This window comes from Nicotiana tomentosiformis, chromosome 2 (genome assembly GCF_000390325.3).
Source record: "Nicotiana tomentosiformis chromosome 2, ASM39032v3, whole genome shotgun sequence".
Lineage (NCBI taxonomy): Eukaryota > Viridiplantae > Streptophyta > Magnoliopsida > Solanales > Solanaceae > Nicotiana > Nicotiana tomentosiformis.
The window spans coordinates 51743602-51815690 of record NC_090813.1 but is presented as its reverse complement, the minus strand read 5'-3'; the positions used below and the strand labels follow the sequence as shown (position 1 = coordinate 51815690).

The 72089-nt window shown below is 36.2% G+C and overlaps 3 protein-coding genes across 7 annotated transcripts; 2 read left to right on the top strand and 1 right to left on the bottom strand.

Annotated features, from left to right (window-relative positions):
• The first annotated feature begins 20541 nt into the window (after positions 1 to 20541).
• LOC138904796 (uncharacterized) lies at positions 20542 to 21420 on the top strand. The gene has a single exon (XM_070193301.1). The coding sequence runs from the start codon at positions 20542 to 20544 to the stop codon at positions 21418 to 21420; it is 879 nt and encodes a 292-aa protein (XP_070049402.1).
• A 9164-nt stretch (positions 21421 to 30584) lies between these two features.
• Positions 30585 to 36476, top strand: LOC104101824 (protein PIN-LIKES 7). 5 transcript variants are annotated; one of them, XM_009609347.4, is made up of 11 exons: positions 30585 to 30738; positions 33131 to 33448; positions 33879 to 33958; positions 34149 to 34273; positions 34352 to 34473; positions 34566 to 34769; positions 34859 to 34972; positions 35097 to 35197; positions 35367 to 35419; positions 35715 to 35900; positions 36015 to 36476. In XM_009609347.4, exons 2-11 carry the CDS (start codon positions 33314 to 33316, stop codon positions 36137 to 36139), a joined length of 1245 nt encoding a protein of 414 aa, XP_009607642.1. In that variant the 5' UTR covers positions 30585 to 30738; positions 33131 to 33313; the 3' UTR covers positions 36140 to 36476. The 5 variants fall into 5 exon arrangements, with proteins under 5 accessions (XP_009607642.1, XP_018628166.1, XP_018628168.1 ...); XM_018772650.3 differs by having other exon boundaries at positions 34856 to 34972; XM_018772652.3 differs by lacking the exon at positions 30585 to 30738 and adding an exon at positions 30792 to 31241 and having other exon boundaries at positions 34856 to 34972.
• Positions 36477 to 37091: 615 nt separating this feature from the next.
• On the bottom strand, positions 37092 to 60100 carry LOC104101823 (exosome complex exonuclease RRP44 homolog A). The gene is made up of 24 exons (XM_009609346.4): positions 59878 to 60100; positions 59619 to 59759; positions 59364 to 59521; positions 58488 to 58543; positions 56215 to 56337; positions 55870 to 56000; positions 55528 to 55768; positions 52696 to 52840; positions 51136 to 51376; positions 50714 to 50870; positions 50508 to 50576; positions 49952 to 50077; positions 49746 to 49798; positions 48858 to 48964; positions 45581 to 45635; positions 45372 to 45471; positions 41264 to 41375; positions 40651 to 40771; positions 38889 to 38948; positions 38695 to 38800; positions 38511 to 38606; positions 37752 to 37833; positions 37585 to 37650; positions 37092 to 37476 (listed from the first exon to the last, which is right to left on the bottom strand). Exons 1-24 carry the CDS (start codon positions 59929 to 59931, stop codon positions 37281 to 37283), a joined length of 2796 nt encoding a protein of 931 aa, XP_009607641.1. The 5' UTR covers positions 59932 to 60100; the 3' UTR covers positions 37092 to 37280.
• Between the last annotated feature and the right edge of the window lie 11989 nt (positions 60101 to 72089).

The following is a 72089-nucleotide window of genomic DNA, read 5'->3' as shown; positions in this document are numbered from 1 at the left end:
AATCAATAAATCACAGTTTGTCCAAAATTAATTCAAGCCAAGTTGTAGTCAAAAAGCGACCGTACTAGAACCACGAGACTCAGGGAATGCCTTACACCTTCTCATCGATCAACAGAATTCTTTACCCCAACTTTATTTTCGCAGACCAATAATAATAGAGTCAAACCTTCCTTTAACTAGGGATTCAAATAAAAGGTGACTTGGAACACCGAAAAATCAATTCCAAGTGGCGACTTTGTAAATAAAATAATCCCTACTCAAGTTTGTCACTTTAATTGGAAAAACTCTTTAATCCACAATAATCCATAACATATACTCCCTCCGTTTCAGTTTATGTGAACCTATTTTTTTTTTTGGTCTGTTCCAAATAGAATGACTCATTTCTAAATTTGAAAATAATTTTGCTTCAACTTACAAATCTACCCTTAATGAGAAGCTTTTATAACCACACAAATACTCTGGGGCCCTTTTTGAATTGTTTAGGATCACAAATTTCAAAAGTCTTTATTTTTTCTTAAACTCCGTGCCCAATCAAACATGTTCATATAAATTGAAACGGAGAGAGTATATATTTCGGGGTAAAAAGGAGTGATAATTTTCAAACTTTTGAAGAAAAAAAGGGTATTTTATTTGCATAAATTATCAAACTAACACAAGTTCAGAACTCAAAAAAGAAATAGGAAAATATATTTTCACTTTTTTTCCGGAACAATTTCTACTTTAGATGAACTTGTTAGAATCAAGTCAAAGACGGACAAAATAAGCAATTAGCTGTAAGCTAGGTGACAATATTTGGTTCTACTACATTGGACTTATGAAATCAACACTATCACTTTGCACAAGTTAAAGGTATGACAGTCACATCAATTCCGCCCTTAACTACTCGAAGTACAGCTTTTGCTCAACAAATAAACACTGGAGTAGTATATTCATAGCACTTTCACTTTCATATTACTGCCACCTGGACATTTTACAACCTCGCACTTCAATCCAATGTCGGGATTGGTATCCATAAATTAAAAATAGAATTGCACAGGAATTTGGTTCATTCATATATATATCAATTTTAGACTTCTAGTGGTGGAAATTGCAAAATAGTCTCCAGGATTATTCAAGAATGTTCTTACATTGACTATAATAATAAACACCCCCTCCCCCTCCCCCTCCCCCTCCCCCTCCCCTTTTTGGGAACAGTCGCGGAATAACTCTTGATTAATAAAAAGGCAAAATACATAGTTTACCATCAATCATTCAGCGAAATCCCTGTTACACACCTCTTACATTTTACACACTCAACATTTCAAAAGTGTGTCTAAGACACACTACTTTTGACCACATAGCACTTGCGTGTTTACACACACAAAAAAGCGCGTGAAACCCGTAAAAAATTTATTTTTTGTCTCACCTCCCCTCAGGAACCCCTCCCCCTCCCTCTGGTCTTCTTCCTCATACCCCCATCCCCCCCCCATCTTCTTCCCCAAATAGAATTTTTAAAAGAATATAAAATTTTAGATCTAAAATTGAACGGTTTTTGTTGGTTTATTGTCCAAATATTGTGAAAACTATTTATTTGTGATAGATTTAAAAGCTTTAACAATAGTATTGAAGGTTGTGTGAAAAAATATAAAATCCACCATTGTTGTGGTATGGAAAAAAGCTTGAAAAATCAATTGGGTCTTGTTGATTATTGGGTTGTTGAACTGAATTTGTTGCTCGATTATTTTCAGCTAGCTGTTTAGATGGTGTGGTTGAATTTTGGTGTTGTTGTAAACTTTCTCAAAAACAACTAGGTGGCAGCAACCATGGTGCTTAAGATAGAAAATGGAAAGATGAAGAAGATGGGTTTTAATTGTAATTTCTAATATATTTTTTCCTTTTTAAAGTCAATGACAAGTGTCACGACCCTATTAGGGCGTGACCTTCACGTTATCTAAAAAATTGGTCAAACACAAAAGTGGTGTGTCTTAGACATACTTTTGAAAGGTTGAGTATGTAAAAGGTTTTTCGCGAACAAGAGGTGTGTAACAGGGATTTCGCTGCAAGGTCGATGGGTAATTATGTATTTTGCCTAATAAAAACAAAGATTGATATCTTTCTCATCACCCAATTAGTCAATGCAACCCAATTTTTTCGATTTCGATCTATGAATTATGATTATTATTCACAGATGTTGACAAGATCCATCCATTTAGCAGCACCTTAGGATGGCATCACGCTAAAAGTGAAGGGCGAGGTTCAAACAAGGAAATGCTTACGGTGGATACCTAGACACCCAGAGACGAGGAAGGGCGTAGTAATCGACGAAATATTTCAGAATATTAAATATAAGCATAGATCCTAAATTCCCGAATAGAACAACCTTTCGGAGTTGCTGCACCAGTACCTCTATTTTTCAAATATTAACAAGATTATGGCAGGAAATTTTTCGCGGTAACCTTCACCTTCAAAAGCCATCTATTTGGATACATGTTGGGCTAAACTAGCACAAATACATTCTTAATATGGTGTGATATTGTCCGCTTTGGGCGAAACCCGTATAGTTTTTCTTAAAAGGCCTCACACCATTAAGAGATCACTATACCTTATATGTAAGCTCCCAATCTTTTCAACTATCAATGTGGGACTTTGTTCGCACACCCAAGAATCTCCCCCCTCGAACTAAGTTTCACATGGTTAACTACCACGATTCACGAGTCTCTCCCTCGATTTAAGTTTCATGTGGCCCATTGCCACGATCCACGGGTCAATTTTCGAGATCCACAGTGTGTCACTCACATTGTTAGAGTATTATGGCAACCGAAGCCTGCAACTAGATTCTTGTGTGCGCACCGCCCCGCACCATCACTTTGTCATTTTCATACTCCTCCTGCCAAATTCGGGCTCTGATACCATTTGTTGGGCTAAACTAGCCCAAATACACTCTTAATATGGTGTGATATTATCCGCTTTGGGCCAAGCCCGCACGGTTTTCCCCAAAAGGTTTCACACCATTAAGAGATCCCTACCCCTTATATGTAGCCTCCCAATCTTTTCAGCTATCAATGTGGGGCTTTGTTCGCACACCCAACATTTCAAATCAAGTACGTCTTCCCAAAAGAGGAAAAAACAAAAAAAAATGAAGCTATTAGTCGTAAGCGTTATAAAAAAAAATAAATTATGGTGGATGTCTACTCTTATCCATTATCTCCATAACTCCCAATACTTTAATAATTATGGAGTTATGATTGTAACTCCATAACCTCCTCTATGATCTTCCTCTCAAATGCTTAATGACATGTTCAACGACATATTTTGCAATAGTGATTGTGAGCACCTAATTTTTGATAATATTTGAATTTTTACAACCTTCTACTATGTAAATATTTTTAGAAATTTAATATAGATTTTTTAGCTTTATTACATTTTTTTTAATATAGGGTAAGAATTAAAAATAATTTAAAAGGTCAAATTATTAATATTAGTATTATTTTTATTTTTTATCTTTATTTTAAAATAAAAAAATAAAAAAACTGAAAAAATTAAAAAAATAATAATTTTCGGATGAAAATAAAATAATAGGAAAATTAAAAGTATGGAATAAAAAATTAAAAGTAAAAGTAGATGGAAATTATTTTTTAAAAAAAGTAAAAGAAAGTGAAAATTAAAAAAAATAAAAGTAAAGGTAGCTGAAATTTTTAAAAAAAAAGTAAAAGTAAGTAAAAATTAAAAAAAGAAAAGTAAAATAAGTGAAAATTAAAAAAAGAAAAATAAAATAAGTGGAAAATAAAAAAAAGTAAAGTAAAAAAAGTGAGAAATTAAAAAATAAAAGTAAAGGAAAGTGGGGAATTATTTGTTTTTAAAAAAAGAAGAAAAATGGGAAGTGGGAATTCTTTTTAATTAAAAAATAATAAAATAAAATAAAATAAAAACTGAAACAATTCTGAATTTATTTTCTATAAATAGAAGAGAAATGTGAGGAGAAAGAGAAGAAAAAAAAGAGAGGAGGGAATTGATAGAATTTTGTTTTCTTCTTTTATGCTAAAGGAATTTTTACTCATGTCATTCTTTCTTCATCTCTTCTTTTCGAAAATTCTAGCCATTCATCAACCAAAAGACAACAAAAATACTTCATAACAACCCTTTTTATACGCTAAAAAGTGAAGTCAATAGTCGAGGTCAAGGATTCCGTTGGAGCTCCGTTCACTAGCTTTGATGTTCTTGTTCGCTTATTTTTGTTCGACGTTCGTCTGAGTTACTGTACCTGTTCTTGAAAACTCATTTAATTGGAAATTTTGCATTAAAGGTTTATTCTTTCCTCTGTTCTTTTAATCTTATTTCATGTGATTTTATTTATTTGCCTTTAAACTTTATAAATAATAATGTAAATTAGTCCTTAAATGCTATATACTTAATCATGTTTCTCAAAATATGGTATTCAAATTTGCTTTAAAGTTGGGAAGATTAGGACCCTAATAAGTTTGGGCTTCAATTGTTGGATTGTAGGGTATTGGTATATGACGGTTTATTTATTCAAATATCTAAAATCATGCACTTCTTTTACAAGTAATTCCATAATTCATGACCTTACAATAATTTCAAATATATAGGAAGAATAATGAACACTGATAGAGTGTTTTAGGCACACCTTTAATTAGTTTATCGCGATTATGTATATGTTCGCGAGGCATACTTGTGATTTCCAAAAATAAAACCGAAATATGTGTTAACTATGGCCAAAACAATCTTAATAATAAAATTCTATTAATTGTGTACACGTACGCGTGACAGGATTTTGGCATAATAAACAAAACGGATTCACACACGTGATTCGTTTCAAAGATAATTTTATATTTTAATAATTAAAAGCGGATAGATAAAATATAAAAACCAATAAATCACAGTTTATCCAAAATTAATTCAAGCCAAGTTGTAATCAATAAAGCGACTGTGCTGGAACCACGGGACTTGGGGAATGCCTTACACCTTCTCCCCGGTCAACAGAATTCCTTACCCAGACTTTGTTTTCACAGAACAATAATAAAAGAATCAAATCTTCCTTTGAATAGGGATTCAAATAAAAGGTGACTTGGAACACCCAAAAAATCAATTCCAAGTGGCGGCTCTATAAATAAAATAATCCCTACTCAAATTTATCACTTTAATTGAAAAATCTCTTTAACCCACAACAATCCATACACATATCTTTTGTGGGGTAAAAAGGGGTGTGACAGCTCTGGCGACTCTGCTGGGGAAAAGAACCCAGAACTTCTGGTTCAAGATTCGAAATTCGAGCTTGTAATGTGATCTATACTTGGTGTGATGACCCAAAATGTCATTTTTAAATTTAATAATTAATTTTGTGTTCTAAGACCTCGAAAAGCATTATTTATCATTCCTCGACTTACGTGCACAGTCCGTAAAATTTTTCGGAAAGTTTTTAGGTGAAAAATGGATTAAAATGTGAATTAGAGCTTTAAAACTCAACTGAGTTGACTTTGGTCAATATTTTGAGCAAACGGACTCGGATCAGTATTTTGACAGTTCCGGTAGGTCTGTATCGTGATTTGGGACTTAGGCATATGCCCGGAATCAAATTCTGAGGTCCCTAACCCGAGATATAGAATTTTGATGATAAAATTTAATGTTTAAGTTCAAATAGTGACCGGATTTCGAATTATGTGCAAATGACCCCGGAATAGAATTTTGATGATTCCAACTAAGGGTGGTAAGTGGGCCGGTCCAAGCCCGGGACCGGCCCGGAACCGCGGGCCAAACGGGCCAGGACTGTTTGGCCCAATTTTAGTGGGCCTGGACCGGTCTCGTGGGCCGGTCCTATGATTTGGGCTCGTCAGGCCCTAGACCGTTTAGTCCGCCAGAGCCCGGGACCGGCCCGGTCTCTTAACGGGACAAACGGTCCCAACGGCTATTTTTTAAATAAATTTATATATATATATATATATATATATATATATATATATATATATATATATATGCCGTTGGCTATTTATAAAATAGCCATTTAACCCCCACAACTTTGTTTTAATCCCAAACTTTTTATAATTATATTTTTTCCCTATTTTCAACTATAAATACCTCATCATTCTTTCATTTTTTCTTACAAAATTATCAATCTATCACAATCTCTCTCTAATTTTCTTCTATAATTGCTACTATTGCTTACTTTATTGTTACTAAGTGTATAATATATAAGCTATATTCGATATATATATATATATATATACTATACTATATGTATATATATATTATACGTACATCTTATATAGCTTATATACTATACACTTAGTATATATATATACACTTTTTAGTAGTAACATGAAATGACCAAAGTATGGTACTTTTTAGCTAGTATAAATATGGAATGATAGAAGATCAAGTTTTAACTCAACACAGTTTTAGTTGAAACTGTAATCTGAGTTGAGCTAAAACTTGATCTTCTATCATTCTATATTTATACCAGCTAAGAAGTACCATACTTTGGTCATTTCATGTTACTACTAAAATATATATATATATATATATATATATATATATATATATATATATATATACTATATATACATCTTATATCGATATACTATATATACATTTTATATGCTATATATATTTGATATTAAATATTGAATATTAAAATTTAGATCACAATTCTATAATAAAATTTACAAAGCATTGTCTTAGATATTTTTTTTAACATCCTTTTGTCTCTAATATCTATTTAATTATTTTTTGTTTTTTAAAAATATGTTGGGCCCACTTAGCCCGTTTAGCCCGCGGGCTGGGACCGTTTAGCCCGGGACCAAACGGTCCCGGGCCGGTCCCTACAAAAAGCCCGTTTAGGCCCGGGCCCGTTTGGCCTGTTTAATTTGGGACCGGGACCGTTTGGACCGGCCCACTTGGCCCGTTTAGGCCCGGGACCGGCCCACTTGCCAGCCCTAATTCAAACAGCTCCGTATGGTGATTTTGGACTTAGGAGCATGATCGAAAGTTTATTTGGAAGTCCGTAGTGGAATTAGGCTCGAAATGCCGAAAGTTGAATTTTTGGGAAGTTTGACCGAGGGGTTGACTTTTTGATATCGGGGTCGAAATCCAATTCTGAAAATTTTTATAGCTCCGTTATGTCATTTATGACTTGCGTGCAAAATTTGAGCTCAATTGGACTGGATTTGATAGGTTCCGGTGTTGTTTGTAGAAATTGAAAGTTCAAAATTCATAGATTTTGATTTGAGGTGCGATTAGTCGTTTTGATGTTGTTTGATGTGGTTTGAAGCCTCGACTAAGTTCGTATTGTATTTTGGGACATGTTGGAATAATTGGTTAAGGTCCCGAAGGTCTCGGGTGGAATTCGAAAGATAAACGGAATGGATTTCGGACAAAGAAGGTTGCTGAAAATTTGCAGAAATTTCGCCAGAATGTGTGGAGCCAACTTTGGAAACTTATATCTCATAAGGAATCGGAACATTGTCGAAACATGAAAGTTGTAGCCGTTTGTTTCTAGTTTCCAGAAAGTTAAACCATTCATTATTTGGATATTTTTACAGAAAGTTATGATGGATTGAATGAAGGCTGGTAGAGCGGTTTTGCCAGAAATTCTGATGCATGGAGCCGACTTTGGAAGCTTATATCTCGCAATTCATAAGGAACCAGAAAAGTTGCAAAACATGAAAGTTGTAGTCGGTTGATTCTAGTATCCAGAAAGTTAAATCATTTATCATTTGGACATTTGTAAATAAAGTTATTATCAATTAAAAGAAGGCTAGTAGAGCAATTTCTGATGGACTTTTAGTGACGGAAAATGGACTTTTAGTGACGGATTGGCAAAAACTTAGGACCAAAAATGGTCATTTCATTCATTTCGTTTTGGATTTTTGGAGCACTGTTCTTGGGTGATTTTCACGGGAAAACATTGGGGTAAGTGTTCCTTATCCTATATTGATTATATTTCATGATTCCATACTCATTTATATCATGAATCCATGAATTTATGGTTCCAAAATACTCCAAAACCCAAAACGAAACCTCCCGGGAAGTCGTAATAGTAGAAATAGATATGGGAGAAGCAGCAAAATAGGGGATCGGTCTATTACTCTCAAAACAACCGGGCGGGTCGTTATATACTCTCCCTCTTAAAATAATCGTCCGTCCTCGAACGAGTATAGATACATACCTGAAGTGGTGAAAAGATGAGGATAACGGCTGCGCATATCCTGCTTGGTCTCCCAAGTCGCCTTCCCAACCGGTTGTCCCCTCCACTGAACCTTCATGGAAGCAATGTCCTTTGACCTTAGCTTTCTGAGCTGCCTGTCTAAAATAGCCACTGGCTCCTCAACATAAGATAGATCCTTGTCCAACTGGACTAAGCTGAAATCCAATACATGCGACGGATTGTCGTGATACTTCCGGAGCATCGAAACATGAAATACCAGATGAAATCCTGCTAGACTGGGAGGTAAGGCTAGCTCATAAGAAACTTCCCCAACTCGCAGCAACACCTTAAAGGGACCAATAAACCTTGGGCTTAGCTTGCCCCTCTTCGAACCTCATAATGCCCTTCATAGGCGAAACCCGGAGCAACACCCGCTCTCCAACTATGAATGCAACATCGCAAACCTTTCGATCTGTATAACGCTTCTGTCTGGACTGGGCTATGCAAATTCTATACCGAATCACCTTAGCCTTCTCCAAGGCATCCTGAACCAAGTCCGTACCCAATAATCTAGCCTCTCCCAACTCGAACTAACTCAGAGGGGACCGGCACCGCCTACCATACAGAGCCTCATACGGTGTCATCTGAAAGCTGGACTGATAACTGTTATTGTAAGCAAACTCTACAAGTGGCAAAACTGGTCCCAAGCACCCTCACAATCTATCACACAAGCGCGGAGCATATCCTCCAGTATCTGAATAGTGCGCTTGGATTGTCCGTCCGTCTGAGGGTGAAACTTTGTGCTCAACTCAACCCGAGTACCAAGTCCTACTATACAGCTCTCCAGAAACGTGATGTAAACTGCGTACCCCAGTTAGAGATGATAGATACCGATATGCCATAAAGCCTGACGATCTCGCAGATAAAACTTCAAGCCAACTGCTCGGAAGAATAGGCAGTTATCACAGAAATGAAATGAGCTGATTGGTCAGCCTATCTACAATCACACAAACTGCATCAAACTTCCGTTGAGTCAGTGGAAGTCTACTAACAAAATCCATCGTGATCCTCTCCCGTTTCAACTCCAGAATCTCTAACTTTTGAAGCAATCCACCTGGTCGTTGATGCTCATATTTTACCTACTGGCAATTCATACATCGAGCCACATACGGCAAAATCTTCCAAAAACAAAAATTTAAGATTTGGAGGTCGAGTTTTTATCGGATTTTGGTAAAATTGGTATGGGTGGACTCGTAATTGAATGAGTTATCGGATTTTGTAAGTTTCGCCGGATTCCGAGATGTGGGTCCCACAGGCAAATTTTGAGCTAATTTCGGATTTTAATGAAAATGTAATATTTTCTTATGAAATTGATTACTATAATTTTTGTTGACTGTATCGAATTAATTATGACTAGATACGAGTCGGTCGGAGTCAAAAAATCGAGGAAAAAGCATAATACTTGGTTAAATTGGAGCAAGTCGAGGTAAGTGACTTATCTAACCTTGTGTGGGGGAAATTTTCTCTAGAATTAATATTAATGTGATTATTGAAATGTGTTGAAAGTCGTGTATACGAGGTGATGAATGTGTACACGGGCTAAATGTGAAAGATTATATTTTTAAATTGTGTAGATCATTGTTGCGCATTTATTAAATTATTTTATCTTGTTATATTCTTCATCATTGATCTGTGATATATATTTTAAATTTGTTTGCCTTTTTCCTGCTAATTGTTTTACCTATTTAATTGAAACTTGGTTTCTTTTATACTGTGCATTATTTGAAGGTTGATTTTCTTTAAATTAAATATTATTAATATGAAGTATTTGACATTTTTAAATTTGATATTGAAGCAACGTATTAAAAATTTGAAATATTATTTTCCTGAATTATTTATTCTTGAATATTTTCGTAAGATTTTTTTTTGGATTATTCTGGCATGAGCCGTGAGCTCTTTATTATTGAAAAATATTGTTGTTGATTTTTTGTTTGGAAAGATTAAAATATTGGGTACTTGAGGTGCAAATTATAATATATTGTGCTATTGATACACATGCGGTGGTATAAGGTCTGGGTGTTGAAACGCATGCGGTGAGATAAGGGTGGCTTTATACGCATGGCTAGTCGGGGTGACTACTAGAAGTCATGCGGTGTGATAAGGGTGGCTAAAACGCGGGATGCTATTTCGGGGAAAAAAATATTTTCTTTAAATAAATTGTGAAGGCTCCCGCGGTGAGATAAGAAAATGAGATATTATGAATTTATTTATGATTTGGGACTACGAGGCGGTACCTCGGGAGTGCCCTTGTTGATATTGATTTATGGCCGCAGTTGCCTTTGATTATTGTTGTGATTTTCTTCAAGTTGGAAATAATTCTGTTTTGTTTCCACGAGGTATTTATTTGCCATTATTTGATGTAATTAAATGTGACATACTACTTGATTCATTTCCATTGTCATTTTATCTTATAATATTGTTTAAACATTTTACCATGCCATTATTTATTCTCCAGTAGGGCCTGACCTGACCTCGTCACTACTCTACCGAGGTTAGGCTTGGCACTTACTGGGTACCGCTGTGGTGTACTCATACTACGCTTCTGCACATCTTTTTGTGCAGATCCAGGTACATCTTATCAGACCACGCATCAGTAAACTAGCTGTACGAGGAGACTTCGAGGTATATCTACCAGCGTCCGCAGACTCCGGAGTCCCCTTCTATCTTACTATGTTGTCTTCCTTATTTGTTTTAGACTCTAATGCATAGAGACATAGAGAATAAATTCTTAGAAGCTTGTGACTTATTTCTACCGGGTTTTGGGAGTTGAAATTGTTTGAATTGTAGTTTATTTATTTCAGATATTTATTATTATTCTGCATTGATAGACTTATCTAGTCTTAGAGACTAGGTGCCATCACGACATCCTACGGAGGAAATTTGGGGTCGTGACACTTGGTTTTCTTGATTGTTGATATTACTGTATTTGTGGGCCTAATATGCTAATTGCCGCTCATTTACTGCTTTGATATTATTTGATCTATATAAACTGCCTTCTTACGCCTCCCTTCTGAGTCTTCTGAATTTATGGTGCACACGTGCGCGTGGCCCACTTTTCTGTTAGAGGTCATTCTAAATAGAACGAGGCTCGATTAGTAACTAGGCCGGGTAGACTTTCGTGCTCCCGGCTCGAGCTGTCCACTTGGGTAAGCCAGGTCTAAAACACTCCCTCTAGGATTTGAAACCTAGAATAACATAGCCTCATGCCGGATCCCTAGTAGGAACATTTGTTTGCATCACGTGCATTTAACTTTGGGGACTCAACACAGGGGTTGGGTCCGTCTAGGACAGGTGTAACCGATAATTACAAGACCATCCTGATGCATCTTATGTGCTACATGTACATTATGTTTGATTCGGTTTGTGCATGTTGACCGGCTTCTAAATCATAAAAATAAGAATTGAGAGAAAACCAGAAGGAAGAAAATAGGAGAGAAAATTCATCTGGTTTCCAAAAATTCCGGTATTTGAAAAATCTAGAAACTCTACCGAAATTTTGAAGAAAAAGAAAACTCATTTCAAAATGAGTCAAAAAAATCATGTTTTCCCTGTTGTGTCAAAACCGACCAAACTATCCGGGTCTGATTCTCACCGGATGTGAGATATGTAGGCAAACCGCTCCAAAAAAAGAAAATCCAGAATATTTTCCCTTTCCTTGATTCCCTCTCTAGAATTCTTTCCTTAGAAAATCCAAAAAAAAATTAAATCCAAAAATATTTTCCTTCTTTTCCGAAGTCTTTCATTCGAAAAAAAAAAGAACAAAAACAATTTTCAAATTAAAATCCAAAATATTTTCTTCCTTCTTTAGAATTCCTTCTTTTTTAAAAAAAATTCAAAATTCCATAAAAAGAAAAAAAACTCAATAAACAATATTTAAAAGTCTTTATATAAAAAAATGAAAAGAAAAAGAAAAATGGGTCAGTCTATTACCGATCTCCCTGAACTATGTAATGATCTTATTCTTGCGGCATCATGATACGTAGGCAATCCCCATCAGATTCGATCATAGCCATAAACAAATTGAGTGAAAAAATAAATTGGAAAAAAAAAGAAGAAAAATAATTGTGTGAAAAAGAAAGAAAAGAGTGACAAAAAAAATATAACAAAGAAAAACAAAGAACGAAAAACAACAAAAAGAGAAAGAAAAAAGAAATCAAGGTATGAAAAATATTCAAAAAAAAGAAAGAAAATATATATAAAAAAAAAGAAGGAGAGCCTCCCGAGAAGGAATCAGTTCATCCCTGTTGATGAATCATACTCGAGCTTGTTTCAAAAAGTTAATCAGGCTAGGTCTACAGCATCCAGTAGCCCCGAACCGGTGCACCGGGCTAATGCTAGATGTGAATACCACTCTAGAGCAGTGGGACATGATACAGAAGACTGTTGGATTCTTAAGAGAGCAGTGGAAGACCTCATCGAGGTCAAGGCAATAGTACTTAGGGATAAAGAGGCCCCTAATATGATGAACAATCCTCTGCCTACTCACACCAATGGGCTAGTAGTCGGAATGATCTGTGAAGATGAGGAATTTGATCCAGCACTGAAAGCCACAGTAGCTATTTCCGCGGCGGAAGAGAAACCTAAAAACGGGCGCCAAACCTGAAAAGTTCTCTGTCAGATGGGAGTCTCGGTAGCCGGTCTTGCTATCTTTTCTGCGTCCGGATTATTTCAGGGTGTAATGCGGACGTTTACTTTTATTGTCTTACTTTGTGATGTAAACCCTTCTATCTTTAAAATATTTTTAAAACAAAAAACAAAAAAAATCAAATCAAATGAAATTAATATTTCATTGAATGTCTCTTTTCTTAATCATGTCACCTTTCTTATTCTCTTTTCAGTTATGTTAATGTAGATTTTAATGACATGACATGCTTGCGGACTTCATGCCTAGATCCTAAAATACTGTCAGACCTCGAAATAATGAATCAAGAAGCAGAATGTGTTAAAGATAAGGCTTGTGAGAAAATAAACAAAGAATTGGAATAGTAGGCCTAGGCCAAGTCCGAATGAAATCAGAAGAAGTTGAAATTCCCTCTCTTCGGATCATTGTTGAAGCCGAGATTGAGGATAAAGATTGGGTCAAGAATCGATTGGAACAATTGACACTGATTGATGAAAAGCGATTGGCCGCAGTTTGTCACGAGCAGTTGTACCAACAAAGAATGGCTAGTGCCTATAACAAGAAAGTGCGGCTCAGAAAATTTGAAGTGGGGCAACTCATTCTGAGTTGTATCCTCCCGCATCATCAAGAAGCTAAAGGAAATTGGCTCCAAATTGATGCAGTCAAAAAGGTACTATGTTTGACCCTTCACGCACCTTTAATGCTCTTTGATTGAGATGACGTAGGCTTTCAATCTCGCTACCCAAACACTATTAACCCTTTTTTCCAACCCTTTGAGTCGGTTACATTGAAAGAAAAAAAAAGAAGAAAAAAAAAAGGAAAAGGAAAGAGAAAGAAAACAAAACAGACAGAAAGACAAAAAAAACAGTCCATGTTACATTGAACTGCATTTGACTTGATTCCGAAAGGATACGTTGGCAGCCTCTCTCTATGGTTCAGTCACACCAAAACAAAAATTCACATTTCCCCAAAAGTTGAAACTAGGGCAGATGTTACAATGGTTCGGCGATGGTTTCACCTGAAAGGTTCCAAAGTTGTAACTCAATCCAAATCCTTTTTACCCAAATCCTTTTCAAGTCCTTCCGATCAATCAACGAGAATGTTCAAGAATCGGAGGATATAGTCACTTAGATCTGGTGCAACCAAAATGAGAGAAATAAAATGAGAAAGTCTTATTGGTGAAAACTCTCATGGGCACCGTAAGGCAATGGTGAGTAAAGAAACTAAAATGAGAGAGTCTTGTTAGTGAAAACCCACAAAGGGCCCTATAAGGCGATGGTGAGAAGATAAATGAGAGAGATTAGCTAGTGAAAACCCGCAAAGGGCACTACTGATCGAAAAGAGGATCTTCACAGCCATTGGTATTGACAGTACTGGGCAAGGTTTCTCGGTTTCGAGGCAAAAGTTGTGATGAATTTCTAAAAGTCGGGCGGTTTACACAGATCAGGCATCCAGTCCAAAAGGCATGTCATGTTCATTGACGTCTGCATGTACTCCAGATAAGTCCTTCTTTCCTTCCTACGAAAGGGATACCTCTTGTCTAAATTCATTATCCATTCCATTATTTGTTTCTCTTTGAATCCCTTTCGGTCTAACTCTGTTCCAAAACTAAGGCAAAGAAGGGGTAGCAAGGCTGATTTACATGGCTTTCTTTTGATACAAGCTAATATTCAAGAGGCACCCATCCTTGGCAGGGGCATCAAGTCAACCCCGATTAGCCATGGTAGCTGATGCTTTGAAATCAAAAAATCTCGAAAGGAGAAAATCAAATTGAAAGTGCCTACAAGGCAAAATGAAGTTGAATAGGTTAAGTACCAAGTTGCTAACCATTTTGGCAAAGTTTGAAAAGCCAAATGTTCCCCAATGCTCTGAAATTGAAAGTTTTGGAGGAAATAAGTCGAAAGTGAAATGCCACAAAGGCAAAATAAAGTTAAAAAGGTTAAGTGCCACGCTACCAACCGTCATGTAAAAGTTTGAAAAGTCAAAGGCTCTCAGGGGGCAGAAATGCAAGTGGTATTCACGAAACATCTAGTGGCAGGTTAAAATCATCATCAAAAGAAGATGGACACAAAGCCAAGATGCCAAAGACATTAAGGCCGCAAACCGACCACCACTTTTAAAACTCACAATTTTTCTTTGTTTGGAGCAGGAATAAAGGAGTGCAGAATGGCAATTCCTAAAGGACGAATGCCACCAAAGGTAAGTTTCCTCAAAATCTCCACTTTCCTTTATTTTTAGCATGCATCACTACTGCTCATACCTCTCATTTTCGTAGCTTAACCCAGGTAGAACCTTTTTTCCTAGGGGGATCCATCCCATAATTCCGGGTAGAAGTAGTCTTCGCTCTGGTTTTTTACATAGCTTAACCCAGGTAGAACCTTTTCCCCTAGAGGGATCCAGCTCATAGTTCCGGGTAGAAGTACTCTTAGCCCAGGCTTGTTTTTCGTAGCTTAACCCAGGTAGAACTTTTTCGCCTAGAGGGATCCAGCTCATATTTCCGGGTAGAAGTACTCTTCACCCATGCTTGTTTTTCGTAGCTTAACCCGGGTAGAACCTTTTCTCCTAGGGGGATCCAGCTCATAGTTCCGGGTAGAAGTACTTTTCGCTCAGGTTGTTTTTCGTAGCTTAACCCAGGTAGAACCTTTTCACCTAGGAGGATCCAGCTTATAGTTTTCGGGTAGAAGTACTCTTCAACTAGGCTTGTTTTTCTTAGCTTAACCCAGGTAGAACACTTTCGCCTAGGGGGATCCAGCTCATAGTTTCGGGTAGAAGTACTCTTCGCCCAGGGTTGTTTTACGTAACTTAACCCAGGTAGAACTTTTTCGCCTATGGGGGTCCAACTCATAGTTTTCGGGTAGAAGTACTCTTCGCCCAGGCTTGTTTTTATTAGCTTAATCCAGGTAGAACCCTTTCGCCTAGGGGGATCCAGCTCATAGTTTCAGGTAGAAGTACTCTTCGCCCAGGGTTGTTTTACGTAGCTAGGTAAAACTTTTTCGTCTATGGGGATCCAGCTCATAGTTTTCGGGTATAAGTACTCTTCGCCCAAGCTTGTTTTTCTTGGCTTAACCCAGGTAGAACCTTTTCGCTTAGGGGGATCCAGCTCATAGTTTCGGGTAGAAGTACTCTCCTCCCACACTTGTTTTACGTAGCTTAACCTAAGTAGAACATTTTCGCCCAGGGAATTCATTTTCATTTCAGTAATACATGGCACAAACCCCCGGCTACATTTCTTTTCCGTAATACAGGGTGCCATCCCATGATTACATTCTTTTTCCGTAATACAGGGTACCAACCCCTGGTTATATTTCCTTATCAATAGCAAGGTACACCAATCCCTAGTCGTTTTTCCAATATAGGGTCTCCACTTCCTAGTTTCTTTTATTTTAGACATAGGGTCTCCATTCCCTAGTCACTTTTTATTTTTCAGGATACACTATTCCCGACCTTTTATTGCTTTCAATAAAGAAGTAGTTTAGAATTTTGTTACAATAACTCACGAAATTTTCCTAGTGCAAACTGGGGCAGAAATATTTTGTTCGTTTGTTTGTTTTGGTGTCTGAGTAGGTTTTACCTCGAGGCACGGGGTTCGAAATGACCAAAAGAAGAAGTCTCAATTCAGAATAAAAGAAAAGAAAAAATAAATGAATCCAAAATGGAAAAGCAATTGAAAAGATGTGGAATGCTCAAGACATGACTAAAGCCACGAGCATTAGAGTCTTGTTTTGATTAGAAGAAGCTATAGAATAATGAACTAGCACCTACAGCTAGCGAGCATCAAGGTTTAGATCAGAGTCTGCATGAAGAACCAGTCAAGACTCGAGATCAAGTTCGAGAATACTCATAGATAGGAATCTTGTAACTCATAGCGGATAGGCTTGTTTAGTTTCTTTTTTTATAATAGCAGGATCACGGACCGGAGCCTCGACGGAACCTCACTCGACTCCTCAACTCATCATTCCACAATTTTTCTTAAACTACACGTGACCTGATTCTCCTATAACCTGGGATATATATGTTGTCCAAAAGTAGGACTCGGTTACAACCTATCTTTTATTTATTTTCCTATTGAATAACAATTTGGTCAAAAATTAGTCACATGACTCACCTAGTCTTTGCCTGAAAACTTTTCATGTTTCCAAGAAAAGAGGGGCAGCTGTGAGCACCTAATTTTTGACTATATTTGAATTTTTACCACCTTCAACTATGTAAATATTTTTAGAAATTTAATATATATATATATATATATATATATCTACTATGTAAATATTTTTAGAAATTTAATATATATAATTTTAGCTTTGTTATATTTTTTTTAATATAGGGTAAGAATTAAAAATAATTTAAAAGGTCAAATTATTACTATTAGTATTATTTTTATTTTTTATCTTTATTTTAAAATAAAATAAATAAATACAAACTGAAAAAATTAAATATATTTTTTTATTTTCGGATGGGAATAAAATAATAGGAAAATTAAAAGTATGGAATAAAAAATTAAAAGGAAAAGTAGGTGGAAATTATTTTTTTTAAAATGTAAAAGAAAGTGGAAAATAAAAAAAATAAAAGTAAAAGAATGTGGAAATTAAAAAAATGAAAAGTAAAAGAAGTTGGAATTTAAAAAAGAAAAGTAAAGGTAGCTGAAGATTTTTAAAAAAAAAGTAAAAGAAAGTGGAAATTAAAAAAAGAAAAGTAAAATAAGTGGAAATTAAAAAAAAAAAAAGTGGAAAATAAAAAAAAAGTAATGTAAAAAAAGTGGGAAATAAAAAAATAAAAGTAAAGGAAAGTGGGGAATTTTTTTTAAAAAAAAAGAAGAAAAATGGGAAGTGGGAATTCTTTTTAATTAAAAATAATAAAATAATAAAATAATAAAATAAAATAAAATAAAAACTGAAACAATTCCGAATTTGTTTTCTATAAATAGAAGAGAAATGTGAGGAGAAAGAGAGAGAGAAAGAGAAGAAAAAAAGAGATGAGGGAATTGAGAGAATTTTGTTTTCTTCTTCTATGCTAAGGGAATTTCTACTCGTGTCATTCTTTCTTCGTCTCTTCTTTTCGAAAATTCTAGCTATTCAACAATCAAAACCCAACAAAAATACTTCATAATATCCCTTTTTACACGCCAAAAAGTGAAGTCAATAATCGAGGTCAAGGAGTCCGTTGGAGCTCCGTTCACTAGCTTTGATGTTCTTCTTCGCTTATTCTTGTTCGACGTTCGTCTGAGTTACTGTACATGTTCTTGAAAACTCATTTAATTAAAAATTTTACATTAAAGGTTTATTCTTTCCTCTATTCTTTTTGTAACACTCCTCAAATCTGTAGAAGTTTCAAAACTCGCTAAATATATCATTTAAATTATTTTTATCTTAAATTATACTTCTATTACGGATTTAAACCCGGGTGATTGATTTTTGAGTTACTTCTCTATTTATAAAGAATTGAATATACAGTTAGGAGAATATTAATAATTTTAATATCAGTAATATTTAAAAGTGGGTATCATTAATTATTAGTTACCCCAAAAAAAAAAACTTGCAAACAATATATCTTATATTATAGAAATTTTCGTTTTAGGGCCTCTAGAAGAAGGAAAGTCCCTTCCATAAAGTTGGAAATCTTTCCACGGTCAAAACAGCTATATTGCAAACATAGCAAAAATAGTGTCCTTTGCAAATGAGACAAAAAGGCAAAACAAAACAAAAAGATAAATAATAAAACAAAACAAAAAAAAGGGGCCTTAAAGCCTTCGAATGAGAAGGACGTATTTCTCATTCAGAAGGGCAAAAGGGCAGAAGCCTTATTCGAACAAAACCCAAAAATAAAAAAGGCTTAGAACACAGAAACACAGACGCACAGATACGAACAGAGGCAGCCAGAGATTGCTCGAAAAATTATAGGGTTCTTCACAATTCACTTATTCTTAAACTCAGGTATATAAAATTCCCCATTGTCAATTATCCTACAATAGTAATAGGTAAGAATTGAAAAGTTAATTCTCTTCTTCCTCTGTATCAACAGTAAGTTATATGTTTAGGTGTAAAAATTTAAAATTTATTCAAATACACTGGTTGTTGCAGAATCAATTGTTTGACGGGTATAAATCGGACCTGGGCCTACGTATTGGCTCAAGGAGTTTTGAGGTGAGTTGATATAACCCTTTACTAAAGTGGTTTAACTCACAAAAGAACGCATACAAGGTGTTTGATGAATTGCTTAAAAGAGTTAATATGTACTTAATTGGAGCTATTGAGTACCTATTAACTTAGGATTGTTCTAGCTAAAGTTTAGATGGTTTATTATGATATATGTGTATAAATTTTCAGATTTTTGTGTTATTCTTATATGCCATTTTCATGTTGAAAATTTAAGAAAAAACAAGAATCTTTAAAAATACTTTTAAATGTTTATTTCATTCTTATGCCATGCTTTACAATTAAGGATACCGGTATGAGTATGCATAGGATGTTTCAGAAAAGATTTAGACTTGAAAAGTCACAAAAAGAAGTTTTAGAAAGAAATAATTTTTGGGAGTATCCTCTATTATGAGAAGGGGTCATCGTCCAGGCCGAGGGTCCTAACCAAGGCGTTGACTTTCTGAAACTACTTGTGCAAAAGTAGGGAGCACACGAGCCAAGGGTCTCGTTGCTGAGAATTTACCTAGCCAAGCTAAAGTATAGCACATGAGCGCTGAGAACCATGAAGCGAGTGGCACCTTGTGGATTGGGCCTATTCGATCAGGTTGGGATCGAACCCGTGCCGATCATATGGTGACTGAGACAGAATTAAGTCAGGATAGTTGGAACTCCCAAAGTATAAAGTGATGTATTTTTTAAAAAAAAAAGAAAAAGAAAAGAATTTCTTTTAGAATATTCATAAACTGCTATTATGCAATTATTTTAGAATTGTTCTTATAAGCTTTATGTTTTACATGCATTTAGAATCTTTGCTTGTAATGTATATGTTATTAAAGTTTCGTTCCCTATTGTTGAGACTCACTGAGTACAATGGATGGTACTGACGTTCTCTTTTGGGAACCTACGTTGGTCTGCGGTACAACGTAGGAACCGGTTTTGCAGGCAAGCAGGCTACGGGTTAGGACTTCCCTCACTTCCAGTGCTATTGGTGAGCTCCTCTTTTGTTCGTGAAGTATTCCTTAGAGTCATCTTTATTTAGCTATTTCTTTGTTCACTTAGAGAACTGGCCAGGAAATCTCATGTCCTGAGCAGTGCGTCAGTTTATCAGTAGAGGCTTCATAGACACAGTCGGTGGGTTAAGATTCAGATGTTTTTGATAATAACTTAGCAGTATTTCAGAAGTTACTACGAATAAAGTTTTGGAGTTGATTTATTTTAAATATTTAAATTAATCAAAAGTATTTGGTTAAAGTATTGCCTTGTTGCATATAGAGTTTGAAGTTATAATAGATTTGATAAGCACAGATGGTTCGCTCGGTCATGTTTAGTGATCGGATGCCGGTCACGGTTTGTTCAGAAAATGGGTCGTGACAAACTTGGTATCAGAGCCTCAGGTTTATGGAGTCCTAGGGGTCTATGAAGCCGTGTTAGTAGAGTCTTGTTTATGGGTATGAAGCGCGCCATACTTATAAATAGGAGGCTACAAGCATTTAGGAAAAGTCTCATTTTTTTTTCATACTTTAGATCGTGCAGTAGAGCCTACCTCTAAGAAATTATCTAATGTATTCGTTTCTCCAAAACTCGCAGAAATGGCTCGTACTCGCAACTCTAACACCGACACTCAGGATGCTACTCAAGAAACTATTGCTACTATTGTGGCTCAAGGTAGAACTAAGAAGGCTTCAACTCAGAAAAGAAAGGGTAAATCCACAAAGGGGGTTCAAGTACCCCAGGTTGAACATGAAGAAGGGGTGGAGCATGATGATCCAGTATCTCAGGATCCAGTGCCGCCCCCAACAGCAGCTCCAGCTCAGACAGCTATATCTCCAGAGGTGGGTCAGATGTTTAATGTTGTCAACAGTGCTATGGAGATGTTTAAAGCCTTCATGGCCAACCAGAACGAGAGAAGAGATGAGATTCCACCTCAATCAAATAGACAGAACAATTCTGAGTCCTCAAGAGTGAATGAATTTTTAAAGTTGAGTCCTCCATTGTTCCACGGTTCTATAGCTGATGAAGATCCAATGTTGTGGCTGGAGGGTGTCAAGAAAGCCCTCCGAGCGATTAAGGCATTTGATGATGAAGTTGTGGAGCTGGCTACTTACCAGCTTAGAGATGTGGCTGGCGCTTGGTTTGAGATGTGGGAAAAGGAAAGAGATGAAGATGATGGCCCGCCTACTTGGGAAGAATTTGAAGAGGCCTTCATGGCTAACTTTATCCCGGAAGAGGATAGGGAAGCTAAGGCTACAGAGTTCGAACAACTCAAGCAAGGGAATAAAAGTGTGCAAGAGTACTACATGGAATTCATAAGGTTGGCTAAGCATGCTCCTCACATGGTTAAGACAGAAAAAGCAAAGATTCGCAGGTTTGTTGCCGGTTTGGCTTACCACATTAAGGATACGACATCAGCTGCAGCGGTAGGAATGACAGCTTTATCCTCTGTTGTGGGATTCGCCAAGCACTTATAAAAAGACAGACAACAAAGGAGAGAAGAAAAAGAGCAAAACAAGAAAGCTCGGACAGCGGGCAGGTTTAATGGTACATCCAGCGGAGGTGGAAGGGGTTCCTCTAATAAGGAGTCATTAGCACCAGCTCAGTCCAGTCATCAGTCAGGTGGTGGGTCTTCCTTCAGACGTACTCAGAGTTATGGAAATCAGTCTCGCTAGAATCGGAATTTTAGAACATCCTCACATAGCCAGAGTCATGCTGAGCAACATTCACAACAACAAGGTCTTTGTGGAACATGTAAGCGTCAACATTCAGGTCAGTGCAAGCTCGGGTTTCATGGTTGCTATCATTACGGAGACATTGGTCATATAAAGGCCAACTTCCCAAAGTTACGACGTAATTTCAGTGGTGGATCAACTCGTCCTTCTAGTTCCTCAGCTACTACAGTTGCACCACCACAGGCTCGTGGTTCTTATAATCAGGCAGGGCATGGAGCAAGCAGAGGTGCAGATCGAGTTACTCAAGGAGGGGGACAACCCCATTTGTTTTCTATACTTGATTGTCAGAGTGCAGAGGCATCTGCAGAAGTTATTACAGGTATACTTCTAGTCTGCTCACATAACACTTATGCCATAATGGATCCAGGTTCAACATTTTCATATGTGACTCCATACTTTGCAATTAACCTCGGGCTAGAACCGGAACAACTTAGTGACCCATTCCTAGTATCTACTCCAGTTGGCGAGTCAGTAAAAGTCACAAGATTCTATAGAGGTTGTATAGTTTCAGTCCAAGGTCGCAACATCGAGGCCGATCTCATAGAATTAGAAATGGTGGATTTCGATGTGATCATGGGTATGGATTAGTTGTCTTCTTGTTATGCCATGTTAGATTGTCGTGCCAAGATAATCAGGTTCCAATTTCCAAATGAAGAAGTCTTAGAGTGGAAGGGGTTCAGCATCGCTGATAGGTAAGTTTATTTCTTACCTTAAGGCACAACGAATGATCGGTAAGGGGTGTCTCGCCTATTTGGATCACATCATTAATCCAGAATCAGAACCACCAGCTCTTCACTCTGTGCCAGTTGTTAGAGAATTTCTAGAAGTTTTCCCATATGACCTTCCCGAACTTCCTCCTGAAAGAATCATAGACTTTGGCATCGATCTCATGCCAAGCACTTAACCCATATCTATACCTCCTTATAGGATGGCTCCAGCAGAACTTAATGAGTTGAGAGAATAGTTGAAAGACCTTCTTGACAAGGGCTTCATCAGACCGAGTATTTCACCGTGGGGTGCCCCGGTCCTGTTTGTCAAGAAGAAAGATGGGTCTCTCAGAATGTGCATTGACTATCGGCAGTTGAATAAAGTTACCATTAAGAACAAGTACCCACTTCCAAGAATTGATGATTTATTTGATCAACTTCAGGGTGCAAAGTACTTTTCAAAGATAGACTTGAGGTCGGGGTACCACCAGTTGAGAATCAGAGAAGAGGATATATCTAAAACAACCTTTAGAACTCGCTACGGGCACTATGAATTTCTAGTAATGTCCTTCGGGTTGACAAATGCTCCAGCTGCATTCATGGACCTCATGAACAGAGTTTTCAAGCCATTCCTTGATACCTTTATTATCGTGTTTATAGATGATATTTTGGTATACTCTAAGAGCAAGGATGAACATGCCGAATACCTCAGGATAGCCTTGCAGACCTTGAAGGAGAATAAGCTTTATGCCAAGTTTTCAAAATGTGATTTCTAGTTGCAGTCCGTGGCATTCTTAGGCCATGTGGTATCTAGTGAAGGCATAAAAATAGATCCTCAGAAGACAGAAGCAGTCAAGAACTGGCCTAGGCCGACAACGCCAACCGAAATCAGGAGTTTCTTGGGGTTAGCTGAATACTATAGAAGGTTTGTAGAGGGATTTTCCTCACTTGCAGCTCCATTAACTAAGTTGACTCAGAAAGCAGTTAAGTTCCAGTGGTCAGACGCTTGTGAGCAGAGTTTTCAAGAGTTAAAGAGGAGGTTGACCATTGCACCTGTGTTAACCTTGCCGACAGGTTCGGGTGGATTCACAGTGTATTGTAATGCCTCTAGAGTGGGTCTTGGTTATGTTCTTATGCAAGATGGAAAAGTTATTGCTTATGCTTCCAGGCAGTTAAAGAATCATGAAAAGAACTACCCCACTCACGACTTGGAACTTGCAGCAGTGGTGTTTGCATTAAAGATATGGCGACACTACCTTTATGGCGAGCATTCTGAAGTGTTTACAGATCACAAAAGCCTCCAGTACATTTTCAAGCAAAAAGAATTAAATTTGAGACAAAGAAGGTGGCTCGAGCTATTGAAAGATTATGACATCAATATCCTTTATCACCCGGGCAAAGCTAATGTGGTAGCAGATGCACTTAGTAGGAAGTCAATGGGTGTCTTGGCCCATCTTGCAGGCGATCTTTGGGTCGAGAAATTCAAAAACTAGCAAATGATGGGATTAGATTGGATGAGACCGAAGAAGGAGGTATAACTGCTAATGCCTTAGCGCAATCCTCCCTTGTTGCGCGTGTTAAGGCTAAGCAAGACGAAGATCCGTACTTAGTGAAGTTAAAAGAAGGAGTCAAAAACAAAGAAATCATTGTTTTCACTCTAGGAAGTGACGGAGTTTTAAAGTTGAATGATCGGTTATGTGTGCCTGATGTAGATGGTCTTAGAAAGTCCATAATGGAAGAAGCTCACAGCTCGAGGTACTCTATCCACCTAGGTGCTACCAAAATGTATCTGGACTTAAAAGGGTTGTATTGGTGGAAAGGCATGAAGAAGCAAGTAGCAGATCATGTGGCTAAATGTTTGAATTGCCAGCAAGTCAAAGCCGAGCATCAGAGGCCTGGTGGCCTAGCTCAAGATATAGAAATACCACAGTGAAAATGGGAGATGATTAATATGGATTTCGTAGTAGGTCTACCTCGCACATACCGTAAGCATGATTCAATTTGGGTTATTGTAGACCGACTGACAAAGTCCGCGCATTTCCTACCAGTAAAGACGACAGATTCCGCGGAGCAGTATGCGCAGTTGTACGTCAAAGAAATAGTCTGATTGCATGGTACTCCAGTTTCAATCATATCTGACAGAGGCCCTCAGTTCACGGCGCATTTTTGGAAGGCATTTTAGAAAAGATTAGGTACCAAGGTCAATTTGAGCATTGATTTCCATCCACAGACCGATGGCCAGGCAGAAAGGATCATTCAGACACTCGAAGATATGTTGCAGGCATGTGTTATAGATTTTGGAGGTAATTGGGATGATCACTTACCACTTATAGAATTTGCTTACAATAACAGCTATCAGGCCAGCATTGGTATGGCTCCTTATGAAGCGTTGTATGGGCGAAGATGTAGGTCTCCAGTGGGTTAGTTTGAACCAGCAGAGGTTCTATTGATTGGTCCAGAGTTTGTTTGTGAGGCCTTAGAGAAAGTCCAGCTAATCAGAGAAAGACTGAAAGCGGCTCAGAATCGTCAAAAGTCCTATTCTGACAAGAGGCATCGTGACTTAGAGTTCATGGTTGGTGACAAGGTATTTTTGAAAGTTTCACCAATGAAAGGAGTTATGAGGTTTGGTAAGAAGGGGAAACTTAGTCCTAGATTTATTGGACCTTATGAGATTATAGAAAAGAAGGGAAACGTGGCTTATGAGCTAGCGTTGCCCATTGAGTTGTCCTCTGTCCATCCTGTTTTTCATGTGTCTATGCTTAGAAAGTACATTCATGATGAGTCGCATATAATACCTGCCGATACCATAGAAATTAAAGAAGGCTTGACTTATGAAGAGGTACCTATAGAAATTCTCGATAGGCAAGTAAAAAAGTTGAGAACAAAAGATATAGCATCGGTAAAAATTTTGTGGAGTAATCATGATTCAAAAGAGGCTACGTGGAAGGTCGAGGAAGATATGAGGAAGAAATATCCATATTTATTTGAGGAAAAAGGTATGTGAACCTAAGTTTGGCTTGGCATATATATTTTATTTATTAAATACAAGTTAGCATGTGTTTATGTCCTTGCTAGATTACACTTAGTTGTTGAAGTAATTTAGTTTCTATCAGAGTATATTTAGTTATTTAATAATTTAGTGCCATGCCAGAGTATATTTAATTCATTAAAATTATTTACTTTTTGCTGAAGTGTTGTGCTTTAGATTTTGGTTGGTTATTGTGGTACCTCCTTGCCGGAGTGTGAGTAATTAGTTTATGAGCTGTGTATGGTGCCTACGAATGGCCTGTTATGGTATATTTGGTTGTTGTTGGTGTAGTTGTGGTATTGGTGACAGGGATATTTTTGGATAGTCCAATTTACAGGGGAGACTCTGCCGAAAGTTTTGAAAATTTAGGGAGTTAGCCAAAATTTTGAGTTCCTTGGGAAAGTGAGTAGTGCTAAGAAACCTTAAAAAGTTCAAGGACTTGAGGAATGATTATTAGCTTAAGAATAAGGCCTTAGCAACATTCGAGGACGAATGTTTTTAAGGAGGGAAGATTGTAACACTCCTCAAATCTGTAGAAGTTTCAAAACTCGCTAAATATATAATTTAAATTATTTTTATCTTAAATTATACTTCTATTACGGATTTAAACCCGTGTGATTGATTTTTGAGTTACTTCTCTATTATAAAGAATTGAATATACATTTAGGGGAATATTAATAATTTTAATATCAGTAATATTTAAAAGTGAGTATCATTAATTATTAGTTACCCAAAAAAAAAAAAACTTCAAACAATATATCTTATATTATAGATAATTTTCGCTTTAGGGCCTCTAGAAGAAGGAAAGTCCCTTCCATAAAGTTGGAAATCTTTCCACGGTCAAAACAGCTATATTGAAAACATAGCAAAAATAGTGTCCTTTGCAAATGAGACAAAAAGGCAAAACAAAACAAAAAGATAAATAATAAAACAAAACCAAAAAAAGGGGCCTTAAAGCCTTGGAATGAGAAGGACGTATTTCTCATTCAGAAGGGCAAAAGGGCAGAAGCCTTATTCGAACAAAACCCAAAAATAAAAAAGGCTTAGAACACAGAAACACAGACGCACAGATACGAACAGAGGCAGCCAGAGATTGCTCGAAAAATTATAGGGTTCTTCACAACTCACTTATTCTTAAACTCAGGTATATAAAATTCCCTATTGTCAATTATCCTACAGTAGTAATAGGTAAGAATTGAAAAGTTAATTCCCTTCTTCCTCTGTATCAGCAGTAAGTTACATGTTTAGGTGTGAAAATTTGAAATTTATTCAAATATACTGGTTGTTGTAGAATCAATTATTTGACGGGTATAAATCGGACCTGGGCCTACGTATTGGCTCAAGCAGTTTTGAGGTGAGTTGATATAACCCTTTACTAAAGTGGTTTAACTCACAAAAGAACGCATACAAGGTGTTTGATGAATTGCTTAAAAGAGTTAATATGTACTTAATTGGAGCTATTGAGTACCTATTAACTTAGGATTGTTCTAGCTAAAGTTTAGATGGTTTATTATTATATATGTGCATAAATTTTCAGATTTTTGTGTTATTCTTATATGCCATTTTCATGTTGAAAATTCATGAAAAAACAAGAATCTTTAGAAATACTTTTAAATGTTTATTTCATTCTTATGCCATGCTTTACAATTAAGGATACCGGTATGAGTATGCATAGGATGTTTCAGAAAAGATTTAGACTTGAAAAGTCACAAAAATAAGTTTTAGAAAGAAATGATTTTTGGGAGTATCCTCTATTATGAGAAGGGGTCATTGTCTAGGCCGAGGGTCCTGACCAAGGCGTTGACTTCCTGAAACTACTTGTGCCAAAGTAGGGAGCACACGAGCCGAGGATCTCGTTGCTGAGAATTTGCCTAGCCAAGCTAAGGTATAGCGAATGAGCGCTGAGAACCATGAAGCGAGAGGCACCTTGTGGATTGGGCCTATTCGATCAGGGTAGGATCGAACTCGTGCCGATCACACGGTGACTGAGACAGAATTAAGTCAGGATAGTTGGAACTCCCAAAGTATAAAGTGATGTGTATTATTTTTTTAAAAAGAAAAAAAAAGAATTTCTTTTAGAATATTCATAAACTGCTATTATGCAATTATTTTAGAATTGTTCTTATAAGCTTTATGTTTTACATGCATTTAGAATCTTTGCTTGTAATATATATGTTATTAAAGTTTCGTCCCCTGTCGTTGAGACTCACTGAGTACAATGTATGGTACTGACGTTTTCTTTTGGGAACCTACGTTGGTCTGCGGTACAACGTAGGAACTGATTTTGCAGGCGAGCAGGCTACGGGTTAGGACTTCCCTCACTTCCAGTGCTATTGGTGAGCTCCGCTTTTGTTCGTGGAGTATTCCTTAGAATCATCTTTATTTAGCTATTTCTTTGTTCACTTAGAGAACTGGCCAGGAAATCTCATGTCCTGAGCAGTGCATCAGTTTATCAGTAGAGGCTTTATAGACACAGTCGGTGGGTTAAGATTCAGATGTTTTTGATAATAACTTAGCAGTATTTCAGTAGTTACTACGAATAAAGTTTTGGAGTTGATTTATTTTAAATATTTAAATTAATCAAAAGTATTTGGTTAAAGTATTGCCTTGTTGCATATAGAGTTTGAAGTTATAATAGATTTGATAAGCACAAATGGTTCGCTCGGTCATGTTTAGTGATCGGATGCCGGTCACGGCTTGTTCAGAAAATGGGTCGTGACACTTTTAATCGTATTTCATGTGATTTTATTTATTTGCCTTTAAACGTTATAAATAATAATGTAAATTAGTCCTTAAATGCTATATACTTAATCATGTTTCTGAAAATATGGTATTCAAATTTGCTTTAAAGTTGGGAAGATTAGGACCCTAATAAGTTTGGGCTTCAATTGTTGGATTGTAGGGTATTAGTATATGACGGTTTATTTATTCAAATATCTAAAATCATACACTTCTTCTACAAGTAATTCCATAATTCATGACCTTACAATAATTTCAAGTATATAAGAAGAATAATAAACACTGATAGAGTGTTTTAGGCACGCCTTTAATTAGTTTATCGCGATTATGTATACGTTCGCGTGGCATAATTATGATTTCCAAAAATAAAACCGAAATATGTGTTAACTATGGCCAAAACAATCTTAATAATAAAATTCTATTAATTGTGTACACGTACGCGTGACAGGATTTTGGCATAATAAACAAAACAGATTCACACACGTGATTCGTTTTAAAGATAATTTTAATTTTTAATAATTAAAAGCGGATAGATAAAACATAAAAACCAATAAATCACAGTTTATCCAAAATTAATTCAAGCCAAGTTGTAATCAATAAAGCGACTGTGCTAGAACCACGGGACTTGGGGAATGCCTTACACCTTCTCCCCGGTCAACAGAATTCCTTACCCAAACTTTGTTTTCGCAAACCAATAATAAAAGAGTCAAATCTTCCTTTGAATAGGGATTCAAATAAAAGGTGACTTGGAACACCCAAAAAATCAATTCCAAGTGGCGGCTCTGTAAATAAAATAATCTCTACTCAAATTTGACACTTTAATTTGAAAAAACTCTTTAACCCACAACAATCCATACACATATCTTTTGTGGGGTAAAAGAGGGTATGACAGTGATTCTTCACTTTTCATGCTTATATAAAGGTCTTGTAATAGATAGGAATAGATATACACAATTGAAGAAGAAAATCTCTTCCTTCTCTTTTATCTCCATTTCTTGTTCATGTTTTATTAAATTGCTTTTATTTCATACTAATATTTTTTGTTCATGTTTTACTAAATTGCTCTTATTTCATAAGAGTAAGGTGATTACTAATTTGGAATGCTGAATACTTATCATTATGGTTATCCTTTTGAAAAAGAATTAAATACTAATTATATTTCGCCTCTTCTTCCTAGTAGATCTGTGCTAAAAATTGCAAAAACGACTCAGGAAGAGCAAACAACTTGCCAGCAGCCGATTTGGATTAACTTATACTTATTCAACTCAATTAAATGTTAATATTCTACAGTCAGCGTTATAACAATAACAATACTGTTTTACCACTACGTGTAAATTAAATCCATTTACACATAAATAATGTTTCGCAGAGACACGTAGACGTTGAGTAGACACATGACAAAGTAAACCTATTTTACCATTGATTAACTTATTTTCCCACCCATTGCGGGGTCTAGGGGAACCTCTTTTATTTTTTAATAGTTGAACCAGATAAGTGATACTCGTATTATTATTACCTAGTCATATATATATCTACTTGTCCTAGACGGACAAAGGAGGCAATTAGCTGATGTAACGCCACCAATTTAGAATGTTCAATCAATACTTTTCGATTACCCTTTTGAAAACAGACTCAGAAGCTAATAGGAATTTCTCCTCTTTTTCCTTGTGTGCCAAAAATCTAAACAACTCAAAAAATAAATTTATCAGCAGCCAATTTGGATTTGCATTCAACAGAATTACATGTCATTGTAGAGTCAGCACCCTTACAACAATAGTATCTTACCGTTATTGCAAATTAAATTACTATAATCCTTTTCCAGGTCGGCTTGCACTTTTGTCCTCAAAAATGGTCCTAGATCAATAGCCAGTCATTAATCAAAATGCTCGATGCCAACTCATCATCTCCAACACAGTTAATTAGTTCTTGCCTACCATATTCTCAAATAAAAAATACTTTTCCACATTTCTTGTTTACGTAAAATTTAATTATCTAACTTAATAAGTTACAAACTAATATAAAAATACATACTTAGTTAACCATGATTAAAGGACAATTCAAGTGAGGGACATGTGTTATATTTGTTGATTTAGTACATACTAACACCAATTCAGTACGAGTAAAAAAATGTCATCGGAAAATTATGGGTTCCCAACGATAACTATTTTCGTATTTGCTCTTGTCTTGTTGTCGGGAAGGTTCAACTCTCTCCTTTTCCCCCTCTTTTCTCATACATGTACGTAGAGTTTGAGTCCAACACGGACCATATCAGTGAAGTAATTATTTATACTTGAAAGCTAGCTGTATCATTTGTAATAAAAAACAAAAGAAAAATTACTAATAATTACTTACTAAGTATGTATAGTTGTCACTGATTACGTATTACAACAGGTATCACCAGCCACCACTCATATATATAAGAAGGTCCGCTACAATTGGAGTTGTATTACATTTTTTAATTCTTCTATATTTCAAATCCAACTCCTCATTCTTTCTCCGTAGACGTCGACGCTTTTTTTTTCTCGGTCGTCGGATTTTCAAGATTCAATTTTGTCAAAAACATAAATCGGGTATATATAATTCCAGGTTCGTCTCTTATATCTCCTGCCACCTTTTCTTCTCTTTTCTTTTTTCATCTTTTTGGGGGCATGATCTGGAATTTGTTTTCAAATTTAAAATTATGATGCATGGATTATCTCTTGTTGCTGCAGTTAGAATTCTTTATTTTGTATTCTGTTCTGGCTATTAAAGACGAAAGATGGCTAGCTTTAACAGAATTTAATTTTATGATATATGCATGAAAGAAAACCAGAATATTAAAATTTCTTTAAGCATTAACAGAATTTTTCTTCCTTTGTCTTCTGGGTTTCCTTGTGCAAGAACATGAGTTGAGAAATATACTTAATCATTATTCTAGATTATTATTTTAATTTTTTCTAGCGGTGGAAATGTTTACTCTAAAAGTTAAAATAACCAATTTTGGTGGCAAAAAACGAAGAAGATTACTTGTCACAAACGTAAGATTTTCCTGACATTTTGGTAATGAAAAGGTTCCGCGCGCGATTTAAGCCAATAAGCCTATCTCTGAGGTAATGATGGTTTATACATGTTTCTTCTTCTAATTATTATGCGATTTTTTGGGGGAGTTAATTAAAGCTTTGAGGGTCACAACCCCGTTAATTAATTGATATTTTTTTCAAGTTAATACACCCAGAAAACAATGATAATGAGTTTCCCCAAAAAAATTTAGTGCTTTCGTAATTGGCTTTGGTACCTTCATTTTGCCCCTTCTTCTTGTGGAAAGGTTCTAGCTCCTTTTACTATGGTTATAGTCTTATGCCTTTCATATAGTTAAAAGGAACTCAATTCGATGTTTGGGAAAACATTGGACCCAGATTATTAAAACACTATGTGTATGATATGATCGAATGTTGTCTGCCAGGAAAAAAACAATTTACGAGGAAACTATTTTCTAGTGTTTGATTATATCTTAAAATATTTTTCATCAAAAGGAGAAATGATTTTCTCTAATTTATAGAGGAAGTAATTTTCCTTACAACTATCTTGATTTTTAATTTCATATTACTTGTTCAAATTAACACTTAGACATTATTATTAATCTTTAAAATTTAAAAAGTTCCATCAAAAAATAATTTCCGTTTTGCTAAAATTTGTGTTAATCTTTAGTTTATATCTTTTCCTAAAAATAATTTATTCTACTCAACCATATACCCAAAAACAAAAATACTTTCGTCGTACCAAGTTTTCTCTTATCTCACACCCTTATTTTTATTTTTGTTTAACCATCAAACTGTTTCTGCGGGAACTTGGTTTAGAGTCTTATCACGAATTTGAAAAAATTAAATAAAAGAAAAGGTAAAAAAATAGATGTTGGCGTGCATGGTCCTGTAGGAGTTGGGAGACAGACTCGTATGGCTATTATGGAGCCACACCTCCACTATTTTCTTTCAAATGATGATTTTTGCACTTGACCGTTCAATCAGGGGCGGAGCTAGAGTACCGAGAGCGGGTTCGACCTAATCCAGTAGTTTTGGTTCGAATCTTATATTTATCTTTAAAAAATTATTGAATATGTATAAATTATTAATGTAGAACCCAGTAACTTAAAAAAATTAGAATCTCGAACCCATAAACTTGAAATCATGTCTCCGCCTCTGTGCTCAATGTTTTTGGTGTCTGTATTTTGCTTCTCCTCTATAGCTTCATTGAGTTGATCCTACAGCTGATTCATAAGATCGGGATTCAATTTGAAAAAAAACTTATAATGAAGATTGTTTCTTTTCCTTCTTTTTTAAGGTTAAGTATTACACATGATCAATGCAAAATTATTTATATACAATCAAGCCACTTAAGCAAATAATTCTATATATAATAAGCATTGGTTGCAACATAGAATAAATGGCAAGCAATATACTATACTAATAGATTAACTTGCAATGTTAGTATATATAACTTTAAAAAGGTGTATCATATGCCCTATAGGCGTGAGTGAGAAAACTATGTCAACATGTTATGTTGTCTTGAAATTAGAAGGCCGTTTTCGGTCATGTCAGTACTTTTTCTTTATGGTTAGTAAGCACACCTTTGATTTCGTATCATTTGTTTTACATGTTTCCACTGCTAAAACTTGTATTTGTACTTTATTTGTCAAAGAATTAACAGCAGAAATGTAAACGTAGAAGTTCTCAAATTTAGTTTATTGATGGTGATTTATGCATCGAAACGGATTGATTATGTGGAAATGTGTTTTAACCGCAAGCCCATGTCATGACTAGGAAATGTAGTTTCCTAGTTCTTTCCTATATATGCTTACATAAATAGATGACAAAAGTCAAAAGCCATAGGACTGTACATTTCTCACTTCATTATTAATCTTTTTAAAAAAATTTGGGGCTTATTTATTTATATACCATTGCACGAACTAACCTTTTGTTTTTTTTGTTTCTGGTACTTGCAGGATTTCGTCCACTTATTTTATTGAGCCGTTAGATAGAGACATACATTCGTTATACAATACCAGTTTTTTGTGAAACAAATTCAATAATTAGGCATTGCAGCTAGCAACGAAAGAGACAGCAATCTAATTGTACATTCATAGACATTTTTTAGCTAAAACATTTTACAAGAAGAAAAAGAAAAGATGGGTTTCTGGACATTGTTAGAGGTGGCATCTATGCCAATACTGCAGGTGCTCATAATAAGTGTATTAGGAGCTGTAATGGCTACTGATTATCTCAAGCTACTTCCTGCTGATGCTCGCAAGTCCCTTAATAAAGTAAGTTATCTTGCTGCTACTTTTAAGAAGAGATTTTTCTCGGCGTATTTTGACGTTCGAGTTTATTTTATACGCCGACAAAATGTAAAAGAATTCTTACAATCAGATCACCTAAAAGTTATTATAGTAACTATCTATAAGAAGTAAGCGGTAGTGTAAAATATTTACATTGTTAGTGTACATAACTTAGTTTGGTTTAAAGATAGCTCTATGCAAATATATATCGAAAATTGTTGTTTAGGTACTATGTTTTCTAGAAGAATCAAGCTATGTAGTAGCAATAATATTAGTTTCTTTTTTAGATAGGAAATGCATTGTCCTTTACTGCATGATTGGATATATTTGTTTTTTTCTTTCCCATCTCCTAACTTGTTGGGATTTTGTCATCTTTTTTAACTTGAATTTTAATATTATAAACGTATCGCTGCAGATAGTGTTCGTGGCATTTACGCCTTCTCTAATGTTCGCAAGTTTGGCAGAGAGTGTCACCTTTCAAGATATCATCTCATGGTACCACATTAATATAATACTATAATTTTCATAAACATTTCTTTGATAATGGTTTAATCAACAAACAGTTTTCAAGCTTTGACCATGGTCAACAAACCCTTAAAGAAGAGAAACTAATTTACTCGGAGTTTATACCAAATCATATTAATTTACCATGATACACTAATCTTACTAATTATGATCTCCACAGGTGGTTTATGCCCGTAAATGTTGGGCTAACTTTTCTATTTGGAGGGATTCTTGGATGGATAGCTGTGAAAATACTGAAACCAAAACCTCATTTAGAAGGTCTCATAATTGCTACATGCTCCTCAGGTACTTCATCATCAAAAATAGCCAAAATTCATCCCCCCCGACATTGTAAAAGTTTGTAACATTATTTTGAAAAAACAGGAAACTTGGGAAATCTTCTATTGATTGTCATTCCTGCAATTTGCAAAGAAGATGGTAGTCCCTTTGGTGATCATAGAGTTTGTGCTTCTGTTGGTTTGTCCTATGCCTCTTTTTCCATGGCAGTAAGTTTGTTATACCTATCCCTTTTTATGTTATATTTTAAGCCTTGAAATTATGTTCTAAATATCAACACCAAGTTTTCTTGATTTTGTAGCTTGGTGGTTTCTACATATGGACATACACTTATCAGCTAATACGAAGCTCGTCCTTGAAATTTAAAGCACTAAACGCAGCAGAGGAAGAAGCATTTAAGGAACCAAACAAGGATATAGACACAAATGAGAAGTCTTATCTTCTTACGAATAATGCTCAAGATCATCTTCCTGTTAGTGTGACAAAATCCATTGAAAATCAAACTGTAAGCTGTATATATACACCCCTTTTCTCTATTCTCTTACAAGTCATAATCATTCATTTATTTAATCGATCGACGAATATAACTAGCAGAAAGACTGTAAAGCAGCAGATATGGAGCCAAACAAAGTATCAACATGGAGCAAAATAGTAGGGGTGTTACACACTTTCTTGGAAGAGCTAACTGCACCTCCAACACTTGGAGCTGTAAGTTCTGCTTTATGTACTCTGTATTTTTTGATTTTTACTTGGGGCTTTCAGAAAGATGTAATTAAACATTATTCTTACTTATCTTTGGGGTTTTCCTTTTTTTGTTTTGGTCAAAATCTAGATTGTAGGATTCCTGTTTGGGTCTGTAACATGGCTGAAAAATCTGGTGATTGGTGACGCTGCTCCACTTAGAGTTATTCAAGATTCTGTCAAATTACTTGGGTGTGTACTCTATTTCCCAACTCTTGTTACCAAATTTGATATAGTTTTTTCCTCCTATGATCTCATTCCACTCAAATAAGATTATCATTTGGTACTCAAACTTCTTTCTTTCCAAATTGTTTTTCTTTTTTCTCTAGTCAAATGACATGTTGATTTCTTATCTTCTCAGGGATGGAACCATTCCATGCATCACCCTTATACTTGGAGGCAACCTAACCCAAGGTAAAAGATAACCTAATGTTTTATCCTCCCAATGCAATAGACCTTCATAGTAAATGTCGTCACAGGCGAATCTAGGGTTGGTCTACGGGTTCAACTGAACCTATTGCTTTAGGTTCAAACTATATATACATAATGACAGAAAAAATTAAGTTTCATATTATGAACTCTAAATCTTGAATTTGCGTCTGAATGTCATATCGCTTAAATGATAATTGTCTCATAGACTTTTTGCGTAGAGGTTTACCTAATCCTTTAACTTCAAAAAAACTAAACTTGTGCATTGCCAACTTGACAGGATTGAGAAAGGCACAAGTAAAACCATTGATCATAATAGCAGTACTCAGTGTACGGTATATATTGAGTCCATTGATAGGGATTGGAATTGTTAAAGCAGCAGCCAATTTAGGATTCCTACCAGCAGATCCTCTTTACCATTTTGTGCTAATGCTTCAATACACTGTCCCTCCTGCCATGAATATTGGTAAGTTTAAGATGTCATCACTACTTAATTTAACACATAACAAATTAATTAAGCTGATGTTTATGATTTTGTCTGACCTAATCATATTGTTGTTTATTAACCAAAAAAATGCAGGAACAATGACACAATTATTTGATGTAGCACAAGAAGAATGTTCAGTACTTTTCATGTGGACTTACTTGGTAGCAGCACTTGCTCTCACCATTTGGTCCACTGTTTTCATGTGGCTCTTGTCATGATATAGTCCTTTATCAAGGCGACAATCACTTTGGACTCCTTTAGACAGAACAAATATTTTGTGCTTTTTGAAAGTATCTTATAGGGAATATAGGTATAAAAATCTTAGATATTGGAAATAGCGATTCTTCTTTCTTTTTCTAATGGGTTCCATTTTTAGCCACAATTCTTTGATGTAATCAATGTCGTGCCTCAGTTGATTGCTAAAAGTCGGCTCCATGCGAGCGCTTGTATGTTGTTCTGCATTAAGGACAACACACTGCATAAAGCATTCTACTTTTATGTAGAGTTCAGGGAACGACACACTTGTGAAAATACAAATCATTATTTCTCATCGAAGATTGTTTTTTCGCTTTTTGGAGAAAACTTCTAAGATACTAGAATGCAATTAACACTTTACTTCTAACATGCTCGAGGTGGGAAAACAAACTTGAGTTTGCTTATTTTTAAAGAAATAAATATAAATATAAATATTTGCTTAGAAACATGTCAGAATCGCCGGAAATGATGTGATAAATATCCTTTTTCAATTAATATGATAGACATTCATTTAATTCAATTTTTCTTGAAACATTGTTGATCTTAAGTACAATTTTATTAATTAAAAAACTTCTTCCAACTGAGGCAACTATTAAATTTATTCTATAATCAATAGACATTTTTGAAAAATAATGAAGCCTTTATCTAATTGAGTACATTAGACAGATTAATTTATTATTCCAACTTGCACAATTTCTCCTAAAACTTTGAATTTTCATCTAGAATGTATTGCGATCTGATTAGCTTGAAGCGAGTCTATTGAGACCTTAAAAGAAGAAACTTTACAAAGTCAAGGTTTCAAAAAATATTGATTCAATTCAGTTTCAGTGAACAAGAGGAAAGAAGCATAAAGTGATTGCAGTTTGACTTATCTACCACTTTCATCCATAATTGCCTCAAAAATTTCCCCAAAAATAGTAGTATAAAATAAGAACTATATTGATATATGATTGGTAACAAGCTGACAACATCCTTATCATTAAAACACTGTAAAAATCATTTTGAATTACATATTTTAATATCTAACAAAAATAACTTTAAGCAAGAGCTCTATTGGCCTAGGGGTGGAGCCGTTACCGCCACTTTCTTGGTAAAGTTGTGGTCTCATACAAGGGTAAGTTGGAGTTTAGGCCGATTAGGCTGAGGCTCAACAACCTCCATGTGAATCCTCACTGTTCCAAGCACACCATAAGAGACACTCCCATCAACCTTTCGTATTCTCTGTTGTTTCTCATCGGCTAACCATTCCCCTGCATTTTCGCCTTTTGATGTCAAGTAAACAGGCCCTTCAATACCATACCTGGAAAGGTTTTTTTTACAATAATCATGAGTATCCAACAGCTAATGCGAATGAAGTCTTTTAAGTTAAAGCAGTATGGCAGATAGAACTGCACAAGGGGTACCGTACTTGGGCACAAAGACAATGAAGCCATTCGATCTTATTTTCACAATTCTCGCCTCAGCATCTGTCGGCCTGCACAAGCATGGACAAGTAAAAATGAGAATGAGAATGAGAACGAGAACGAGAACGAGCATATGGGAGGGGGAGAGGAACCAAGAAGAGACTCTTCATACCGCTTCCTGAAGAAAATAAGGGTATGGAGCTCCACTGATGCTCTGCTGGCCATCTGAGCATTCCTATGCCGATAATTTAGATCTGTTCCAGAACAGGAATGAGCAAACATAACCAAACAAAATGTGAAACTAGAGAACGAGTTTGGTTTTCCCTATAAGGAAGACCTCTCCTTTTCTTCTTCTTTTTCTTTTCACTAGTCATTATAAGTTTAAACCCTTTAATGTCCAAGGTTCAGCAATAGCATAAATACTAGAACGCTGACACACTGCACAAGTAGATCATTTACGTTGAACGGACGGGCTTTAACAAAAGTACTCAAGTACTTCCAATAACCGATAATCCTCGAGTGACATGGCGCACAACTCGGAACTCAGTGGATAATGGCCCGTCCCTCTACCCTTCTCCACCGAGCTTCTATTTGCAGCAGGATTCGCACACGTGATGTGCACCTAACCCACACATCATGTGTTAAACACTTACCGCTACACCGAAGCCTTGGGGGGCCAAAAAGTACTCAAGCTATTGCTAAGTAAAACCTCAACTAACAGACACATTCAGTCCCAACTATTCACTCGGTGGAGGAAAAAGCATAAAACCATGAACCCAAACTTCTATGATCTACCTCTGAACAGATTGCAACCAAAGGCCCATTTGATCAAGAACAAGCATAACTAGAAAGGCAAGCTCATATTACTCCATCCGCTAAAAGTCGAATGCATTTAAAACGAATACCAAGCATAATGAAAAGCAGTACTTACTGTCAGAAATACTAGTTAGCTTGGGTCTATCTTGGAAAACACCAGGAAGCTTATATATCCCCAAAGATGCAGCAAGCAACCGATGAACGATTACATCTATAAGGCAAAGATAAAACAAGAGGCTCAAGATTGATCACATCCATTGAACTCTGTCACGATAAATGGATGGTTAACTTTTACTAACCAGCATATCTTCTAATGGGCGAGGTGAAATGAGTATAAAGTTGAGAGGCAAGACCATAATGAAGATATTCCGGAGGACTAAGGTCTCCACTACAGAAGTAAACCGCCTGAAAATGCATACCAAAAGCAACATTAACTCAGAAATTACCTGATATTTCAAAAGTAGGGGAGTTGTTAAATCAACCAAGAAGGAACCTGTGTCATGCATCTGGTTGTCAGAATCCGAATCAGCTTGTTGAAGTATGGATCATCACCCTAAGGAGAAGATAAGAAGTTAGCATATGAACGCACCACACCACAATGAAACTAGATGTCCCTAAACTACTTTGAGTAGTGCAACATCATTCCTATTCAACGTTTCTGGGCTATGGATTTCTACTTTTTCAGCAAAAGTAGTACTTCCATCAATGTTGAGCCAAATTAACCTATGTAATTCTATAAAATATAATTAAGGGTGTTTTAGTTAAGGACAAATGCAAATCTCCAACAAATAACAAACAAGCCAAAATAAGAATCAGGGAAGGTAATCATGTTTTTCTTAACATTTTCTTTTTATTTTTTTATACATTTCCCTTTTATTTTGAAGAAAAACCAATAGTTTTTCATCAAGTTACCTTCATTTTTGAGCTAAACACACTATTTAAGTACCTTACGTTTGGTCAAAAGTACAGTGAGCATGTTGCCTTACAAAAGAAATTATACTGAATGTCTTAACAGTAAAAATTAGGATGCTAGCTAGCGAGCCCGAGTCGAGCCTCAACCATTTAAGGTTAAGATCGAGATAGATTGAAACTAAAATTCCATGACTCGACCTCAGCTTGATTGGAGAATCTTAAGGATTGACATGAAGCCACAAAAGCTCGAACATCAAGAATTGATCTGCCACAAGCCCTATGCACCAATTAAGGGAAGCCGAAATTGAAATAAAAATCCTAATAATTTCTAACCTGACAATTCATTGAAATCTGCAAACAAACATTATTCTTCCAAGCCAACAAAACACGTCTTGCAAATAAGAAAATATTCCACTTATTAAAATATGTATTGGGGAGTTGAGAGAGCCAATGAAACTAAAGTCATAGAAGATGAATGAAGTAGTGGTGTACTGCAGAATAAATAGATCTCATCACAAGGAGACAAGAGCCCAAGACAGCTGACTATTCAGCATCAAGATTCAAAAGAACGGTTGGAGAGAAGCGAATAATAGGTATTGATTTTCTTCTGTTCGTTATAGAAGGGTAAGGACTGATTGTGGTGTCCTAATAGCGGGACACCAAACGAGAATTTGATGAGCGAAACTGGCTGACCCAAAAAAGAACTTTTTGAATTCTGATACCTCACGACCCTTGATAACCTAGCATTAGTGATAATAAGGATAAAGTGTCTCGGAAACTGGTATTTGTTTGAATTTTTAGACTGGATGAAGATAATGGGAATACAAGTGAATGTCTATGAAAAAGCCATTTGTATAATTAGTTGTTCATTCTGTCGTCAATCAATTGAATGGAGATAAGAGTAGTAAATAGTGAATTGTTTCCTCATGAGTGGTTTTAATACAAAGTGAAAGGGAATGAGAGGCTGACAAAGAAAGAGGTCATGTGCGTACCCATTAAAGCAATTGGAAAAATTAGTTAAGGTTCTAGGAAGCTTGTCTGCAGAGAAATGAAAGGTTAGGGTTCTGAGGAGCTTGTATGGAGAGGGATGGAACTCATTTCTCGTCTAGGCCAGCATCCCTACAGCCAATAGGCTTGATGCTTGTTCAGCTCAGCTCAGCTCAACAATGGACAAGCAGGGCCAAGCCAAAAATGAGTTGCCACATGCAGATTGTGAACACAGCTGCGATATTCAACTTGATTTATTTGCTAACCCCTTTGGAAATATAGTGGTAGGAATAAACTTCATGCTTAATTTTTAGATTTCACTATGCACATCAGGTTCAATGACAGCCACAACTCACCACGGCCCGATCCAGAGAGTCAGCCAATGCTTTGGATGATGTCACATCCAAACTAAGACCAACTGCTTCAGCTGTGCGGAGAAGAGGCTCAAGCATTTCTTTGGTTGGGCTAGGATGGCGTCTGCAAATAAAAATGCATCATGAAAACCTCGATGATTATCAAATTTAATTAAAGTACAAAAGGTTAAGCTTCAATAGCAATTTCATAGTGTCATAAAACTCTGGCATTAAATGTAATACAAGTTTTTGCAGAATACTTGAAACTATGTTTAAGTAAGATAGATAATAGCAAATAAATTAACTAGAAAGCCAAGCTTCGCTTGACCAGGCTATATTGAAGTAAGTCTAACATAAAATGAACTCCAAATTTTTCAGAACACTTGTATTAATCCAGAGTTCTGGGCAGGAATCAAGAATCTCTGTCTCTAGTGCTCCATCTTAGGACCACTATGAATAGCCATCTGATGTATAAGATGGCTAAATTTTCCCGTCTCATATCCACAACCTGCTATGTTGTATGATTCTCTTTCCACATCCTTCGTGTGCTAAAAAAGAATGTAACTTCAAACTAAACAAACAGATATGTTCCTTCTAAGTAACAATAGCAGCATACCTTAGCAGAGAGCAGAGAGGAAAATGCTTCAGGATTTTTTCAGCAACTGCAACATTAGCAGCAAGCATAAACTCCTCAACCATTTGGTTTGCTTCACGAATCTGATACATCCCTATACATACAATTTAAAGATTAGCTTTACACGAGTAACTCAAAATAGTAAAACAAATGACAATGTTATGTGCAATCCCAGCAAAATAGCAGAACTCTTCTATGAAATTGTGGAAAGCACATAAAAGACCATGTCTCACTCTCCCAACTTTGAATGCATAAAGAAGTGCATGCACTAGCCGAGTTAACCAGTAAATAGCCCAAACTAATGCATGTTTAGGTTCGAAACTCTCCTCTGATATGACTAGATCTCAACAGTCGACAGTGGCAACCAGTATAAGTGCATTAGCCAAAGAAGGCCAAACTCATAAACAGCCCCTTGTTCGATTCTTTCATTTTGACACTTACACGGGCTCGTGTTTCTATTAAAAACTCCTACTGTAACAAATGTGTACCTATTAAACACAAAATTACAATCTAACCAAAAAACATAATGCCTATAACTCGCGCAGATGTTGTGGCAAAGGAAAGAATGAAATGATGACATGCGGCATTTGGCCCAAAATAATTATAAAAAACAAATTTTGAGTTACAAGAACAACAACAGACCCAGTGTAATCCCACAAGTGGGGTCTGGGGAGGGTAGTATATACGAAGACCCTACCCCTACCTTCAAGAAGGCAGAGAGGTTGTTTCCGAAAGACCCTCGGCTTAGGAAAGATAAAAGGAAGAGTAGCAGCAAGCACACCAATTAGAAAACCGAAGCAAAAATACAAAGATACAAAACTAAAACTGAGTATTGTAATCAGAAGGCCGAAACGAAAGCAACGACAAGTAATCACAGAAATCAAGGAATATGAAAATACATAAATAACGCTAACTCATGTACTAAAGCTAATGTTACAGACAAGGACAATGCTAGGCGATCTATCCTAACCCTTTACTTTTATTCTCAACATCTACACCTTCCTATCCATGGGCATGTCCTCAGTGAGCTGGAGCAACGTCATATCTTGCCTAATCACCTCTCCCCAATACTTCTTCGGCCTACCTCTACCTCTCCTTGGCTCTCCAGGGCCAACCTCTCACACCTCCTCACCAGTGAATCTGTGTCTCTCCTCTTCACATGCCCGAACCATCTAAGTCTCGCCTCCCGCATCTTGTCCTCCACAGGGGACACGCCCACCTTGTCCCGAATAATTTTATTTCTAATTCTATCTAGCCTGGTATGCCCGCATATCCATCTCAACATACTCATTTCAGCCACCTTCATCTTTTGGACATGGGAGTTCTTGACTGGCCAACACTATGCCACATATAACATAGTCGATCTGACCGCCGCTCTATAAAACTTACCTTTAAGTTTAGGTGGCATATTCTTATCACACAAAACACCTGAAGCGAGCCTCCATTTCATCCATCTCACCCCAATACGATGTGTAACATCCTCGTCGATCTTTTCATTCTCTTGTATAACTGACCCAGGGTATTTAAAACTCTCCCCCCTAGGGATGACTTGAGAATCAAGCCTCACTTCTTCGTCCACAACCTGAGTCGTCCCACTGAACTTGCACTCCAAGTATCTGTTTTGGTCCTGCTAAACTTGAAACCTTTAGACTCCAGGGTCTGCCTCCAAATCTCTAACCTCTCGTTAACACCGCCTCGCGTCTAGCCAATCAGAACAATGTTATCTGCAAATAACATGCACCACGGCACCTCTCCTTGTATGTGGCGCGTCAGCGCATTGATCGGCAAGGCAAACAGAAATGGACTGAAGGCAAACCCCTGATGCAACCCCATCATATCTGGAAAGTGTTCCGAGTCCCTCCCACGGTCCTCATTCGAGTCTTAACTCCATCATACATGCATGTCCTTAATAGCCTTAATGTAAGCAACAGGAATACCTCTAGCCTCCAAACATCTCCACAGAATCTCCCTTAGCACTTTATCGTAAGCCTTCTCTAAATCGATGAACACCATATGTAAACCCTCTTCCTCTCCCTATACTGCTCCATCAACCTCCTAACAAGATGAATAGCTTTCATAGTTGAACGTCCTGCATAAATCCAAACTGATTTTCAGAAATATCCACAATAATCCTCAACCTCAGCTCCACCACCATCTCCTAGACTTTCATAGCATGGCTTACTATTTTTTTTGTTTTTTGGAGTTAAAAAAATAAAAGTAAAATCCTATATTACCCACCCATCCAAAAGAGAGAGCCCCCCCCCCCCATCTTCTTCTTCTCCATCTTTTTCCACCTCAAATCCCCCTCCACTCGCCGCCGAAAATCAAACCCCTACCGCCTACAATATGACACCACTTCACCAAAGAATCAAAGACCAAAGACTCAAAACTTTTTCATAGTCTTTCACAACTCAGAAACACAAACAAAACATTACGAAAAGCCCCAATTCAATATTGATCAAGACAAGACAGCACCAAAAAAAAGGGTGCAAAGAAAAGTGGGACAAGAATGTGAAAAGTGAGACTGTTGGGGCTTTGGGGCAATGTTTTTCCACAGAAAAGAATCTCTACAAGTACGAAAGAATCAAAGGGCAAATGGGTCAATGACGAAAAGCTTATACATTATAAATGTACTATATGCATGGAAAGATCTGAAAAAAACTCCAATTGTTGCTTGGTGTATAACTTGGTTATATATCGGAAACTTCAAATTTTCTCCAAGTTTTCCGGTAGAGATGTAGATGAGGGAGAGACCGAAGGTGAAGAGCGGCGGAAAGGTGGTGGCAATAATGGGTAGAAGAAATGAGAGTTTTTCTTTTTAAAAAAAGGAAACTGTTATTGTATTTGGCATTCGTTTACGCGAATGTGGAGCACACTTTTCTGGTCAAGTCAGCATTTTGCGTTTAATAGCTACACTTCTTGAGTATAGGCACACTGGACAAATATCATATGTCTAATGTGGTTGAGTTTGCTAAAAATAGGTATGTCTGGTACTATCTTATCATCAAGTGAGCAATAGATCTCTTTCCTTCTCCTATTCTCACTTTCTTATTCTTTCACCACCACTTTACCCAGAACAAACCCAAAATCAGAAACAGAGAGGACCCCCAAACTAAAAATATGAATAATCAAGGAAGACCAAAGGATGATCATCGTTTGCTGATCTTCTTCGTCTCACATTCCCTGCCAAAGACAATATCCTTGGATACTGCTCATGAACCTCCATCTTACTGACTATGGAAGATAGCTTTACATAATAGTTTGAGGTACAATAGTAATAGTACAACAAGAAGTTGCGAATTTGGAGAACTATAATAAGCTACAAACTCACATAGTTTCATTCCAAAAAAGAATCAGTCACCCCTAGTTACTCTATGAGAATTAGCATGCATTACTGCTGATTAGCTTAGCGAATTGTAAAACTCCAAATGGATAAGGTCAAGAACAGTCAACCAACATCTCCATCCGCAAGAGCAATAAGCCCCTGGCAACATGTGCTTATCTCCTTGTTGGAACTCTCCTGAAACAGCCATCAAACTGGTGATGACAGATCCCATGTCTCATACTCTCAGCAGATGGAAATCAATCCGTTATATCCCACTGCACATCTACCCTTCATGTTCCTCAAAAAAAGTTCAGGGTAACCCATGTTTCTCCCTCAAGACAATTCATATCCCCACGCCTGATACCTAATAATGATGATGATAATGATGATGATGATAATAATCATAATATAATAATGATAATAAGAACAACAACAATAAAAAGGATAAACAAAGATGCATTTCTGCCTTCGATAACATCTGTTCAAAACAAGCCAGAATTGGGTATTGTCATTGCTACGACATATGTTCTATGAGCTCAAAGCTAAGAAAATCTTAATGTCACAGTCCTGCACCAGTCTGAAACAAATGATCCCTAAACTAATTCTTAAGCACTGCCAAATATATAATTGAAAGAAAGTCTGTAAGAAAGTTTCTGGACTTTCCAAACGGCAGATAGTAGGGCACCTTTATCTAATTTCAATAAGCTACCAAAAGAAACTAGAGAGAAAGGGAAAAGAGAATTTAAAAAAAGAATAGGATGATACCTATATCAAGAGGGTCATGAGTTTCAGTATCAATCTGAAATTTGACTTCAGCTGAAGCAAGTGTCAGTGCACCCCTATCAATGCGTCTTTGCCTCATTATCTGCAAGGTTGGTCTCATTAGAATGCTTTAATATTGTTACTAGAGCTGAAAGTCCAAAGCTAAGAAGTTGTAACTATAGAAAGGAGAACAAAGATTAGGAGATCATCACCTTGGCTAACCCATTCAAATTTCGTAAATCTGAAGTTATTGGATCCACCAAGCGACTGGAATAACAGATAGAACTTGTAAGTACAGGAACTAGGATGTACAAAATGATGGAAACAGCAAAAGCACTGCAGTAGATAAATATGTATTCTTTTCAAAGTTTCAGAAGATCGACATGTAAGCACTGAATAGTTTAAGGTCGAACTAGAAACAAACCCATAAGTTTATATTTTCTCAGGTTGAGTGGTTAAATGGAGAAGTAATTCATATAGCCGACCCCAACTGGTTTGGGACTGAGGCATAATAGTAGTTGTTGTTGAGTGGTTCACCTGGTTGGGCCATCAATTCAACTACTTGTAATGAATTTTGTCAAAAAAGTATGACAACTGCAGGAATTACTTGGAAATGAATACAATAACATATGGAGAGGAGCATCCTAAAGATGTTTCTCAACTTAAATCCAACTACAATACGGCTACTCAGCGGTGGAGACCCTAATTTTAAAGTGGAAATTGTTATGGAAGTCTATGGCTCCAGAGAAGGTAGCATATTTCACTTAGTGTGCATGCAGCGAACCAAACTGAAAGCTTACAACTTAAGAAGAAAGAATTGCATAATTCTTAGCTTACTGGTAAAGTTGTTGTCATGTGACCAGGAGATCACGGATTCAAGCCGTGGAAACAACCTCTTGCAGAAATGCAGGGTAAGGCTGCGTACAATAGACCCTTGTGGTCCGGCCCTTCCACGGACTCTGCGCTTAGCGGGAGCTTAGTGCACCAGGCTGCCCTTTTTTTTCGCTTACAAAAAACACAAGGATAATGCGAACTACTTTTATTACATTGTGAATTTGACTGGAAGACAAGGTCATTGATGATTGCAGTATTCAACATCCAACATGTATCCAATACGTGTAATCTTAACACGTACTATGGCATGCTGAAAAATTGAAGATTGAGCAACTTAAAAGTACGAAGGAAAAAAATATGGAAAACCTAGCCTTCTTGCATTTTGCTGTTATTATAAAAAAAAATTAATATATATATATATATATATATATATATAAAAAAAAAAATTAAAAAGACAAATAAGTACGACAATGTTTTAAGGAGGTGAGAGTCTGCATTCAAGGGTCAAAAGTTTTCTTTGTTTCTTTTGAATCTTCAGTGCAAAATTGGTGTACCCACTGTATAGATGGTTAGATATTGGCAGGCTCCAAATACATGCTACAACACTTTCATAAAGCTAACACCACTTGGTGTGACATTAATGAAATCTTTTAGTTTATCAAGAAACGGTCAACAAATAATGATAAATCTACCTTTCAAATATTTAAATGGGAAGATGAAAAATCATGAGAAGTATTGAACACCAGACAGAGCAAAGGGAAGATGGCAGAAGACCGACAAAGAAAGAAAAGAATGTGTGAGACATCAGACATCTGAAATTTCTGTACTTTTTTTTAACAGTGGTGTTAGCTTTAAGTTTCTTTTGAATCTTTAGTGCAAAATTGATGTGTTAGCTTTAAGTTTCTTTTGAATCTTTAGTGCAAAATTGGTGTACCCACTGTATAGATGGTTAGATATTAGCAGGTCCAAATACATGCTACAACACTTTCATAAAGCTAACACCACTTGGTGTGACATCAATGAAATCTTTTAGTTTATCAAGAAATGGTCAACAAATAATGATAAATCTACCTTTCCACTTGGTGTAACAGTGGTTGCTCTGATGGTAAGCAACCTCCACTTCCAACCAAGAGGTTGTGAGTTCGAGTCACCCCAAGAGCAAGGTGGGGAGTTCTTGGAGGGAAGGATGCCGAGGGTCTATTGGAAACAGCCTCTCTACCTCATGGTAGGGGTAAGGTCTGCGTACACACTACCCTCCCCAGACCCCACTAGTGGGATTATACTGGGTTGTTGTTGTTGTTGTTGCTGTACCTTTCAAATATTTAAATGGGAAGATGAAAAATCATGAGAAGTATTGAACACCAGACAGAGCAAAGGGGAGATGGCAGAAGACCGACAAAGAAAGAAAAGAATGTGTGAGACATCAGACATCTGAAATTTCTGTACTTTTTTTTAACAGTTTAAGTATCTGTACTTTCAGTGACAGAAAACTGGGTTCCCAATTTGATCTTGCTGAAGGCCTCATAACTTGAAGGATAAGATTTCCCTATTTTCTGAGGGAAAACTAAACAATGTAGACTGGAAAAGGCAACATTAATCTGACTAATATCAACACCAATCCACTTATTGAGGGATGAAACAAGAGGACTCCAGTTTCAGACAGTTAAGAACTTGAGACATCCACCCATTACTAGTGGAACCATTAATAGTGGACTTAACCAAAAACTACTTCAGCTCACTTTTCATAAAGCAACTTCAGGTTTTCAATGTAGAACGGTAACTGATTTGACAAACATTTAGCAAGTAAAACGAAGGTGACTGGAAAAAGCTCGCCAGAGTTTGAGTTCGCGACATGCTTTTCAACCCATATGTACTAAGTTGGTCAATTCCCAAAGAACACGAGAGATGCTACTAAGCTGGCCAGATGAAAAACTGCAAAGAACACAAGAACGTACGGTTCACGATTCAACATGCATCTTTTGGTTGGTATGGATGGAAAGGAATCAGAGGTGCTTCGCGGATAAAGGCTAAATCTTTTGCACAAGCTCAAATACAAATGTTTATACGTTTTGGCTTCTTGGTGCAACATATTAAATGTATATGATTTAGAAAGTTCTTTAGACTTTCTCAGTTCCTTACATTTATATAAAGGAGACTGAGTTTCTTTTTAACATACCCAGCGTGCTGTTTTTGCATTAAAGAATCTTTATTAAAACAGGACACTCGCCATAGTGATTGAACCAGGTCCTGAAATACCCTTCAACAGATAATCCCCATGTGGACCAACCATGACATACAAATCACCAGACATAAAGGAAGGCATAACAAATCACCAGGCTTAAAGGAAGGCATACGATGATATATATGCTCATATTTCGTACCACTCCGCGGCTATTCATGAATTGTTTGAAAACCACAAAGTGCTTGCATAAAACAGCAATACGTAGAAAGTAGGTTGTGAAGAGCGACTCCAGCTAGCGTATAGAGCACAGACACAGTGGTTAATGGGCCATAGGCATACCTATTTAGCTAGTGCTCAAAGAGACTGTTTCGTTCAAGATGTTTGAGAGGAGATGATGCTTTAGAATCTGATAAAGTATGACCAGAAAAGAGCCAAGCAGACAAAACATAAACAGAAACATCAAATGGGAGCACCTGTCATCCATTCTCGCTTGAGCCTCGACATAGGATAATGCTGCACAAGATTTAATCACGCTTTTAGTGTATCTAGTAGAAATAATCTCAGCATCAGGTGTCATTTCCTGAAAGACAAATAACCGTACATTAGGTTACGATAAAGATGAATAGATCTTATGTCATGGGGAAAATTATCAGAGTATGACCAGCAAGAGGGCAAAAACACACAAGCATACAAATAAACAAAGCTGACAGGGACTGATGAAGTCGCTGTCGTATGGCAGTATAGTTAAGGAGCAAAATGCAGAATGCTACAACGTGTTTCATCAAGAATTTGCCTAAATATCTGCTTCATGGAAGGATTATTCATGACGGTTAACTCATACATGCATAAGGATCAGGCAAAAATCATTTTATGTTTGGCCGACAAATAGTTTACCCAATTCAACCAGACACCTTGATCTATGGGTTACCACCCAAGTTGGTTGGGGCAGGACAAGGAACTAATTTTGAGTTCGAACTTATATCAGCCTAAGACAACTTTCGGTATTTTTGCATTACCTTTGGCATGGCAGCATAAAATGAATGATAATTAACATGCAGTTAGAAGATTGACCACTAACTATGTCCGTATAAGCTGGATGTTAGTAAAAGAACAAAAAACAACTACTGATTTCAGACTGGGGGAACATTGTACGAACCTGTAGGTATATAGAGGAAGAAAAATAACATAGAGAAACAGATAGCTAAACGAAGACCGTCTCTATACGTGTGTGTGTGTGTGTGTGTGTGCGAGAGAGAGAGGGACGGGGGAGGGAGGGAGGGAGGAAGGGAGGGAGAGAGAGGGGGATAGAAAGAGAGAGGATCAACTCACTTCTAGCAAATATAATTTAAAAAATCACATACCCAGATAACTGAGAAAGCTAGTCTTTCAACATCAGCACGAAGTGAACAAATATCTGCCAAGCAAAGAAAAAACATAAGATTAATTGGAAAAAGCCATGCATAACCATAAAGTAGATATTTTTGATACACAAATCGGCACGAATTACATATCCGAGCCATGTGACAAGCAAAAACCATTCAGGCTAGTGCCATAGAAGTAAAATTACCTTCTGTAAGAGGTTTTGGAAGCATGTCGATTCGACGCTCTACGAGATATACAGAAGTGCCCCTTTGTGAAGCCTCATCATCGAGTGGAGTTCCAGGATGAACAAAATTAGTAACATCAGCAATATCTGATATGTATTAAAGGCTACAACCAAACCTTTTCCATGATTTCCATGATGTAGACATTATATTTCAAAAAAATTGTGGAGAACCGAAGGTAATGAAAGAAAAGAAAGAGAACAGTTTTAGTGGGTGAAAAAGCGCACAACCAGCGTACCTGGCGCACAGGAAGATTTGGGGAGTCAGAAGCATCAAAGAAAATAAGAGACGGCATACAATTATATACTCATCATTAACTGATTGCACACACAATATTTCCGCCACCTAACAAGTCTAATAAACCAAAGAGTAATTCGAACAGCCTCACATGCCCAAAACATTCCTCACACCCCTTCTCCTCAAGGAGCTCACTGTCTCTTGAAGAAAAAATTAGCAAAAGAAATCAGTGTTAAGTTCTGCAAATTCTAGCCAAAAGATCTCGAAATTAAACATGGATACGAACTCCCACTTCAAAATTTCCATTTGGAAGAGGCATACAATGCAATGCATCATCAATATCTCTGCATCCTGCATCACAGAAAAGCAGAATCCTGTCTAAGATTGGTATCGCATGCAGGAAGTATCTCATCTATGCTGACATAAACTAAATGCGGGCACTGCAGTTAAATGGAAGACGTAAACCACAGTTAAATTTGGGAACATACCAGGAGGGTCCACACTACATACACGCAGATGACGCAAATCCTGTCTAATAGGATTTGTCAAATCTTGAGAAGACACAGACCAAGGTAACGGTGGCAAGCATGCCAACACTTGAACAGAAAATGGTCTGGCATCTATATCATTCTCTATTAATACCACCTAAAGTGATTACAGAACAAATTTAGTCGTGACTATTATTTATCAGCATCAACAAATAAATAAAATCCCAATAGTTTAAGCATGTAAGATAATATAAAGGTAGCTACAAGCAAAGGACAACAACACCCTTAGCAATTACTTGAAGGTTTTCAACAAAAAACCACAACAGAGAAACTACAAACAGTCTCAAAAGTACATGACAGAAAGGTAGAGAGGGATCATCAGTTTAAATTTTAAAGAGAACGAATGACACTTTACCACATACCTCTGTTTCAGTATCCCTGTCACCTATTTCTCCAATTGTCCTGACATAGTGACCGGTTGGATATCGGGACAAACGATCCCATGAATCAACCGCAACAATAATCCGTTTATCCAGCAAATTTCCCAATTGACGAGTTTGTATCCGTATCTTAGGGATTCTGCGGTCTTTGGATACAAATAAGGCATGGGCAAGACCACCATTACCTCCTGGCATAGGCATTGGCTCCAAGGATCCACAGTAACTGCAGGGATGAAATAAATTATATACCAGATAAATGAAGACTTTGTTAATAGTGGAACTAGATAAAGCGATTTAGTACGAGTTCAGTGACAGTGCATAGAGTCCAGAGGCCATAGAACTTTTGCAGGATTAATTGAAGGGGCAGAATTTTCCAATCCCCTGCTACTTTGCAAACAGTTACGAAAATTGAGCCTTGGGCATCACTCAATCTCAAAGATACCACAAGAGGTAAGAAACAGTCACTAGAGAGATGAGTGACGCCTGAAAAGGCCCCAGTGAAAGAAACGGCATCTGAACTGTCCTGGGAGACAGGAGTAATGCCTTGATCAGTCGTGGAGAGAGTAGAGGCGCCAGATGGTGTAAGCCGCCTGCCGGTAGCATAAGCTATGTAAGTTGCTACCAAAATCAAAGAGGCTCTAATACCATGTATGGAAAATGGATCTTGGACCTAACTCAAACCTCAAAAGCTAGCTCAAGAGCTAAATCCAAGACCATAAAAGGAGACAAAATATCACACATTTGAAATGCCTAGGGCTGAACATCTGGATAGTGGAATTTATAATGATCCAAAGTTACTCTACCTCTTACCTTAAAATTTTAGGCCAGATGTGAATACTTTAACATAGAACCATAGCAAGCAAAGTACAAGTCTCACTACTACAATCAAAGAATTTACATGCTTTAGACCTAGAAAATGAAGAGCATGGAACATATTTCCAAACATTTTCTCCATTTCGGGGAAAGAAAAGAACTCAAAAGACTAACAATTTGAAAAATGAAGAATAAACCATTAAACAATATAACCAAGGACAAATATCAAGTCCCAAACATGGACATCATGGTAAAGGTTCCTTAAATCAAATGAACTTGACCATGCTGCTAGGTGGCGACCTATTTGGAGGAACCAAGTGGATATCCTTTTTCTAATTATAAAAAGGATACAGTCTTTTTTAATAAGAGAAGAGATACTGTATTCTAAAGGTGATAGGATATCTCACCTTAAAATTTTCGACAACTTATTTGCTGATTCAGGCAAGAACCAGCATAGGACAATTGTTTTTGAAAGTATCTAAAACTTATGTGCCAGCTTCTTGAAAATGTCTTTTTAGATTTTCTGAAAACGTGATTGTATAATGCATGGACATTTGAAAATATCCTTTTAGGTGCTTTTAGAAAAATAAAAATTGGGAAAAGAGATCCTTCAAAATTACTCTAAAACCCCACTGAATTATCAGAAGAACTTCAAGGACCAAAAAAATTTTATCTAAGAGTTCTCCTCATGACTATCTAACGCCAGCATATAATTCAACAATAACTTACGAGTGCCAGTTCCGCTTTATGATCCCAACAACACGTCCAGTTGGGCGAGAAGGTTTCATTTCCTCGGATGCAGTTTGCCCTTGATTCAAAACTCTAGGAGCATCATCAGCGCTATTTGGAGCTAAATGAACATCTTCTTCTTCATCTTCAGGATACAAAATAGCTATGAGATTTACATGAACAGAAAGTTTTTGCACCATAATGAAAGCAAGCAGGGACAATCGTGACGGACAAACATGCAGGAGAAGAGGGACAAGTTCAAAATCATTATTTCGTTTTGCATGGAATTTATAAGACATTAATTTGAATTGAATAATTCATTCATAGTAGAAAAAAATATTAAAGTAGTTCCCGGAGGAGTAAGTTTAAGATAAACTATTACAGTAAAAATAATATGGAATGACTCAAGTTTTTGAATTTTGTAAAATCTGTTTAAGTAATAACAATTAGAAGTGGGTCAAACGTCCTGAAATAGAAATGTAATTCCATAAATAGTAAGCAAGGAGTACTGAATTTTTCCTTCGTATCATAGAAAGTGAATAACTTAGTATCATTAGTTTTGGTTCAACAAAAACTAAAAAGCTTTGAAATCCGTCATGGCTGCAAGCATTAAAAATCTCAGACAAACCAAAAAACTTTGAAACCCGTCGTGGCTGCAGGAGAAGAAACACCAAAAATGGAATTTTTTCCAAAATCTTATAGACCCACCTGAGCTGCCATGCCAAGCTACAGTTTTTTCAGACAAAAACTAAAAAATCACCATAATGGGGTAGGCTCATATTAGCCTTTTCTCAGACAAAACCCAAAAAGCTTTGAAATCCATCATGGCTGCAAGCATTAGTTAGCCTTATGAGACAGGAAAGAAACACCAAAAACAGAATTTTTTCCAAAATCTCAGACTCACCTGAGCTGCCATGCCAAGCTACAGTTTTTTCAGACAAAAAATCAAAATATCAACATAACGGGGTAGGCACATATTACCCTTTACTCAGACAAAAACCAAAAACTTCGAAATCTGTCATGGCTGATAGCATACAGAAGAAATACCAAATGACATTTTTTTCAAAATCTCATAGACCCACCTGAGCCAAGCTACAATTTTTTTCAGACAAAAACCAAAAAATCACCGTTATGGGGTAGCTCATATTAACCTTGTCTCAGACAAAAACCAAAAAGCTTTGAAACCCGTCATGGCTACAAGCATTAAGTAGCCTTATGAGACAAAGAAGAAACAACAAAAATGGAACTTTTTCCAAATTCTCATAGACATGCCTGAGCTACCACGCCAAGCTACAATTTTTTCAGACAAAAAGATAAAAAATTAGGCTCATATTAGCCTTTTCTAAGACAAAAACCAAAAAGCTTTGAAATCCGTCATGGCTGCAACCATCAGTTAGCCTTATGAATCAGAGGAAAAACACCAAAAATGGATTTTGTTCTAAAATCTCATAGACCCACCAGAGCTGCCACATCAAGTTACAGTTTTTCAGACCAAAAAAAAAACAAAAAATCACCATAATGGGGTATGCTAATATTAGTATTTTCCCAGACAAAAAACAAAAGACTTTGAAATTCGTCATGGCTGCAAACATTAGTTAGCCTTATGAGACACAGAAGAAACACCAAATATGGAATTTTTCCAAAATCTCATAGACTCACCTAAGCTGCCACGCCAAGCTACAGTTTTTTCAGACAAAGAAAACAAAATATCAACATAATGGGGCAGGCACATATCATCCTTTTCTCAGACAGACCAAAAAATTTGAAATCTGTCATGGCTGCAAGCATAAGTTAGTCTTATGAGACAGAAGAAACACCAAAAATGGAATTTTTCCAAAATCTCACAGACCCCACCTGAGCTACCACGCCAAGCTACAGTTTTTTCAGATAAAAACCAAAAAATCACCATAATGGGGTAGCTCATATTAACCTTTTCCCAGACAAAAACCAAAAAACTTTGAAATCTGTCATGGCTGCAAGCATTAATTAGGCTTATGAGACAGAGAAGAAGCAGCAAAAATGATTTTTTTCCAAAATCTCATAAGCCACCTGAGCTGTCATGCCATGCCAAGCTACAGTTTTTTGCAGACAAAAACCAAAAAATCACCGTAATGGGTAGCTCATATTAACCTTTTCTCAGATAAAAACCAAAAAGCTTTGAAATCCGTCATGCAGCAAGCATTAAGTAGGCTTATGAGACAGAGAAGAAGCACCAAAATGAATTTTTTCCTAAATCTCATAGGCCCACATGAGCTGCCACGCCAAGCTACAGTTTTTCCAGCTCAAAAAAACATGTTTGGTTCATCTTCCACAGAAGACAAAATCTTCACAGCCTTATTGCATATGTTTGGTTCATCTTCCACAGAAGACAAAATCTTCACAGCCTTATTGCATATAAAGTGGACAAGAGAGAGTAATAAGAAAAAGAAAGGAAGGTCATGTGTAATTTCACCCGAAGGGTGATCTGGTGAAAGGAAAAAGAGGAAGGTCAAGATACACATCTTGAAAGTATTTTTACTCTTGACGGCGATGGTAATGTTGGAAGGTGGAGGATTGGGAGGTTGAATAGAAGATGGGTAAAAAGTTAAGGGGTGGTAAAGAGGTAATAAAAGGGTTGGATTCAAGCCAAGTGTTGGAGACAAGGCAATTAAGTACTAATTAGTTCGATTCAACCGTTTTGCGTTAGTCAATTAGGGCATGTAGACCACTTTTGTAACGGCAAGGACATGATTGACCCAGACAGTTAATGGAGGGTATATCTTTGCATACTTCGATATAAGTATGTCATGTCCATTAAAGAAAACAAGAAAGAAAGAAAGAAAGTGGACGAACCTTCATCAGCTAATGCCAAAGACTTCTCCTCCTGCCACTGCTCTTGAGGCAAAAGCTCAACCGCCACTATATCACCATCAAAAGCCCTATTCATATTTGCACGCCCGTATATAATTATCTCATCACCGATGCTTTCACTACCAACATATGCTTCAAATGGATTAAAACGGTTAACACGAAGTTTCCCCTGGTGGAAAAGTCCTCGAAGCAAACCCGAAGTAATTTCTGACATGGGTTTATGCTACAGAAAGCATGAATAACAGACAAGTTTAGGAGGTCATAGCCTTAAAAACAGCACCAACAAAATAGTTTAAAGAAATTTTACTAAGCAGTTAAAAATACCTCATTGTAAATGACTTTTCGCTTTGAAGGCCTCAAATCCTCAACATCCTCCATACTAACTTCTTCAGAAGGAGGCTGAACTATTAGGTCAAGCAATTCCGCCTGACCAAGCGACTTTACATAACACTCAACTGAGATCAATGGAAGTAAGTCAGTAAAGACTCCTGAAGATGAATTTAACTGACTAAGCAAGTGCAACAGGTAACTCGAGAAAACTCTGTACACAGTAACGACCAATGAGAACTTTCACGAACACTAACAGAAGCCTCTCAGTGTTTAAATCAATACAGCCACAGTATAACACTACTGAATGATTGACATCAAACAACTACAAGCAAGCTCTACCTGTCTCTGCAGAAATACCCTCATCAATTGCCTTCTTCTTGTTTTCTCTATCATTCGTAATTAGCAAGACACTTACTGCGCTTCCAAGATGATCATGATACCATTTAGCTGCGACCCTAATAGCTGAACCACCAAAAAGTGCCAAAGTTTGTCAATCTACTGGTGCTTACAAACAAAAGCATTCAACTTCATTAAGAATAGGTAGAAGCCATAATGTGAAGACCCATTAGAGACAGACGACCAAGGTTCTCGATTATACTTTCCCAAATCATGTTAACATTTCCCGCTCTGCTCCTTGTCTATGAAACTTAATATGGCTCGACTTATATAGAGTTTTGCACTCAGATAATCAAACTTGAAGAGATTTGAAGCTTTACTAGAGAAAAAAATAGAACTTTGTTTCATTTTTTCAAGAGATCTTACTACATCATCAACATATCAAAAATACGGAGACACACAAAACAGAAAATTAGGGTGAGATACTCCGGTAGAGGGCAGGATGATAAAGGACCATATTAATTTTAAGACCAATGCATAAGAGACAAATTACCAACCTAATTAGGATTATGATAGACTGAATATTTTCCCGGGAGGACATGATTACAGTACCCACATCCTTCAACACCACCACCAAAAAAAAAAAAATTGTGTGGCAGCGTACCAGGCTTGAACTCTTGACCTAAGTGGCATGAAGAGGACTCTCTCGACCACCATGAACAAGAATGGCCAGTCACCACCAAACTTTTACAGTGGGTTTGTCTTCTAGACTTATTGGTGTAATGGATCTATTAAAGATACTAAAAACAATAATAGACTTAATTAAAGAAACTAAATCAATAAATTACGAGCGAGAAAAAAGAAGAGACGAATTGAGACCTGCATAACAAGATGTGTAGACTGTAGAGAAGCTACACATACAATCTAACATCATCTCAGTTTTACTGCCATACCTTTTCAGTCAATGTCAGCTTTAAATCACAAAATTCTAAGTTCCAGTATTTCTAGAAAAACTAAGGGTCCTTTGGTTTTTGGTTTGGGGTAGCAGGAAAAATATCACTGTATGATAATCTCTCTATTATTTTACACCGGATATAAGGTGGAACAAAAATACTTGTATTATTATACTTGGATAAACATCAAAAGGACCCAAAATTACCCTTCATGTTAATTCAGAGGTTCTTATTCTGTCATCGGCCAGATCTCCACAGAAAGAAAACCTGAAGAACGAAGTGCTTCGCTCCTCAGTGCATCTCAGAACCCAAGACATCTTTAGCGTGGGTCTGTGAGAGAAATAGGCAAGGAGATACCTTCACTTTTCTAGTGATTGATTTTCCCCAAATTTAGTATCTTTATAGCCCTAGATATAGCATCACATTTAGAAACTGAAAAGCAATGAAGTCAAGCATTCTATTCCTCACTTTGTATTGCCATTGATAATGCAAAATATCCAGTTAGCTCCTCTCATTTGAAAAAAGTCCAGATACAACTTCAATACATCTAAACTCCATTTTTTTAATGGAAAATATCAGACAGGAACCGCAGGAGCAAAGCTTTCTTTTGTAAAGTTTAGTTTCTGAATCAGAGACACTACACTGCTGTTCAAACTAGGGATATAATTGTAGACAAAATCTTATTCAATTGAAAACAAACACATTCTACTTCCTTTTTTTGGATAAAGTAGCAAACACATTTTACATTATATATAGCATATCCAACTTTAATACAATGAACCAAATGTCCAATAAGAAATGCATCTGAACTAAAATAATTCAGTGATAATTAATCTCCGTACTACAGTCCCTATATAGTACTCGATCCAAATGACCCCTAAGTAACTAGATTATAGTGCAATGGGGTCTTCCAGACTAGTTGGAACTGAAACAGAAACTAATAATTGCAGTATGAATATTTAAAATAGTGTGTACTATATAACAGGAGCATAGCCCCTTGTACATAGGCTACTGACTAGCCCAGTTCTCCTCAAACATGCAAGTAAAAATGTACAGCTATTTGTTCCTTACTGATCAAACACATAAGTGTGGCCTTTAATGCACTTCTTTTAACATGGACCTTTATGCACTTAATAAACATGCAATGTAAGTATGACCTTTAATTTGCTTAACATAAGCATAACTATAGGATTTAGAGAAATTAGGATGGAAGGGCCCAGACAGCCAGTGGAAGGATAATGCAGAAATGCATGGCACAAAATGTTCAAGAAAAACAATGAAATACAACTTTAATTGCAGCTATACAAAGTTGAAAAGACAAACCTCTATCATTCCGATCATTCGGGCTTTCACCAGCCATGGCCTCCACATAAGTATCCCTGAACAATGTGCAAATGAAGGAATATTTTTCATCAGATTTTAGCCTTGGCTGTAACCAGTAGCTATAGATATCTAGTAATGTTATGGATCATGTAAGTGGATCGGTCAAAAGGAACACCCAGGTGGGTTTTTTTTTTTGATAGCTCAAGGTCAGCCATGAAAATCCCTAATTATAGCAGTAGACGCTATTCTACTTATCCAAAAAATGCCATATGTAGCAATCAGCAAAGCTGCAAGAGGGAGAGCTAACATCAGGACGAGTGGGCAAATGGAGTTTGCCTACTTGACTTGCATCTGCCTTCTGATTTTATGCAACTCTTTACGCGGAAAAGATGACAGATTTTTAAAATAGTCTGAAATAGTGCTACACTTTTTCATTGAGAGCTAGTCATGGACATACAACTAAAGGGACCAATAAAGCAACTAATGTTTTCATGCCCGATGTGATAAACAGTATACCTTCTTATCCTACCTCTTTTTCTCGTTGTCTTTTTAAAATTCAATAATCTATTCCCTTTATGCCAAAAAGAAAATGACCCGTGAGGTACAAGCGGATCAAATGACAAATATTACCCTAGCACTCAAAGCCTATAGTTCTTGCACCTCTGCCCTCTTCCCAGAATGCTGCAATTGGAATTTTGCTAAGCACAAGGAAAAAAGCATTATTGAGAACGAGACAATCATTAAACAACACAAATAAGTATTTCGCCATAGGCAGTGGTTTTGTAAGAGAATAAAAGAGGCCAGCTTTTGATCAAAAGGCAAGTGAAATTGATAGCAACATAACTACGGTAACAGAAGAAGAAAAAAGGAACATACTTGTGATATTCATTAGAAAAGACAAAGAAGTTCCTTAAAGAATTGCTACAAAGAGCCCTGAGTCTGTTATAAACGGCAATATTCTTGTTCTTGACCTCCGCCAATACCACGGATAACACTACCACATTGTCAATAGCGGGATTCTCCAGCAAATCAATCTAACACACAAATCCAATAATATCAAACAATAAATCCAATAAAAAATTTAAGTTGACACGAAATATGCGGCATGTTATCAAACTATATGTGCAATACCTGGTTGAGAACAACGTTGGTGTCAAGAACAAGAATAGTGGAGGGAGAGGCGATTAAGCGGGCAGATGACTTGTCACAACCTTTGTCGCAAAATGGAGCTCCGCAGTAAATATCGTCTCGTAAATAGTGTTCCCTAACTTCCTGAAATCCAAATAGGAATCCAAATTAAAACCCTAAACGGGAAAAAGAACAAATACAGTTGCTATGATTCTTCTCCGCAATTATGAATGAGAACGGTATGGGAATGAGGAGTGCAGACCTTCAGTATTCTGCCTTGTCTTGTTTGGCGTGTGAATGCTTTGCTCTTCAGCATTTTACAGTTGCTATGATTCTTCTTCGCTGTTTTTTTGGGTATTGGGGTTTATGGGTTTTCTCGTTCTTTGGTTTCTAGGACTGAACCGCTGTTGCTTTTTGTTCGATAATAGAAAGAGGCTGCTTGTAAGAAGAAGAAGAAGAAGCGGCTCTCTTTTAAATATCGTGAATTTAGGCTTTCTCCTTAAAGCGGATTTGGAGGCTCTGGCCGCCTTTTGTGAAGAATCTTTTGTATTGCTATCACTTTAAATTTAAATATAATATTTATATTTATTATTTTAAATTGTTATTTAAATTTTATTATATTTATTATTAAATTATTGTTATAATAAAAATTGATAGATGTCTACTATTCCTTCATGATTTCTCAAATGTTTAATGTCATATTCAATGATATATTTCTATGCTTAATGACATATTCAATGACATATTTTTCTTCACTTTTCATGCCTATATAAAGGCCTTGTAATAGATAGAAAAATAAACACAATTGAAGAAGAAATAAGAATCTCTCATCTCTTTCTCACTATATCTCTTAACTTATTTTTTCTTGTTCTATATTATTATTTTGAGCTATATTTTATAACACGTTATCGGCACGAAGTTTCTAATCTCAAGGTTGAATTCCATTTTTGGTAAGGTATATCTCAATGATCTATTGTCAAAATTATCCAGATTTTATTCAGAAAGGGATATAGTGTTACAGATACATCTTTCTGCTACAGCAACAAGTCCAAGCTTTAAACGAGATAAGTTTGTTATACTATTTAGAATAAGCAATTATCTGGTTATTAGAAAATTAGTATTTATGTGGCTGGTAAGGATGTCACCTTGTTAAATTTTCATGAACTAAATAATAGGTGGCATGCGGTATACTAAATAATCTACAATATTAAAGTTATACTTTATTATGTATGTTTATGGTTAATTTTACCTTATAATACGATTTTAGTATGCCTAGTATAATGATTATATATTAGTTTACTGTCAAATATAATATAATAATAATAATAATCGTAACTATTTTATTTTGATAAGATAAAATATTAGTACAAGAAGTATGTACTACACCAAATTTTTCATTGATGATAGTTCTTATCAAATTAACATGTTGAATCATTTCTATATGGAAAGCATATAGTAGTAGATAGTAGACAGATATTTGTCCACTATTTTTTTGATTCCCTGATTGACTTAAAGGTTTTGTTATATCCTTTTATTTTTCTAGAGAGCATAATACTTAGTTTCCACGAAAGTGCATGGTAACTAGTAGTACTATTATTCTGTTTGATACATAATTTTTCCTTAATGTTCTGGTCATATCACTTTCATCTTGAAGTGGGCTTATTGCAGCAAAGACCACATGTGAATTTTTAATATTATTTTGTATTTTTATATATCAGTTTGACACTAATTACTTAGCTGATTTGAGTAAACGAAAGTCTATTGTTGAGAATTATATCCAAATGATATTACGAAGAGTTTAACTTAAGAGATAAGCATTTCCTTCGTATTTGAAATTATTTTTGTCCTTTGTTATTAATGAGTTCAAGTCGCAATGCACCATGAGGGTAAGACATCAAGATCAAGTCTCGATGCTCCATGGTGATAAGAGTTAGGTTTGAATCCAAATTTATTATGGTCTAACATGTCTTTATATTGGTAAGACATTGGGTTTGAGTCTCACTATACCATATTGATGATATAATGATAACTAAAGAAAAATAATATATTTTTTTATGAAAAGACATGAATATTGTCCCACTTGATTTGCTCCATTCTTGAAGTGAATGTGGTAGCGGCGCATAATAAGTCTAAATGAAGACAAGTGGTTGAATAATGAACTGGGCATTCCAAAGATCAAAATAATAATAATAATCACTGTGATTATAAAAGGAGAACAATAAGGGTTCTCAAAATAGTCCTTAAAAATGCGAAGGCAATGTTTACCATCAAATTGGTATGAAAAATAATAAAGCACGCCGTTGATTATGATCCATTCCTTGAAGAGAATGTGACTTGTGATAAGCATTGAGAATGCAACCTATTCCTAAAGGTGAATGTGGCAATATGTGATAAAAGTAATGAATAAAGACATGCAGTGCATGATTAGATGAATATCACACAACTCACCTCTAAGGGAGGTTTGAGTAAAATAAAAAAAATAAATATTATTGTGTGGTTACATGAATATGTCATTGATCGCGTACATGTGATATGCCAAAGAAATAAATTATTGTGCCTTATAAAAGGTTATTAAAGGCAAAATTAAAGCAAGAAATGATTTTGCTTATGATGATTTTGACCATGACAATTTATTATGATATAATTTTTTTCGTGAAGGAGACATTTACCATATGAATGGTGTGATAAAAGATCTTGTAGTACAAAAGTTATTAAGAGCTCCAAAAAAATTAATTTGTTACTACCCGAATGAATAAAATTATTCACGACATTGATATTGTAAAGTCTCAAAAGAAACTTTTTGAGTTTCAAATGTATAAGTCAAAGTGGTTGGCATATTGAGACTATAAATGAAATGAATATTGAATATCTTCATATTTTTATAATCATAACGGGTAAATATGAAAGGTTACCTGATTTTCTTTCTATTTGTACTACACAAATATAAGCATGATGATGGAATCATAATGTCACAAGTAAACTAGAGGTTTACTGAAACAAATATTAGTTGGCATGACCGGTTGACCATTCCGGTTCAATTATGATGCGGAAAATTAATTGAGAATTACATTGGCATATATTGAAGAAATAGAATATTCTTCAAGAATTCTCTTGTTGTGCTTAGTCTCGTGATATACCAGTTAAAGTTGGGATTGAATCCCTTGATTTATGGAACAAATAAAAGGTGATAAATATATGGGTTCAGTCACCTGCCATGTGGACTGTTTACTATTATATGATTTTATTAGATGCATCTATTTTATGGTCACATGTGCATTTGTTATCAACTTGCAGTTTGGCTTTTGCAAGATTGATTGCTCAAATTATTAGAGCACAGTTATAGAATATAAATTATGATGCTTTATCTTGATAATACTGATTTAAATTCAAGTCGGTTTAGCAGGAATTGTATGCCTCCAATTATATCTAAACCATAGGTTATGAGAACAAAACTGTCAAAATAAAATTTGGTATGTGATGTATTATTTAATATACAACAGTACTTGTACACATCTAGCCAAGTTATGATAAGTTCTCTCTATTACAATCGGTTCAGGGTCAGGAACCAAATAATTTTCATCTAGAAATATGAATGTGCTATATGATTTAATTGTTCCACCACAATGCACAAAGATGGATCCCCAAATAAGGCTAGAGATATGTATTGGTGATCTCAACAATAGGGGGAGAAAATAGGCAGCTGAAAAAATAATGCATGTAATGAATTATTATGAGTACATCTAGATCCTCGTACGAGAAAAAGTGAACTTGAAGTTCAAGTGATAATTTATTTGCAAAATATTGCTAGGCGTATTTGCTAACCCAAATCTAAATATCATATTCAGCTGCTAATGCTCCAAATAAAATAAAGTTCATAATGAATAGAGTCTATGGCATGCATAAAGCATAATAGACTAATCGGTTCCAAAGATAAAACTTCTTGAAGAAGGAGAGGAGCAAATGTTCGAGATGGTCATAATAAGGAGGCAAGTGCTCTAGAAGAGCACCACGACATAACACCTCGTAAGACCTCGAGGGAGAGGTTCAGGTACCTGAAAATAATAAGATAAAGAGATCTCAATAAGTTATGTCTTTATTGGGTAATAGTAGAACCAATTTAAATGATCGTCAACGATATTGTTTATATAATGTAGCGCTCAATATTATTAATATTGGCGAGGATCTTGAGCTCAAATCTATCATAAAATTTGGATAGATAAATGATTGGCCAAATGAAAAATACGCAATAAAAATTAATTTCACCTGAAAATTTTGAAGTTGGACGGATAGTCCCAATACCTGAAAGTATAAAGCCAGTGGAGATATAAATATGTTCTTGTGCGGAAAAAAAAGGTCAAGTCGATAGACATAAAGACGACTTGTATCTTAAGAAAATTTTTAAATATCCTGGCATTGATTATATAGAGACATGTTCTCCAGTGGTGGATGTCGTCATTTCAGGTTTTAATCTGGCAATACAAGAAAAATGTGATATGCGTATAATGGAAATCATTGAAAGATTTAAATTGTTCTTAAGCATATTAAGATTTCCAAAAAAAATTATTAAATAAAGCTTCAAAAATCCTTATACTGATTGAAACAATCAGGGCGCATGTGGTATAATCGTCTGAGTGAGTACCTGTTGAAAGAAGGGTACAAAAATGATTCAATTTGTCCTTGTGTCGTTATAAAAGGATCTGGATCTAAATTTTTTATAATCGTTGATGAATTAAATATCATTGGAACTCCTAGAGAGCTTCCTAAAGCAGTAGACTAATTAAAGAAAGAATTTGAAATAAAAAATCTTGGAAAGATAAAATTTTGTCTTGGTCTACAAATTGAGTATATGAAAGATGGAATTTTCGTCCATCAATCAGCATACACTAAAAAGATTTTAAAGTGATTCTATATGGATAAAGCATATCCATTGAGTACTCCGATAGTTGTTAGATCACTCGATATAAATAAAGATCCATTCCGACCTCATGAAAATAATGAAGAGTTTCTTGATCCCGAAGTACACCATATCTTAGTGAAATTGGTGCACTAATGTATCTTTCTAACATTACAAGATTTCACATAACTTTTTCAGTTAATGTCTTAACAAGACATAGCTCTGCTCCTACAAGGATACATTGGAATGGAATCAAACACATATTGCGGTATCTAAAAGGGACTATCGATATGGGATTATTTTATAGCAGTGATTGCAGTCCCGATCTTGTTGATTATGCCGATGCTGGGTATTTATCTGACCTACACAAGGCTCGATCTCAAACATGCTATGTGTTTACATATGGAGGCATTGCCATATCTTGGCGATCGACTAAGCAATCAATCGTGACTACTTCATCTAATCATGCTGAGATAATTGCTATTCATGAAGCAAGTCGAGAATCTGTATGGTTGAGGTCTATAATACACTTTATTCGAGACAAATATGGTTTGAAGTGTGACAAACTACCCACAATTTTGTATGAAGACAATGCAACATGCCCATTGAAGGAAGGATTCATAAAAGGAGATAGGACAAAGTATATTTCACCAAAGTTATTTTTCACACATCATTTTCAAAAGAATGGTGATATCAATGTGCAACATATCCATTCAAGTGATAATATAGATGATTTGTTCACAAAATCTCTACTGACGTCAACCTTCAAGAAACTAGTGTACAAGATTGAGATGCGAAGGCTCAAGGATGTGAATTAATGCTCTTATCAGGGGGAATTAATACGCGTTGTACTCTTTTTCCCTACAAGATTTTGTCCCACTGGATTTTCCTTGTAATATTTTAACGAGACAACCAAAAGGCGTATTTCTAAATATGTGTACTCTTTTTCTTTCACTGGGATTTTTTTTCCATAGGGGTTTTTCCTAATAAGGTTTTAACGAGACACATTATCTATGGACATCCAAGGGGGAGTGTTATAAGAAAAATTAAATTATGGTGGATGTCTACTCTTCCTCCATGATTTTCTCAAATACTTAATGACATGTTCAATGATATATTTCTATGCTTAATGACATATTCAATGATATATTTTTCTTCACTTTTCATGCCTATATAAAGGCCTTGTAATAGGTAGGAAAATATATACATTTGATGAAGAAATAAGAATCTCTCCTCTTTCTCTCTATATATCTCTTAGCTTGTTTTTCCTTGTTCTATATTGTTACTTTGAGCTATATTTTATAACAATTATAAAATAATCGTTATAATATGCTCGCACTATTATCTTATATTTTTCTCTTATCTTATATTTTTTTATTATTAAATAATCTTATTTTATCATTTATCCTACATTTTTATACTATAATTCTACATTGTACATTTCTTCTTTTTTATAATATTACAAGTTTATTCTTTATATTGTTGGTGCATGATATTATAAAACGACGGTAAATAATACAATTTATCCAAATATTGTATACATAAAAACAATATAGTTTAATACTATACGATACATTATAAAATGACATAGTTCAATACTATACGATACATTATGAAACAATACATAACAATCATCCAAACAAGTTGTAAAGGTAAAAGGAGGGTTTATATTTAACATTATAATTATGAATTATTTTGTCTTTAAAAAAAAAATAATTTAAAGAGAAAAAATATATCGTTGTAGTAACCACAAATTAATAATGATAAAAAATTAATTGAAAATACAAGGGTCTAATAAAAAGTGATGTTTTCTTAATATTTGGAGGAAGCAACTTCTTTTTGTTGCGAGGCAGCAACTTATGTGGCATTTTGTCGAGAGGCGTATTCATAACTTTAACATAATAGGTGTATAATTATCTTTAGATAAATATATAATTTAATAATATAATTTTTTACGATGATCTAAATTGACGAGTAAACTCTAATTAATATTATTAGCATTTTATAGGGTAAAATATGTTCATATTAAATGCTCGTATGATAAAGCGACACGTGGAGTCAAAAACATAAGACAATCAAGTCCGAAGGCAACGATATCGTTTATTACCGGAGATAATGGTATCCATAAAGGCGAAAAAAATGCATGCCACCCAGTAGTATTTAATGGAGAATATTCTACAGCATTAAGCACATGGTCTGTTACAGAGAATATGGCATTCACGGCCTACCGTTACACATTCTTCAATGGCCTTCATAGTTGTCATTAAAGAGGAGGTTGATCCTAGGACTTTGTTCCCTAGGTGAAACTATAAATAGTTAGCTCTAGAACCATTGTAAAGGGGACAAATTTCCCGAAAAGCTAATAATATACTCTGCTCAAAAGCTTAATACTATTTTATCCTCTTTCTCATTAATATTGTTCTTACTGTCTCCGGAAGCTCTGCTCCCGAAACCAGGGTTTCTGTTATTTTATCTCAATTTCAAAGCTAAGTCTTATATTCTTGTCTAATTTATTTATCATTTTAGATTCAAATCGATTCACTTGTCTATAAACCATATATAAATTCAATTGTACCGTTTTACGGGTAAACAGTTTGGCGCCCACCGTGGAACTTAGACAGTTGTGTAATTAAATTGATCCTTGTATCTATACTAACCTATTTGATTTTTTTGTTCTTAGCAAAAATCATAGAAAATGGCATATAATGATGTCAAATATTGCACACAATGTTGAGGCCCAAGGAAATCAGCCTCAACACGAAAATTCCATCAATGATACCCGTAACGAGGGGGATAAGGCTACGCCGGTTCATGGCGGGCACTATCCGCGACATGATGGAGAGGCAACTCCTGATGATGCTGAAGACGAGCACGTCGTTTAAACAATAAGGATCCCGAGGGAGCAACAAAAGCCCATTATGGTCCACCTCTCATGATAGGATCATATCATGACCACTATTTTAAAAGGCGTTTTCGGAGCGAGCCTCGGGGCGATGGTGTGGGGCGAAAGTCTCAAGAGGCGTACGCCCAGCAATTCGGGGCGTACGCCCAGGCGTTTGGGGCGAGTTTTTTTAGTGAGGCGTAAGACCCAAAGATTTTTTTCAAATCAAAACAAAATTGTTGAATAAGTCCTTCATATAATACCCAAATTTTCAAAATTCAGCTTGGTAATTACTCAAGAGTTTTAAAAAGAAACTGAAATGTATTAAATTTAAAAGTCAAGACCTTTTTTATTGATTGAAGCCCCAATTCATCATCTTTCCCAATTCTTTATCTTGTCTGCTAGTCTACTAACATTCCCAAAAGCAATGAATATTCAATTATTTTTTTACAAATACAAAGAGAACTCTATTCTCCTTCATAGCAGCAAGTTCAAAGTTCAAATTGAAGGCTAGTCATCCTTTTTGTTTCTCCATGTAGAAAACGTTATTCTTTTCGACTCAAGTTACTTGAACTTCTAAGTAGTGTATAATAGATTGTTTTGACTAGTTTTTTGTGGGGATGAAATACACACACACACACACACACACATACACACACACGCACACACACACACACACACATATATATATATATATATATATATATATATATATATATATATATATATATATATATATTCCCATATTTATAGTTTTCTTCATTTTTAGGCAATTTTACTTGTTTATAAATATTTACTGTAATTATATTATTTTATAAAATATTAAAAATTAAATACCTATGGGGCTTACGTCTCGCCGAGGCAAAACGCCTCGCCTTATGCCCACGCATTTTAAAACACTGGTCATGACGGAGTTAAGACAGGCGTTGTTGGGTGCTTCCAACAACGCGAATGGACGAGGTCCAGTTCCTCCCGGTGCTCCCATAAACCAAACAACACAAAGGGTCAACAACAATACCCCGAAGGGCGAAGCCGGCTTTGATAGGGCCAGGGGGAACGATAGCGGTTCCGGTAACAACAATGAAAATGATCCTTTTAAAACCAAACTCATGCAGTTTATGAGGGAAATAAACGCCCGAATGGATCAGATTCCGGATACACCACCAGTATTAAAAGGATCAGATTCAAAGAAGTACACCTAGTTGCCGTTCAAACCAAGCGTCGCACCAGAGTTGATCCCGAAGCGATTCAAAATGCCATACATGCCAAAGTATGATGGGACTTCAGATCCTCAAGAGCACATCACCACCTATACAGCGGCGTTGAAGGGGAACAATCTAGCTCTGCACGAGATTGAGTCACTCTTAATGAAGAAATTCGGAGAAACCCTCACAAAAGAGGCACTAGCATGGTATCCACTCTTGCTTGAGCATTCCACAAATTCCTTCTAGATGATCGCAGATTCTTTGATTAAGGCCCATGCCAGGGCAAGAAAGGTACATGCTCGAAAGACCGACATATTCAGGATTGCACAAGGAGAGTTTGAATTATTGTAGGAGTTCGTGACTAGATTCCAAAAAGAAAGGATGATTCTCCCGGTCATACCAGACGAATGGGCAGCAAAAGCTTTTATTAAAGGGCTGAATCCGAAAAGTTCCGATGTTTCCCGAAAATTGAAAGAAAGTCTGCTCAAGTTCCAGGTAACGACATGTGTGGATGTTCACAACTGATATGAGTCAAAGATAAGAATTAAAGATGATGAGCTTGATTTTCCGGCATTAACTAAAGGCCGGGACCGGGAAAAGAATAAGGAGAAATCAAAGGATTATTTCGACAAAGATTGACGGTCTTCGAGGGGTCGATTTTTGCCCTATGAACGGGTCGAAGGCCGCGGTAGGGGTTTGTGGTCAGGGGATAGATTCGCTACCGATAGGAGGGCTGATCGCGACCGGAATAATAGATCAATGCACGACAATGAGATATCGGGTTCCTGAGATTCCTCCTACCTAGGCTATCCAAATACAACTTTAGCGTCAACATAGTGGAGCTAGTGTCGGATATGAGGAACATTAAGGAATCACGGTTACTGAAGCTAATGATATCTGATCCCAGTCAAAGGGATCCTAATTTGTGGTGCGAATACCATATGACCAATAGCCACCGGATAGGGGACTGTCGATATTTGCGGGAAGAGGTGACCCGTCTGATAAGCCACACCTTATTGCCGACACTGCTGAGGTAGTGCGTGCGATGTTTGACAACCCAACCATGCCTAGATTTGATGATGATGAGATTCAGTTGGGTGGTCCTGAGGGAGATTACATTGCTGGGGACACTGAGATGTCCAAGGATCCACATGGAGTTTTCTTCACCCTTTCCTCTTTTACTCTTATTTTGCTAAGCATTTGGAACAATGCTTACTTTTATTCGGGGGGTGGGGATTATTTGACACATTTGTACACTTTGATACATTTGGTCTGTAATAATTTGATAATACTCTTTATTTTCTTATTTGTATTTATCTAGCTTCTCTCTCTTCTCTTATGTATATTTATCTCTCTTTAGTAGTTTTTTCTTATTAGCTTCTTTGTTTTTTCCATATTAGCTCTTGTTTTGTTAAGTAGCTTATTTTTATGTTATAGTAGATAATAAGGCTTTGATTTTCTTAACGCCATGGTTCTTTCCAAAGGTAGTTGTCATGTGAATCGGGTGACTCGTCCCAATAATTGATGGCGTGACAACCTTCTTAAGGGAATGAGTGTATTTTTGTGTTTAGGTAATAATAGCAGTAGTAATGAATAAAAAGACCTAATCAAGTCATTCTCGAAGAGTTAATCATGCTTCAATTGGCACCAACACACTTAACTACGTACTCATGGTTAGAGACAAGATTTTTGAAAGAAATATCTCTAGTTAGTGACTTTGTGACTCTTGAGTTGATTTTGGTAATCATCGAGTGATTTAATTGGACCATAATGATCTTTAAACTTGAATGTGGTCATTGTAGGCTCTCGATTCTATCCTCTTTTACAATCTAGTTGCGTGAGGGGTGAGATGAATTGTTGCTAGTCCAAGTATCTGTGCGAAGGGTCTAGAACTTGCCCCGAACGTGTTTCAAGGTGAAATCCTAAGCTTTTCTTGGTTTGAGATTGTAGGCTTTCTTATTGAGCTTTCTATTGCCAGCCAATGTCGTTATCCCTAGTCAACCTCTTTGAGCATCTAGCCTTTCTCATTTGATAGCCATGTTATAAGCCTTTACCCGTTTTGTCATGACCCTCTCTTAGCACCCCGGGCTTTCCTTAACACTCCTGTGAAACAAATGGCTTAAAATATAAGTTTAGGGGAGAGATGAGGAATTTGAAAAAGGTGTCAAGGCACAAAAAGAGAAAAGAAATGATCTCTATGAAAAGAGAAGGCAAGAAAAGAAAAGAACAAAAACAAAATGCAAAATGTGAATAAGTGGAAAGGTTGGTAGATTAAAAAAGGAGATAATGATCCCTAGCACGAGCAATCAAAAAGGGAGAAAAAGAATGAAAGGAACACGAAAGAGTGATGTTAAGTCTCTCTAGTCCCCAATGAAAAGAAAATGCCTATAGGAATTGGTAATTGTGAGCCGAGAAATGAAAATGTGGAGTGCTTAAGGAAAGGTGAAACCACTTACCCATATGGTATCCTACCATAATCCAAAAGCCTTCATTACAGCCCGAAAGAAGTCCTACTTGATTTCAAATCGGGTGAGCTTAAATTAGTGGCGATCTACATAAGGGGCAAGCTTATGGTACTTGAAGCGTACTTGTGACATTCTCTTGTGAGAGATGAGTGAACCTTTCATAAATCTAAAGATCGAGTGCTAATTTCTTAAGTGAGCTTGGCAAATGGAAAGTATAGGAGGAAGAGTTTGGAGTCCACCATGACCTACATGATAGAACAAGAGTTTGGAGTCCACCATGACCTACATGATAGAACAAGAGTCTTTGATGAGTAAAGTTAATTCTTGAAGCTCAAATGTCACATTAGAACTTTATGTGCATGAATATTTGACTTGTCACCTTGTTGATAATGCATGAGTAGTGTGGGTAATTGTTGGTCCCAACTGATATGTAGCTAGCTCACCTTTAACTCGCTGAAATGAACCTTAACTCTAGGAGGTAAGGAACTAATTTATTTGCTTGAGGACAAGTAAAGACTTAAGTTTGAGGGAGTTAATAAGTGGGGATTTTGTCTACTTATTAGCACCTTTTTGCTATTGTTTTAGTCCGAACATATTGATTTATATTCCTGAAACTAATGGAAGTGTGCAAATTGCAGGAATGTTGGAAGTTTGGTCTCAAATGATGAAATCCGACTAAAAAGGAGTATTCTAAATCACAAAGCAAGAAGGGGCGCAAAACGTAAGAAATGCGATCCGCATAAGGATTTCTGCGGCCGCCAAAGAAAATGCGGACCACAGTATTCCATCTGCGGCCGTAGGACAAGTGAAAGAGCACAACAGAATTCTAGCTAATATGAGGTCCGTATGTGAATTGTGCGGCCGAAGAACAAGGTTTGCACTGACAAATGATTCAAAGTTCAGAGAGTGTGCAAAAGACCAAGAGCTAAAGCTTTGCTGAAATGCCGACCGCACAAGAATTGTGTAGCCGCAGAAGATGCTTTGCAGCCGCAATCTAGAATTGTGCGGCTGCATAATTCAGGACCTGCT

Coding starts and splice junctions, on each gene's coding strand:
- LOC104101823 (XM_009609346.4), bottom strand. CDS start 59,931: ATGCTGAAGAGCAAAGCATTCACACGCCAAACAAGACAAGGCAGAATA. Junction 56,338..58,487: donor GAATGATCGGAATGATAGAG/GTTTGTCTTTTC, acceptor TTGGTGGTTCAG/CTATTAGGGTCGCAGCTAAA. Junction 38,801..38,888: donor CAACCAGATGCATGACACAG/GTTCCTTCTTGG, acceptor ATGCATTTTCAG/GCGGTTTACTTCTGTAGTGG.
- LOC104101824 (XM_018772650.3), top strand. CDS start 33,314: ATGGGTTTCTGGACATTGTTAGAGGTGGCATCTATGCCAATACTGCAG. Junction 34,770..34,855: donor AATCCATTGAAAATCAAACT/GTAAGCTGTATA, acceptor GAATATAACTAG/CAGAAAGACTGTAAAGCAGC. Junction 35,198..35,366: donor GATTCTGTCAAATTACTTGG/GTGTGTACTCTA, acceptor TTATCTTCTCAG/GGATGGAACCATTCCATGCA.
- LOC138904796 (XM_070193301.1), top strand. CDS start 20,542: ATGGCTCGTACTCGCAACTCTAACACCGACACTCAGGATGCTACTCAA.